The following is a 60,948-nucleotide window of genomic DNA, read 5'->3' as shown; positions in this document are numbered from 1 at the left end:
ACACAGAAGTGATCCCGTCACCGCCCAGCCCTGAACCCCCCAGCCTGGAATCGCCTCCTCTCCTGGCTGCCCTCCAGCCCCAGATGAACCGGAAGTTAGAAGCGGACAGGTCCTCCTCATAGACACGCTCATGCACACAGGAGCACACAGCTCACGCACCTGCTCACACATGTGCACACGCACGCATTTACCTTTGGCTGTTGCTGCAGTGACGTAATAACTATTTTAAAGGCAAAGTCACTTGGAGTCAAAGCCCAGGATTCGGATCTGGGTCTGCCTGCCAGCCATGGGGCCTCTCCGTGCCTCAGTTTCCTCCTAATCCCATGGGGCAGTGGCCCCTGTCTGGGAGTGAGGTGGGCACTGAACGTGACTGCTGGCCCTGCTCTGGCCTCAGGGCCTTTGTCCTGCTGCTTTTACCCAGATCCCCATGGCCCAGGCCCAAGATCCTGCTCCCTATCAACCACTCGGCTCCCTCCTGGCCCCAACCTGCCCTTTGCCCCAGTGTGGCTGCCCGTGCTTCTGCACAGCGTTGTCACCGGGACCCTGACTCCACAAGGGGAGGGATCTAACTGCTTGACCCCAAGCTGTACTCCAACTACAGCTGGCCCAGAACAGGGGCCTGATGACTGTTCCTTCAGTTGCCAGTCTGGGCGTGGTGCCCACCTGGAACCTCAGCTACTCAGGAGGCCGAAGCAGGAGGATCTCGAGTTCCATCTCACCCAGGCAACTTAGAGACTTCAAGAGACCATCTCAAAATGAAAAGGGCTGCAGATGTGGTTCAGCATGAAGGGCCTGGGTTCAATCCCTGCAGGGCTGGGGTGAGCTCAGGGGTCAGGCATGGGCTTAGCCTGTGTGAGGCCCTGGGGTTGATCTCCAGCATCAAAAAAGTATAAAATAAATACATTAAAATACCTGATAAGGGCCAGGGATTTAGTTCAGTGGTTTCGCCGCCTGCTGCACAAGCACAAGGACCTGAGTTCGATCCCCAGTACCAAAAAAAAAAACCAAAAACCCTGATAAATCTCTAAGTTTGAAATTGTTTTAAAATAAACCTTTATAATACACATTTTTGGGCTGAGGATTTAGCTCAGTGGCACCGCACCTACCTTGCAAGCTCAAGGTCCTGAGTTTGATCCCAGTACCAAAAACAAAAAGCCCACATTTTTATTTATTTATTTATTTATTTTGGTACTAGGGATCGAACTCGGGACTTCCCACTTGCAAGGCAGGGAGTGGAACCACTGAGCTAAATCCCTGGCCCTAAAGCCCACATTTTTAAAAGACATGCTCAGCCAGGCATGGTGCCATACACCTGTCCTCACTCCCAGCACTTGGGAGGCTGAGGCAGGAGGATCACTGTGAGTTTTAGGCCAGCCTGGGTTCCAGAGCGAGAACCTATCCCAAAAAAAACAAAAAACAAACCCAAAACAACAGAAACATAAATAAAATAAAACCTCAAAATAAAAAGACTGGCACTCAATAGGCCTTATAATCAGAACACAGGCCCCTTCTCTTCCTCATTGCCAGCCACTCTCCTGACTAGGAAGGAGGCCACTACCCACACAGGGGTTTGCTTTGCTCTGCCTTGGAGGGAGCTCTGTCTCCATGGGTTGGGACCTGCTCCTCCCAACCCCACTCCCTGAGCCCCTGGGGTGTAAGACTAACCACTGAGTGCTCATTGGGCAGCAGCACATGCAAAGGTCCTGAGGCTGTGAGGCGATGAAAGCAGTGAAGGAACAGAGAGGAGGGTGGCCCAATGTCTGGAGCTCAGAGGGATGGCTTTGGGAGGGTCCAGGGGAGTGGGCAGAGTCCTTGTGATGAGGGGTGGGGTCTTTCTGCTCAGGGCAGAGGGTGCCCTGAATGATTAAAGTAGGTGGGCACTGGGACTCGCGGTTCCGCGTCCCCTGCCCCTCCGGCCCACAGAGCTGGGTTGGTGCCTCGGTGAACTCACTGCCAAGACTTTATTAATCAGCTACGAACTCAGATTGCAGCCCGAGCTTGGCCCCAGAGGGACAGAGATGCAGCCGGACCCGCAGACACCGCGCTCATGTGTTGTACACCCGCTTGACCTGCTCCTTGCCGTTGATGGTCACTGAGCGGAGCTGCCCATCCTGCTTTACCTCCATGCGCTCCTGCCCGTTCTCCACAATGCGCTTTGTGGTCACCTTGTGCCCATTGACCATCTCTGTGGACGACATCACCAACTTGAAGCCTGAGCTGCCCGCTCCCGGCCCCCGGAAGGTGGAGGACGAGAAGGCAGTGCGGATCCCGCTGCGGCCCAGGGCGTCCATGAAGGCCGGGAATTCGCCCAAGCCTGAGGAGGCGCTGCGCAGCCCAGGCCCGCGCCCACCGCTGCCTCGCTGGCTGCCCCTGAAGGGGCTGTCCCAGAAGTCAAAGGAGAAGGGGTGGAGGCCGCCGAAGAACTCCCGGAAGATGTTCTCAGGGTTTTGGAAGGTGTAGCCGCTGCCGAAGGGACTGTGGTGTGGGGAACTGGCCCCGCCACCCGCCCGGCAGCTGTCACAGCCCACGCAGTCATACACCGAGCGCTTCTTGGGGTTGGACAGGACCTCATAGGCCTCGGACACCTGCTTGAACTTCTTCTCGGCCTCCTCTTTGTTGTGGGGGTTCTTGTCGGGGTGCCAGCGGAGGGCCAGCTTTCGGTAGGCCTTCTTGATGTCATCAGCGGAGGCTCTGGCCTGCACGCCCAGCACCTCGTAGTAGTTCACCATGGCGAGGTGCCCGGGAGGTGGCTGCGGGGACAGGACACGAGGGCGCAGCTGGCCAGGCGGCTCCCTGTGGCGGCGGTGGGACCTGGCGGGAAGCTTCGGGGTCCAGGCGAGACTGTGCCCCTCAGTGGACTTAGCTCATCATTGTCCCTGGGCGCAGAGGGGCTGGGGAAGGGGAGGGACAGTGCCGCTGCGGGCTGTCCTGGGGTCTCCTCCAGAGCTGGGGTCCAGCCTTTGTGACATCAGCTTCCAGGGCGTGGCAAACCCCACCCCCAGCGCTGGACCAGGCAGAGCCAGGCAAATGGGGCCAGCCCTGGACACCAGGGCTGGGCACAGGTCTGCACCCGGAGACTGGGCCACCCTGGGGTGCCGGCTTCAGCCCCCAGAGCCAGGCAGAGGTGGGACCCACCACAGGCTTCAGGCCTAGGTTGGCTTTAAAGGTCTGGGGCAAGGGAGCAGGGGAGGGACCCAGGGCTTCCTGGGCTGCTCGTCCTCGAATTCTTAGGCCCAGTGGCTGGGTGGCTGCTGTGTAGCATGGAGGCCCAGGGTAGGGGGTCAGGCCGGCCAGGGGAGGTGGTGGGAGTTTATTTGTCTTGAACCATGTTGTTGCATCAGCTCCCCAGGGATAAGTGCGCTCCACACAGACAAGGATGTCTGCCAGCGTCTAGGATGAGCCAGGCACAAGGAGGCACTTAGCAAACATGCTTTGACTGAATGAAGCTCAGAGATGCACAGCAGTCCAAGGTCACACAGCAAGTGAGGAAGAGGAAGGTAGGAAGCCAGAGCTGTCTGGGCCATTGTGACAGAGCTGGTGGAAGATCCCACTCGCTCTGGAGAGGAAAATAGAGATGAATAGTAATACAGACCAGCGAGTGGAGTAGGCTGAACAGTGCTGCCCCAAAAGAGGGGTCCCTCTGGATGCCTGGAGACCCAGTGTGGCTTTATTTGGAAAGAGGGTCCTTGTGGGCATAGAGATGAGACAGACCTGGATGACGGGGGTGGGCAATGTCTGGAGACAGGCCTGGGTGACAGCCGCCAGGACAGAAGAAGCAGGAAGACCTTCCTCAGAGTGCAGCCCCACTGAAAAGCTGGTTCCGTGCTCCTGGCCTCCAGAATGGTGGAAGAACAGATTTCTGCTCTTTGTGGGAGATTTTTGTTTGTTTTTGCTTTTGAGATAGTTCGGGCTGGCCTTCAACTCTAGTTTGACCAAACTCATGGCAATCCTCCTGCCTCAGCCTCCCGAATGCTGGGATTACAGGTATTTGGTACCAAGCCTAGCAGATCTCTGTTCTTTTTTTTTTTTTTTTTTTTTGGTACCAGGGATCGAACTTGGGTCCTTGCACTTGTGCAGCAGGTAGCGAAACCACTGAGCTACATCCCCGGCCCTAGACTGCTGTTCTTTGAAGCCACCTGGTTTGTGATCATTTGTTACAACCGCCCTAGAACACGGTGAATGACAGCAGTCCCGGGTGTTTCCATTTCTCCAGATGACGTCTGGGAGCTGTAGCTAACAATACTGCTGACAGCGATTCCTACCCTTGTGCCACCCTGACCAGGGCCACTGTTGTCATGACCACCATCCTTACCAGTGCCACCAGTGGGGGTGCTGCTCCTTCCGGAAGCTTCTGCAAGTGCCCGAGCACCCGCTGGAGAGGCACAGGAATGGGACCCAGTGGCTCTGTGCCACCACGGGTGAGGATGGTGGCCTTGACGAGCCCACAGAGGCAGGCACGGTGCTGAGGCTGGTGGGGTCACAGGGCCGAGGACAGCTGTCTGTGGTGGCCATGGGGTGGGGTGAGGACGGTGGTGGAAGAGGTCGTGGTGAGGGGAAGACGTCAAACGCCAAAGGACTCGCCAGTGGAGCAGCGGGTGAGGACGCTGGAGGCACTGGCGGGGCGGGGTTCGGGCTGTCTGGCACCCTGGAGAGCGGGAGGGTGGCCAGAGTCCCTTCCTCCCCATGAGTCCAGTCAGTGGCCAACGTGAGACTGAGCGAGGACGAGGGATGAGCCTCGGGTGCAGGAGGCGTCCTGAAGCCGAGAGCCCCGCAGCTTCCGGGCATGCCCTCCCGGCGGCCAGTGGCGGTATGAGCCTGGGCTAAAGCTCCGCCTGCTTGTGGCAGTCAGTGGCTGTCCTGGCCCAGTGCAGGGAGGTGATGATGGCGGTGATGGAGGAGGCGGGAACGGCGACAGTGGTGCTGCCTGCAGTGGAGGTCATGGTAATGGTGACCCTGGGTGTGGCGGAAAGGGTGGCCATGATGGTGCTCTTGGCGGTGGCAGGGGTGCCCCATAAGGGAAAGTGTGGAACTAGGAGCCATGCTCTGTCCCCTAGGGGTGATGTCCCCTCCTGCAAGGAGTTCGGGGGTCCTGCGGGGCAGCAGTGGACCCCCAAGCTCCCTCCACAGGGTCGGTGCAGAGGGTTGGGCTGTGTTCTTGCTTCCCCCTAGCTCTGAGGTCTCTCTCCCCTCCGAACCATTGTCCCCACTCACTAGCGGGCGGTGGTGCCCCTTCCCAGAGTCGCCCCCCTGGGCTCAGCCTCTGATGTCCCACGTCCCTAGACCTGGCTACCTCAGAGCCCACCCCCTGAGCCACAAAGAGAAAAGACCCCAAGTGCCCGGCTGGTCTCTGGCAGTGCCTGACCCACTGCCCAGGGGGCCCAGAGAGGGCCGGGCACACCCAAGGTCACACAGCAGTCCCAGGAAGTCCTCCTGGGAAGCTGATGGGCTGATTAGGCAGCCAGAGGCCCCTCTGTGTCTCTGTAATTAATGGAGTGGCTTTTTAAAAGGATTCTAATCACCCCTGATGCTATCTGCTTATCACTAGCGTTCCTAATTAGATGATCCTGGCAGTCACTCGGCTAATTCCCTCCAGCCCACGCAGCCCTGCCCGCCCAGGGTGGCCCCCACCCCCAGTCCTCCCTGGCCTGGCCAGATGGGCAGTGTGAGGCCTCTCGGCCCGCAGGGCCCTGGCGCTCTAACCGCATTACCTCCAGGATGGATGGGTGACAGCGGTGGATGGATGGGCCGCTGGATGGGCGAGTGGCAGCAGGTGAGTGGAGGGACCGAGTGGCAGCCATCCCGGAGGTAGGTGGACTGACAGGCAGACAGAGGGACAGATCACACAGTGGGTAAGGGCTCCACCTGACAAGGGTTTGAATCCGAGCTCTACCACTTCCTAGCTGTGTGTTCTTGGGGAAGTCACTTAACTTTGCTGTGCTTCACTGTCCTCTTCACTCGTACAATGGGGGTGATGACTAACCCTGCCTTATAAGCTCTTGTGAGGAGAGCCTAGCACAGATACAGCACTGTGTGCCTGTGTCTGCTACTGTCCTGCAGGGTTGGTCACGGGTGGGTCGACAGATAGAGGGGAGGACATGGTAGAGGAGTGACGGGGAGACATGGCAGGTGAGTGGGCATGGGAGATGGGCAGGAGGTCCATGCTCGTGCACTGGCCCTGAAGAGCTGGCCGAGAGTTGACAGGGAAGGGACCATGCGTGCTCAGAGGGAAGCAGGAACGATTCCCTTCTCCAGAGGTGATGCGACCCTCTCAGCTCAGTCCCAGTACTGATGGGCTTTTACTTCCAGGAAGGCTTCCTGTCCACCCCCAGCCAGTGGGACAAGTGCCACTTGGATCCTGCTCCTTTCCTGAGGTCACAGCCCAGGTCTGCCCTTCCTGGTGGACTGCTGGATCTCGAGGCACAGCTTTAGCCCTGAGTGGAGGCTTCCTGCCCACATGAAGGAATCATCTGTGGGACCCTCTGAGGCCCAAGACACCCCACCCCTGTTCCTGAGCCCAGCCCACCCCTATCTAGATCAACCCTGGATAGGGCTGGGATCCCAGTTTCAATAGTTGCACCTAAGCCCCCGGGCAGACTCAACTGCTCGGCCTGTGCCATTTCTCTGGTGTGAGACTTCCTTTCTTTTTGAAAAGAGTATGGAATGAAGAAGCCTGAAGTATCTTCTAAAGTCAAGGCTTGCATGTATATGTGCTCAACCACACTGGCAGATACCCATTCTCCCCACTACATATCCATCCATCCATCTACTCATCTACCCATCCACCCACCCATTCACCCACCCATCCATCTATCCACCCATCCATCCATCCACCCACCCATCCACCATCTACCCATCCATCCATCCACCCATCCACACATCCATCTACCCATCCATCCATCCATCCACCCACCCTCCCATCCATGTACCTATCCATCCACCACCTTTCCATCCATCTACCCATCCACCCATCCACCCACCCTCCCATCTATCTACCCATCCATCCATCCGTCCACCTACCTGTCCATCCACACTCCCATCCCACACACTTTCTGAGCTCCCAGCCACACACGTGCTCCATGCCAGGGCCACCGTCTCTGTGTCAGTGACACACTAGGCAGAGCCTCCCCTCACAGAGCTGAGACCTGGGGCTGAAGACATCCAAGAGATTGATTGTGCATAAAGGTCTGATACACACCAGGGAGAGGTTGGTGTGTGGAAGAAGAGAACAGAGTGTGGGCTTGGTGGCCCAGGCACCACAGCCATGTGTGTACACACACCTACACACACTTGCACACATCACCCCCCCCCCACAGGACCTGCAGCCCTGCTGGGCCTGGGGATCGGGACATGGGGACTTCAGAGATGTGGCCCTGCTGCCCGCTGCTGGCCAGGTGTGGCTGCCCTGTGCCCCTGCCCCCAGGCCCATGACCACCCCTACATCTGTTCACTGGAGCCTGGCACACATCAGGGTTGCGCTGGGTCCACCGAGGAAGGGCCTGGGCAGCTCCCCTGAAGGTGACAATTCAGGCCCAAGACCTCCCCTGTGCTGGGGCTGGGGACTGGATTTAGCTGTTACCTCGTCCCCAACATGAGGAAACCCTGCCCTGAACATGAGTGCCCAACATCAGGAGAAGGAACAGCTGTGGGGTGTCTGGGAGGCTGGTCAGGGGGTGGCTGCTGTCACAAGGCCGGTGGGGCACACACACAGGAAGGCCTTGGTCAGACTGCTGTGGCCCATCTCCAACCAAGGTGGGTGTTGTCACCGAGAGGCTGTGGCGTGTGCCTGGTTTCAGCCCCCTGGTGGGGGTGGATGAACTCCTTCCACACACCAGCTCTCAGCAAGGACACCTCCTCCTCAGGGGCACCAGATATGTTGTGACTGGGGAGGGAGCGCACAGTCTCGACCCGTCCTGGGTAGAGGCCAGGGGCTGGCTGAACGTCCCAGGATGTCAGGACATTGTCCCTCAAGTGACCTGGCCCTGAGGTCCACAGCGGGCAGGTTGAGAGCTTGGCTCCAAACACTGAGGGGACCCCTTCACAAATAGGCAACATCACGGCATCCTTCCCACGTCCAAAAGGCCCAGTGTCTTAGTTACTGTGCTCTCGTTGCTGAGACAAGATACCCAACACCCAAAGTTAAAGAGGGAAGGTTTATCTCACAGTTTGTAGAGGTTTCAGTCCATAATCAGCTGGCTCCAAGGCAGGGTGGCACATGGCAGAGGGGCATCACAGAGGAGAAGTCTGTGGCAAGCAGGAGACAGCAAAGGCAAGCAAGTAAGGGACCAAGGGAAGGCAGTGCTCAACAGCGTCTTTCTGCCCCTTTTGTCTTACGCAGACAATTTAGGGCAGGTAGCACTCGCTCCCTTAATCCTGGTGCCCTCTAGCCTAGCGTTGCAAAGGCGGCTACCCCACAGTGACGTCTAAAACATGCGGGTTAGGTTCCCAGAAGAGGAGACGTTATGCACAGTCCCGGAGTGGAGCAGGCATGCGCCATCTCCCGCGCCTGGGAATGAGGGACCATGGACCAAGGTTCTGCAAGCCTGAGTCCTGCCCTGGGACGGGGAGCCCTCGGGAAGCAGGAGGAGGATGAGACTGTTCTGGTGATCTAGGCAGATCCCTCACCAGCAGTGATATTCCTTTCCATCCTCTTCAAAGGGCAAAACTGTGAACATCTGACATTACCAAGTGTTGAAAAGGAAATGGAGCAATTCTTGTACCCTGCTGGTGGAGATATAAATTGCAACAATCAAAAAAATAAAAAATGAATAAATTGCAACAATCAGTGTGGAGAATTCTTTAGCCTTATCTTTTTTCTTTTTCTTTTTTTGGTACCAGGGATCGAACTTGGGTCCTTGTGCTTGTGCAGCAGGTGGCGAAATCACTGAGCTAAATCCCCAGCCCTCTTTTTTCTTTTTTTTGAGGTGCTAGAGATTGACCCTAAGGGCTCTCTATCCAGTTTTTCAATTCTTCTTAAATTTTGAAACAGAGTCTAAGCTGTCCTGACTGGCCTCAAATTTTCAGTCCTCCTGCCTCAGCCTCCTCCTGAGTTTGGCCTTATCTGTAAGATAAAGGCTGTGCAGACCCTTGTGTCAGGAACTCTCACACAGGGGCTCAGGGACAAGAATGCTCCCTTCTGACCTGTTTATAGCGGTAAGCAAGAGGGAGCCATGAGCAAATACCTGGTGTTTTCTTCATATCGTGGACTAGTACATGGCCATGAAAAATGAATGAGCCGGAACTTTATATATCAAAGTTAACACCGTAATCATTATGGTGAGCAAGAAAAGTAAGTGGTAGAAAAACAGCTACACAGGGGCCTGGGATTTAGCTCAGTGGTTTCACCACCTGCCTCGAAACTGCAAGGAACCGAGTTTGATCCCTGGTACCAAAAAAAAACAACAACAAAAAAAGAAAAACAGCTACACAATTGTGACATGATAGAACTCCCCTTATCTGAGGTTTTGCTTCCCAACGTTTTAGTTTCCTGAGGTCAACCAAGTTCTGGAAATATAAAATGGGAAACTCCAGGAATAAACAATTCATAACTCTTAAAGCATCTCTCACTCTGAGTAGCTTGATGACCTCGTCCCTCTGTTGGTGACCCATGCTGTACCCAGAGCTGGCCACTCAGCAATGCAGCTGTCCAACCTCCTGTCACAGCATCATAGTGCGAAATCTGAAGGATCCACATTTCATTTAGCAACAGCCTCGTCAAGAGTCTTGATGCTGGCAATTTTATTACAGCAAATTGGTGAAATTGCTCTGTTTTATTGTTGTTGTTAATCTTACTGAGCTTTATTTTTGTATGACTTGGGGCTAAACCCGGGAGCCTTCACACTGAGTTGCATCCCTGGCCTTTTTGTTTTTTATCCTGAGACAGGCTCTTGCTAAGTCACTATGTTGCCCAGGCTGAGCTCCACTTTGCAATCCTCCTGCCTCAGCCTCCCAGAGTGCTGGGATCACAGCCATGTGTCACCCTGCCCGACACTGAGCCTAACTTTTCTCTTTTTCTTTATTTTTTTGAGGGGGGTGCTAATTTTTAAACAGCATTATCTTAGATATATGTAAGAAAAAGCCAGCAGGCCAGGGATTTAGCTCAGTGGTTTCGCCACCTACTGCGCAAGCGCAAGGACCCGAGTTCAATCCCTGGTACCAAAAAAAAAAAAAAGAAAAAGCCAGCATATGGAGGGCTCAACACTCCATGGTTTCAAGCCTCATCTGGGGTCCTCGGCCCCATCCCCAGCCATCACAGGGACAACCATGCTTACAGAAAATGTAAAAGCCCGCAGAATAAGGGGCCTGGGGCTCAGGGACCTCAGTGTAGGAGGGAAAGTTAACAACACGCACTGAGGTCATGAAGCCCCAACTGCTGCTGGGGTGGGAATGGGGCAAGAGGGCTGGGAGAGTTCAGTGACACTCGTGACGCTGCGGGGGACAGGAAGGAGTCAGAGGATGCCAAGCTGCCCCGTCCTCCTGAGCCTGGAGTCTGGGTGGGGACTGGGACTCCACAGTACCCACGAGGTGCACACAGGTGAGGGGTGCATCTGTGCCCCGTCAGCTGTGAGGATCCGGCCCCACTCAGCAGCTGTGGCCTTGGGGACCCACAGGCACCCAACCGAACCACACCTGGGCCATGGGCCCTCAGAGACCACAAGAGGATGAACGTGTGTGGCTCCCAGCTGTGCAGTTCGTGGTGCACATCGGTGTCACAGTAGTAGGCGGCTACACTGCGGGGGGCACCGTGGGGCTCTGGGCGGGCAGACAACTGGGCCGGGGCTGCACCCTCAAGGAGAGACAGACAGCATGGTATTAATGCCCAGCAGCCCTGTAGGGTGTGGACTTGCTTTCCTAATGGCCAGCCAGGATTCAGAAAGGCTAAGTCAATGGCTCCAGGCTGCACTGCACAAGAGAGACAGTTCCATCTGTCCTTCAGCCATGTCTTCACCCTGAGTGACACTGAGGACATCAGGGAGGTCCTGACGGGGAAGGCAAGTATTTTTTGGTAGATGATTCTCTACTATTAAAGTATCAGCTCAAGCCAGGTGTGATAGTGAGGACCTGTAATCCTAACAGTGTGGGAAGCTGAGTCAGGAGGGCCTCAAATTCCAGCCCAGCCTGAGAAACTAAGCAACACAGAGAGATCTTGTATCAAAAGAAAAAGAAAAAAAGCTGGGGATGAGCTCAGTTGGAAGACTGAGTCAATCCCTAGTAAAATAAAAAAAATACCTAGTTTATATCATACTTTGCAGAACTAATAACTATTCTTAATTAGCCTCATATCTTCCTGGATGGCTTTCTCCTTTTTTTCTTTTTCTTTCTTTCTTCTTCTTCTTCTTTTTTTTTTTTAGCACTGAGGATGGAACCCAGGGCTTCACACAGGCTAGACAATCGCATTACCACTGAGCCACACCCCCAGGTCAACACAAATATTTTATAGTTTTATTTTTTAAATTTAGAATGTAAGCCGACACATAAAACCATAAACATTGAACATTTAATGAAGTATAGACAAATTTGGGGGTGGAGACAGGGTCTCGCTATGTAGTTCAGGCTGACCTTGAACTCACCATAGAGCCCAGATTGCCCTGGAACTCACAGCCATCTTTCTGCCTCAGCCTCCTAAATACTGGGATTGCAGACGTGTGCCTCGATGCCTGGTTTTAGACAAATATTTGGAAAGCAAAAACACAGTCATGCTTTGTATATCGTTCTACAACTGGCTTCTTCTCACGTATTCCGGAGATTCTGGGCTGAGTCTGGGATTCTTGGTTGCCTCTACCAACGGAGGAGGTGTGCAGGGCTCACCCCTCCACACCTGCCTGGCCGCTCTCGTGGCCACTGAGACAGGTGGAACTCGGGGCCCGTTGTGTGATTGGTCCCTCCTGGGGTCAGACTCCTGTCGGGCTGCTCCCTGGCATTTGAGTTGGAGGTGCACTTTTGGTCCTCCTGTGTAGGTTTCTCTATTTGAAGGTGGGGGTCTTTTTATTCTGTACCTCAATTCTTATTCTGAATCTTTGCATATTTTTAGAAAACTGTTTCCTATTCTGCCATAATTATTTTAGAATATTAATTTCATCACTAAAGTCATTAAGCCATGTCACAGAGCATTTAGAAAGTGGGAGAAAGAAGGAGAAAAAGGTCCACCACACAGATGTCGTGGTTTCCAAACACCAGGTGAAAATTCTTCCCACTTGGGTGTCTAGGACTGCTCTAATGACAGTGTGGGCTGGTGGCACATCTGTAGCATTATGCAGTCATTAATACCGGCCCCCTCCCGGGCTCCTCCATCTTCCCAAACCAAAACTCTGTTCCCATGAAATGCTCAGGCCTCATCCCTGCCCCCCTCATGGCACTTTCTGTCCCTGTGATGAATTTCACAGCCCTGGAAAATGAAATAGTGGCTCCCTAATGCGTTTGTCCTGTGGCTCGTGTTCTTAGCACTGCACCCTCAGGTTTCATCGAGTCAGAATCCCCTCCCTCTGTAAGCCCAAATAATGCTCCACAGGATAGATGGATGCATCTGGTTTATCCATTCATCCTCTCTGGATACTGGATGGTGGGTGCCGCTGCTATGAACATGGCATCTGACACCTGTCTACATCACTGCTTCTGGTTCCTCGGGGATTCACTCGCCACCCCTTTCATTGAGCATGCAGAGTGTGTGTCATCTCTCCGTCCTGTCAATAACACTGTCCTAGAAATCTCTGGGACCAGAGCTGCTTGCAAAAAGCGTTAGATCACCACGCAGCAGTCAAGTCTTGGCCCTGGGACTGTTATCTCGGAGTTGATTTCTAAGGCACCATCCAAATGACCCTGACACCCTCCTCGCTGCCGTAGTTTGCCCACCTTTCTGTTCAGCAGTGTTTCTGTTATCTCCTTTGGTTCCTAGAAAGGCTGAACGTGACCATTGTGTTCTCAGTGTCCCTCTGACAATGTGTCTGTGGGGAACTGGACTGGACAGGCCAGCCAGGTAGGTTGGAAAGGTTGGGCTCCAGATTAAATCTTTCTTTGGTGAGAGGTTAGGTGAGGTGCAGTGCAGTGGTTGAGACTTTGCCTACATGTTCCAGGCCCCGGGTTCCATCCCCAGCACTGCAAAAACAGTGAAAAGTTCAGCCTTTAATAAATCTCAAGCCTGTAATAGGCTATGGGTGGCATTGTCAGGACTCAAACGTGTGTTCCCAAGACAAGAAAGAGGGGCTTGGTGGCAATGGGAGGGGGAGACTTTTGAGGAACTGATGCCTTGCACCTGAGAGGAGAGAGGCAGAAAGATCTTCCACATATTTTTATGTGAATCTCTCACTCTCTCTTTTCATTGTTGTTGTTGTTTTGAGACAAGGTCTTACCTTGCAGCCCAGGTTGGCCTGGAACTCACATGACCTTCTTGCCTCAGCCTCCTGAGTACTGGGATTATAGATATGCACCACCGCACCTGGGTGAATCTCCTAATTTGAAACATTTGCAACTTGTTCACATTTTATAAAACATCACGCAACCCCAAAAAACTTGTCTATTGGCCAGAGTTCTCTCAGTGCCCCCTTGGTTGAGCAGCCGCCCCCACCCCACCCCGCCTTCCACCTTTGCATCAATGCAAGATCTCCCCTTCATCCATTATCTTGCAACTAATAGGATCTGTTCCAAGCTCCCCATTGATCTGTTTATCCTAACAGCCAAAGCACCAGCTTTGAATGACTGTGATAATAGAATCTTGTTTTATATTGGAAAGCATCACACACACACACACACACACACACACACACACACAAATACACTTGTCTCTTTATTTTCTCTAATTTTCTGATTTGTTCTGGTAGTCTTGCCTGTTCCTTTTTCCCAGATAAAGTTTGGAAGCATTTTATCATTTTGCCTTTTTAAAACAACCCCAAACAGGGCCCGGGATTTAGCTCAGTGGTTCTGCCGCCTGCTGGGCAGGCGCAAGGATCCGAGTTCCATCCCCGGCACACACACAAAACCCCAAAGAGCCAGTGCGTTGGAATGGAGTTATCTGTATCATAAACTCACTGAAGACCCACCCACCTTGGGGACTCTGCCCCGCCTTATTTGTCCCCTGTCCTGCCCTGCAGGTAAGTTTGGCCCTGGTCAGGGGTCAGGCGGATGGACGGCCAGCATTCCTCCCCACATATTCCCCGGGGGCGGAGCCGAGTCTGTGGCCCTGGGGACCCATCTAGAAGTCTGATCCTTCCCGGTTCTCCCAGGAAGGTCACCAGGAGGCAGGAGGGGCCCCAGCAGGACAGAACTGGCCCCTAAGAATTCCAGGGGCAATTTGCTTTCTTCCTATGGAAAATGGGAGTAAGAAGCCAGGCCTGGGAGCTCCCAGTGAGCGGAAGGGAGGAAGGGCTAGCAGCCCCACCTGGGTGCGAACAGATGGAACAAAGGCTGACCCCACCCCGGCCGCCCTGGCGCCAGGGCCCGGGGAACCGTGAAGGCGGCCCTCACCTACCCAAGGCGGCCACTGGCAGCGCCCAGCTGCATGTCCAGCCCTGCCCGGGGCTTTGTGTCCACAGAACCCAAACTGTTTACACGGAGCAAGGGCTCCCAGCAGGCCTGGTATGGAGGGGAACAGAAGCTGCACACTGCAGCCCCCTAGTCTGGGTTCTGTGGCTCCCAAGCAACTTGCTGAGACTCCAGCTAGGGTCCTCACCCTTCCCAACTAAACACCCTGGCTCCCCACCCCACTCTGCCCCCTCCCTGTGCCAAGAGTCAGTTACCAGGGTGGTGGGTCTTTGTGTGTGTCGTTCGCCACCTAAATGTCTAGAACAAGCAAGGTGGGTAGATGTGTGGAGCAAACAAACAAACCTTTTCAGCAGACCCAGGAGAAGTGCCTGTCCGAGCTGGAGCCAGTGGGTGGGGAAGGGGACAGGGTGACCACACACAGTCCCTGTGCTCCGGAGCCTCTGTGGCTAGAGAGGGAACTGCTCATGCGCTAATTTCCTGCTGACTGATGCCACACCTAGCACTGGTGCTCCCTGAACCCGGGCTGGCAGGAGGAAGCGGAATAAGCCAGGGGATGTAGAGAAACAAGGAGGCCCCTTGGGGGTCATTCTAAGTTTGGAGCTCTGGATTCCTCCCTGTGGGTCCTCAGCCATGATCTAGGTTCTGGATGTGGAGTTCAAGGCTTTGGGACACAGGTTCTAGATTCTGGGCTCCATGTCCTACACCCTGAGTTATGAAGTATAGATTTGGGGTCCCACATTTAAGGTCAATGTTCTGGGCTCCGTGCACTACTAGGATCCGGATTTTGAGGTCTGGGCTCTGGGCCACATCTCAGAGTTCTTGGTTAAGTTCTGGGTTCTGAGTGCCAAGCTCTGAATTCTGGGTTTGAGGGTCCAGGCTCTGTATTTTGAGGTCAAGTTTCCCAATTTCTGGAATGTGGGTTATAGGCTGCAGGTCCTAGTCTCTACACACTGGACTCCTGGCTCTGGCTTTGGGCTCTGGACTATGGGCCCAGCAAGCATACTAGAGACCAGGTAGCATAGCATCATTATTGTGCTTAACTTTTGCTTGTTTTATTCACAGATGTGGCCCCAACACCTAGAAAGGTTTATGGCATGCAGGAATTGTTCAACACACACATCTGAATATGTATTCAGACACACACAGTCCTGCTGTCATGACCCAGGAGACAGGACAGGGACTGTCCCAGCCTTGCTGTGGCTGCAGCTGGCAGGAAAAGGGGAGGCAGAATGCCCTGGAGCCAGTGGGGGTGCGTGGGGAGCTATGGTGGATGTATGGGGTCCAGGGCCACTGTGCTCCAGTGACAGCCCAGGGCCCACCCAGCTAAGCAGCAGGCTGGCTGCTGTGTGATCCAGGTGTCAGTTCCACAGGGAGGACCACAAATAGGGCGGCAGTACAACATCCAGACCTTGGCTTCCCCTGCTGGGGCGAGGCCTGCTGGCACCAGGGAGAGTGAAAACCTCCTGGACCAGATGGGCCTCAGAGCTGTCAAGGAACAATCAGAAATCCTGGTCATCAGGACATAGACATAGAGACTGGTGACTGGGGATGAGATGATTAGGGGTGGGTGACCAGTAATCAGGGATGGGAGAGTCACTGAGGGATGACATCATTCACAAAATACCATCAGAGAGAGTTGAGGTCACATCCTGACCTTCAGGAGGCATCACTCAGAGGTCCTAGAGATCAGAACCACCGTGGATTGGATATGGTATTAATCATCCAGCAGGGAGGGAAGTGACTGAGAGTGTTAGTGGTGACAGCATTTGGTGTTCAGGTCCTGGATAATTAAAGGTAAAGGAGACCTCAGTGATCAGACTTAAAAACTGAGGGCACGGAGTCTAGAGATCCTGCAGAGGAGAGCCCTAGGTCACCTACTGGGGATCAGAGGCATTGCTGATTATGGAATAGGGATCATTTGTAACTGGTGATGCTAATAGCTAGGGATGGATGACCAGGGAGGTGGCGATTAGGGGTATAAGGGACTCTGGAGAATGACATCAGCCACCAGAGACTCTGAAGAAGATTCAGGGGTCACTGGTGTTGGCCATTAGAGATGTTGGTGATTGGAGGTGAGCAATCAGGATTCACTGGTGACCACCTTGGTAGAAAATTTGATGGTGAGAGGATTCTGTGATCAGACATTATTGGTTAGACATATTGATGTCACAGATAAGTGGATGAGGACATTGTTAAAGAGACATTGGTAATGAGAAATGGCATGATTGGAGATGTTAGAAATGGCGAGGGCTAGGGATGTAGCTCAGTGGCGCCATGCCTGCCTGGCAAGTGCAAGGTCCTGAGTTTGATCCCTGATGCTGGGAGCGAAAGAGGAAAGAAATGGCATGTGAATGATCAGATCATTAGAAAAAACAATGATCTGAGGCAAGAGGATCACAAGTTTAAGCCCACCCAGGCAATTTAGCAACTTAACAAGACCTGTCTCAGTGTTTTTAAAAAACATTAAAAAGGCTGGGGATGTAGTTCAATACAAAGGCCCTGGGTTCAATCCCCAGTGCCACAAAATAAAACAACAAAAACACTGATCATCAGGTCTAGTGGCACACACCTATAGTACCTCCCAGCTACTTGGAAAGCTGAGTCAGGACAACTGCTTAAACCAAGGAGTCTGAGGCCAGCCTGGGAAACACAGTGAGACCTGGATCTAAAAAAAAAAAGAAAGAAAGAAAGAAAGAAAGAAAGAAAGAAAGAAAGAAAGAAAGAAAGAAAGAGAGAGAGAGAGAGAGAGAGAGAGAGAGAGAGAGAGAGAGAGAGAAAGAAAGAAAGAAAGAAAGAAAGAAAGAAAGAAAGAAAGAAAGAAAGAAAGAAAGAAAAAAAGAGAAAGAAAGAAGGAAAGGAGAGGAACATTGGTCAGTGACACTGGTGATCATACTGTTGGCACAGGACATTAGTGACAGGATGAGCCATTGGTGAGGAGAGAGCCAGTGGAGACACTGGGGACCATGTTCTGTAGATGTCAGGCCCAGATGTACCACGGATCAGAGGCATTGGTGAAATATTGGCGACTGCTTGCTGGTGACCGGTTGTTAGCCATGAGATGTCTGGTGGCAGGCTCTGGCGATCAGATATGTCATTGATTAGGAACATTAGACATGGTGGCTTTCACTGATGACGATCACCAATCGACGATGACAGCAATCAATGACCTCAGTGATCAAAGATGTTGCTCAGATTTGTCAATGAATGAGAGCTGTGGTGACCAGAAATCAGAGCACATCAGCACCTGCAAAGAAGTGAACAAGGGTGAGGACTTGGGTTGGTCCTTGGATTCTGCAAGAAAACTTGTTGAGCTTGCAAAAAAGACCAAAGCCTTGGGCCAGGGATTTAGCTCAGTGGTTCCACCACCGGCCTCACAAGCGCAAGGTCCCCAGTTTGATCCCCAGTACCAAAAAAAAAAAAAAAAGACCAAAGGCTGGAGGCCAGCCCAGCATAGGGACCCCGGTTTGGCGTCAAAGGAAACTCAAGCAGAAGCAATTGAGGGCAAGAGAATCAGGATGTCAGAATCCCAATCAGACTCAGATCTAGGAGTCCTGGCCCTTGGTCCCCCACAGAGGTCAGGCCCCATGGCTCAGATCCACACCTGCAACACGATGCCCTGGGGACCCACAAGACAGGCTAGAACATTCACAAAAAGTATTTTATTATTCTTAACAGTATTCACTTTAAAGGAATAGGAGGATAGCATACAATTTTTACAGACAATATATAAATGTTGTACATAATTAACAATAACTTAGTTCACTAATCAAAAATAAAACAAGCCAAATAAAACAGAAAATACTGCTGCTTCTTTTTCTTTTGCTGACACTAGTACAAAATAAGTTACTTCCGGCTGTGGTGCTCCCCGCAGCAATTGGCGGTCCCTATTGCACTTGGTCAACTAAATCAGCACAATCGTCTTCCTCGGCTGGGGGACCCCCTCGCCGGCCACTGCACCCCACCACCACTGCACACAGAATCTAAGCTCAGGACACATTTATGTACAGCTGTACCTTGGAAGGATCCACACAGCCACAGCGGAGCAGAAGCGCAGGAATCCAGCGGGACATCCCACCTGTCTAGGCACTGACCCCCAATCCTGCCACCACCCACCAGCCCGCTGGGTCCTGGAAACCAAGAGCAGCCAAGCCCCGGCCCCACCCCCAGCTCTCCTGCTAGGGCCGTGGGGTCCAAGAACATCTCCAAAAAGAATTGCAAAGCGCCAACCTTAGTTCATTGGATTTATTCTTTCCCATAGTAGGGCTTCTGTGGCAACAGACAATTAACTGGACCCAGGAAGAGTTTAAAAATAAAAATAACCAACTCATCAACAAGTGAAGCTTATACAGTTTTGTTTTGAGTATTTTCTTGTTTGTCTCAGAGTGGGAGGGAAGGAGTCGAGGGGGAGCAGAAAAAGGATGTATGTACAGGGGTCCGCCTGGCAGAGAATTCGGGCTGTGGCTTTGGCCCGTTAGAGGCATACAGGTCACACTGCTTTGGCCTCAAAGCCCAGGGAGCGATCTGGGAGACGTTTCCCCTTTCAAGAAAATGTTGTTTCCTTCCTGTGACCCAGCCCTGGCCTGGGAATCTGCGCAGGACCGCCCGCGATTGTCTCTGCCCTCCAGGCCCAGGCCGCCAAGGCACACCGGCTCACTGGCCCCAGCTAGACGCGGCCTCTCCAGCCTTGGCTTGGCCCAGCCTGGAGCTGAGTGGTTTCACAGAGGGAAGGCGGTGGAGGAGGTGTGGGGGACGTGCCTGCAGACCTGCCCTGAAGAGCTCTGCAAGCCAAGCGGACAGGTCGTGTGGCCATGGGCCCAAGGAAGAACCCCATAGTGTGGGACACCCCAGACCTCCCAGTCTCTGAGTCCGTTAGAAACAAGAGCAAAATAAATTATCTTTGCCTACTTCTTTTTCCTTCAAAAAATGGTTGTATTTGTCTTTTCCCTTACCCCTCCATTTCTCGCCATGAAGTTGTCCCCATTTGCTCTGCAGACAATCGTCCATGAAGGGACCCCACCCGGGCAGGGGATGTGGTGGGGGTGGCCTCTGGCCAAGTTGAGAATATTCACAGTAAAGGCCGGCAGGCTGCCGCTGCAGCTCTTGCTGCTGCTGCTGCGCTTTGGAGCCGTGGAGGAGGCGGAGGTGGCTCTGAGCTCTGGCCGGGCTGGCAGGAATGGCGTCAGTCTCCAGGGAAGGGTGGCCACCCAGGGCATGGTCCACCGGTCCTGGGAGCGCCTCCCTCCTGGACATCTATCTGTCTGTGCAGCAGGACGCTGTCCCTAGCCCATGGCAGTCACCATGCTGGATGGGTGGGGGTGGCCAAAGGAGAGGCTGGAGGACGGATGGATGGGTGTCGGCGTGGGCAGGATGTGTCCCGAGTGGCTGAAAGGTGGGAGGTGGCCCACAGGGGCCATGTGTCCGGCCAGGGCGGCTGCGCTGAAGGGTGATGACTTCTCCTGCATGCACTTGGACAGCTCCTCGAAGCACTCAGCCCCTTTCTTGCTCTTCTTGGACTTGTTGGACATCTTCCTGTTCCGGGTCTGGATGCCTTCCTTCTTCATAGTCAGGGGCCTGTTAACCTAGGGGCAAGCACACAGCTTTTAGAGGCAGGTTCCAGGTTCTCTGCTTCCCCAAGAGACAAAGGAGTCTGGGCTGGGGGCTCTGGGTCCCAGGAGCTGTGCTGTTAGCCCAGCCTCCCATGCCATCCGCCCAAGCTGCCCTAAACTCAGACTGTACCGCTTCAGGAAGGGTGGTTTCAAGCTTCCTGGCTCCTGCTCACAAATGCCACCATGGCCCCCATGTGGGCACCCCAGATCCTCCCCTGCCCCCAGCTTGTGCTGACACAGAGACCCTACTTCCCCAGGCCACTGGCCAGCAGCACCTCCTCTTACAGGAAGCCCTTCTGGGGCTCCAGGTCTGCCCCACAGGCAGGCAGCCACTGCTCCCCAAGCCAAGCCAAGCTGGATATTATGGCTGGAGCCTCGTGGCCCACAGCACAAAGACCAGAGGTCCCCGGGGAGGGGAGGGGAGGAGCCGACTCACATTATGCAGCTTGTAGTAGAGCCCACAGGCGTTGCAGACCGGGTCCCCATTGGCGTTGCGGCGCCATAAGGTGGTGGTTGTCGTCTGACAATTCGCACAGCAGGTGCCCGCTCTCCTGGCTGCCGACTGTGAGGGGAGGGGAGGGGAAGGGCCGAGTCAGCAGGCTGGGCTCCCACGCCCCACCTCGACCTCCCTCCGCCCCTGCCACTTAGGGGGAATCTCCCAGGGGAATCGGGCATCTCAGAACGGTGGCATTTTAGAATCTGAGAACAAGACCAGGATTGCAGAAGTTTAGAAGAAAAAGCTCTCAGAAATCTGATCTTAGAAGCAATGGGGTTGTAAAAGCTGGGAAGGGAAGTAAGCCACCTCACCTAAGTACAAAGCAATCTAACTCTGTGAGGAAACTGAGGCTCTTGGGGTGGGGGCACCCTGAGCTGGCTCGGTCCCCTCACGGCCCCGCCCCCAGGCCTGGAGCCCATTCCTCCCCAGCACCTGCAACACCCAGAATTCAGGGGCCAGGGCAGGGGTTAGATTTACAGCATAGAACGGCGCCTCTGGTACAGTACGGCAACCACTCACTGCACGGGGCTGCTGAAATTAAACTGTGCTACATTGGCTGAAATTAAAACGTCAGTTCCTGCGATTGCACTGGCCGCAGGCCTAGTGACCCATGGTCACATGCGGCTGGAGGCTACCACGCCAGCCGGCGGAACGCATAGATCTGGGACATTTTCCTCCTCCAGCCCCGGCTCCCCAAACCTCAGAGCGCTAACCTCAGGAAATGCCAGGCTGAGGTGGGGTCTGGCAGGGAGGGTCTGGTCCCAGGGCAAAGGAGCCGGAGGCGCCCAGGCATGATGGAACCTTTACCCTCTTGCGGTTCCGCCAGCGCCAGCCCCGCACAAACAGAAAGAGTACAAGTTTCCCCAAGATTTCCCAGATAGCCGGGCCTGGAGTCCCCGGGCAGACTCTGGGTGGGCTGGGACCCAGGGTGGTCACAGAGGGGACAGACAGGACTGCAGCGTGGGGGCGGGGAGGGATGCGGTGAGTAAGCAGCTTGAAGCTGGAATTCTGACTCAGGGGCCAACTGCGCGTCCTCCACCCCTACCCTACCTTACCCACTGGCCCTCACCCTGCCCTCGCTCCGGGCCAGAAAAAAAAGGGCCCCCAAAGCAGCGAACGATGTAAGCCTCATAAATCACTTTGCCCTGAAAAAATATATTTATTATTCTTAGCATTTTACGCATTATTTGCAGAGCGGAGGGTATTAGAAATTTCAAAACAGCCCAGCGAGAGGCAGGACTGAGCCGAGGAGCCTCTCTGAAAACTCGCACAGTCCGGAAACAGATACACGAAGTTTCCTTATCTTCAGGCTGCAGATGTCCGGATAGGAAACTCCGGCAGGAGATCCGAAAGGGCATTTTTTTAAAAATCACTCAAATGAAAATACACAGTATAGGTGACTCCATGGAAAAATAATAAAGGGCACGTTTTTTTGGTGGCTGGTTTGAGTGTGTTTTATTTAAATAAGCAGGAGGAGACTTCGAGCTGGGGAGACAAGGAGGGAGCATGGACCAGCCACAGGGAACGGGGAACGGGAACGGGATTCAGGGCCCTATTTTTAAAAAGAGTGAGGCAGAGGCCAGAGGAGGAAGGATGGCCCCTGGGATACACTCTGGGGATCCCCGGAGTGAGATGGCACAAGGGTACCTGGTGGGCTGTGGAGCAGGAAGTCTGGCAGGAAAGAATCTGGCCAGGAAGGTGACCCCAACTGACCCCCAAAAGATTTTAAGGATAAAAGAGGAGTTCAGGTGGTAGAGCTCCAGGGTGTGTTTGTTTTGTTTTGTTTGGGGTCGGCTTTTTTTTCTCCTTAATTAACTCCAGCTCCTGCCCAGGTTGTGTGTGCTTCCCCCACAACCTGTGTGTGTGCCCTGTCCCCAGGGCCACCTGGGCCCACCCGCTCGCCTGAGGCACCCGCTCCTACCAGCCTCCGCTTGGGCTTGATAAGCGGCCGGTTCTGCCCGTTCATCTTGTGGTAGAGGCCGCAGGCATTGCACAGGTAGTGGCCAGTGCCGTCCCGCCGCCACAGAGGGGTAGCTGTGGCCCCACAGTTGACACACTCTCGACCTTCTGGGGGGGCGGGCAGGGAGAGATTGATTAGGTCACTCACAGAAGAAGAGGGAGCCAGGGGGACTAGAGGCTCAGGGAAAATTAGGTCGGACCCAGCCCGTGACAGGGGTGACTCTGAGTGCCGGGCCCAGGCCAGAAGATGGACGCAGGAGGTCCCCACAGAAGAGGCTCCAGAGAGCCTTCGAAGGCCAAATCCCTGCTCCAAATCCTCCCAGGTGGTTGACAAAGGAGGAAGGAGGGGCAGCAAGACCCCAGGGATTCTCAGAGTGAGTGCTGAGGAGAGGGGAGTAGCTTGGGGACGGCCCCTTTCTGTTCCTCCGCCAGTCTCCCCAAGTGCCACCACCTTCAGAGTCTGTTCCACATTCTCCACCTTTAGCCCCAACTTGGTCTCCTTACTCGCTAGCCTGAGTCAGAAAGGAAACTTCTTTCTCCCCTTCCCCTGAAACCCTGGAATTCAGTCCTGGACTCAGTCAGAGTTGTTGTTCTTTAAAGTAAAATACGTTCTTTCGCTTTGGACTAACTGGCCTTGTTTTTTAGGTTTTCGTTGTTGTTGTTAGAAGGGCATCTGGAATTCAAACAAAACACCAAACAAACTTGGGAGAGGGGGCTAAGAAAGGCGAGCTAGCTGGTCCGCACACTAGGCTGAGAGAGTGGCAGGGCTGAGGCCAGGCACCTTAGTGACCTGTCACCCAGGAAGGGCTCCCAGATTTGGTTTCAATAAATTGCCCACCTATGCCAGCAAGAGAAGGTAGTTCCTCAACTCAGGAGTAGAAGTTTTAAAAACCTTCCTCCCCTGTCCCTGGCTCAAAGGAGTCAGGCAGGAGGCGCCCACAGCAGGCGCCCCTCGCTGGCCATGGGTGATTGCCCTGCGGCCAGATTCCTGAACAAACCCAGCTTGGTCCAGCTGGTGCTGGCCCAGGGGTGCAGGCACCCGCTTTCATCCCCCTCACCCGGCCCCCCTCAGGGAGAGGCAGTAGAGGACATGCTGGGGCCTGGAGGGAGGGACAGGCCCTGGGAATTTTGCTCTGGGGAAAATCTCCCGAGGAGATCAGGAGCCAGCCGCTGAAATTCTAAGATGGACTGATTGCGCTGGACAACCAGATTCCTTCAGGGCCCGGGAGCTTCGCAGGACCCGCAGCACGAGCACACGCTGGAAGACACGTCCGCACAAGCACACACAACTGCCCTCACTCCAGCCTGAGCTCCCGCACACACTAGGTCACAAGGCTGCTGCGCTTGTGCTGGCTTTCAAGGAGGGGAAGGGACAATTCCTGTTCTGTTCAGGGGCCACATAGAAGGAATGAGGAGCTGAACTTTGGGGAGACCAGGAACTCTTAAAGTCTGAGGGGCCTCAAACATCATCCATCCCCAGGTGAGGTGCTGATACCGACCTCTCTACCACATCACAGCTGCTCCGACAAAGCCACACACAGCCCCCACCTCCACCAACAGGTCCCCTGGTGCCTTTACCTGAGCAGGAGCGAGTCTTGCTGCGCTGTTTCGGGGTGAAGCTGGAGGCCGGGCCACCCAGGAAGCCCCCTGGGTGGAAGAGTCCGCTGCCGTAGTCGTGGGCGGCAGCGGGCACATAGGAGGGGTAGGTGGGGATGGGGTGGTGGGTGGCAGGCTGAGTGCCCATGGCGGCCAGGCCTGGGCGCAGGGGACTGCCGCCTTCCAGCTTCATGCTCTCGGTCAGTGACACTTGGTACTTGATACCGTCCTTGTCCTCTACCCTGGCCGCACTACCCCCGGCAGAAGAGGAGGCCGGGGAGGCGGCCCCCGTGGCACTGGGGTCGGGGGACACTTCTTTGGGTGGTGTGGGTGGGAAGCCGAAGAGATGAGAACCAGAGTGGGCTGCCGAGGGGGTGAGGGAGGCTACTGAGCTCGCGCTGCCTCCTCCACTGCCACCTGCAGCTCCGGGGTACACGGAGAGAGGCCCTCCAGGGCCCCCAGCAGCCGAGGGGTGCAGCGTTGTCTTAGAGAAGGGGCTCACGGTCCAGGGGTTGTGGTGGTGCGCTGCAGCAGCCGAGAGGGCGGCCTTTCCCCCATCCAGCCAGGGTAGGCCAGGACTATGCAACAAGTGTGGCCGGCACATCTGCCCTCCAGTCAGACGGGCTGCGGGGAGGGGAACAGGGGTCACAACTCGGGAAAAGAGCGGCAACACCCTCCTCCCCTAAAAGAGCTAGAAACGCCAACCCGACTGGTCCTAATCAGGAAGGTCGTTAGTCCGGAGCTGAGAATAGCAGCCGGAGGGGACCCTCATTGTCAGGCTGCAAAGGCAGCGACCTCCCCAGGACCGCGGCCCCCACCTTTCCCGCCCGGCTCTGCGGCTCCCACATCCGGGAAGCAGGCGGCCTCCTCCCTCCCACTGGCCCGGGGCCGCGCTCACCATGCGCGGGGCTGTAGGAGACGCGCGCCCGCGCGTGGGCCGGGTTGGCGTAGTAGGGGTTGCCCTGCGAGTCCAGGTGGTTGAAGAAGACGTCAACCTCGTCCGGGGGCAGCAGCTGCGCTGGCTCCATATAGTTGTGCGCCAGGCCTGGGTGGTGGGAGTCGGGGTGCTGCGCGTTCAGCACCGCAGGGTGCGCCATCCAGCGAGGCTGCTCCGGCGCTACCTCCATGGCCCGCGGCGGTGACTCGGGGTCTGGACGGGACGGTGGCGACCCTGAGTGACACGAAGGGACGTGAGGGCCGCGGCTAGCCGTGGACGCCCCCAAAGGCCGACCCCCGGCACCAAGAAGGACGACGGTCCGGCTGGGAGGAAAGTGCTCGGCTCGAAACGAAAGGAAGGCGGGGGAGGGGACCCTGCCACGCACACTCGCGTGGGTACCAGCAGCCCCGGAGTTGCACGCCTGTGCACACGGGGACACACTCGGGGACTCCGCAAACGCGCGCAGATGGCTCCAGGCAGGCTGCGTCCCCGCCCTCGAGTGCACAAACACGAACTCAGACTCAAAGTTGGAGCCCGGACACCCGCGGGGCGCGCGATGGCGTTGACGCGTCCACACCCACGCTTGGAGCGGGCACAACACTGACCCCGGCACCCTAACACACGCAACCGCGGCCCCGCGCCGAGCGCACTTCTTGAGCGCACTTCGGGACACGCAGCCGGGACTTCTTCCCACCGCGCGCCGCCCCACGGCTCGGCCCCCGCCAAGACCCCTTGGTGCCAGGGGCGTTGGTCGCCCCCACCCCCACCCCCCGGCGCTCGCACCCCAACTTACGCACGCTGCACCGCGAGGTGAGGAGGCACGGGCAAAGCAGGGAGCACCGCTACGCCCCGGGACGGCGCGTGCAGAGGCCGCAGCTCAAGGGGCAGGGGCGGAGGACGGCGTGCGCCTCGGCCTCGGGCCCGCCCGGCTCCGGCCGCTCGACATCGTCCGGCCGCGCTGGCGCCAGCTGCCGACTCCTGCTCAGACATGAAGCGGGGGCCGCGCACGCCTAAGAAGCTGGCGCCAGCCAATCAGTGTCGCGCGCCGCCCAGCCTCCGCCCCCTATTGGCTGGGCCCGCAACTCCGCCGCGGGACTCGGCCGGCCGCGGGCGCCCCCTCCCCGCGCCCTGGCTGCGGCCCCGCGGCCCACCACCCTGTCCCGGGACCCCCGCCCCGCGCTCTGTCCTGGGACCTAGGGGTCTCCGAGGCTGACCCCTCCCTGGGGCTCTCTCTACTCGGGACCTGGGCCGCGTACTCGGGGCCTCTCCCCGGACCCGCCACTTTCCACCGACACGCGCATTCCGGAGCCGCCATCTCCCCAGACCTGTGTCCCCGGGCCGCCGGGGGATGAGGGGCGCTGGGGGACCCGGGCGCCCGAAAGGGTACCTGGGCCTGGGTCCCGGGACTGCTGGGGCTGCGCTGGGCGGGGCGGGGGGAGGTGGTCCGGGGCAGATGGCGGAGAGGGAGGTGGCCAGGAGGGGGCGTCCCCTCGGGCGTGGCCTCGCGGACCCCCGGGCAGCACTGCCCGGGGCGAGGCGGTGAGACCGGGCCTGGCGCCGGCGCCGGCGGGAGAGACGCCTGGGGCAGGCGCAGGCGTTTCACTCCAGGGGTTCCCCCCAGGCGGCCCCGGGGAGTGGGAGGCGGGGGTCCCAGCCTAGGTTCCCCAGGTCCCCCGGAGCTGCTCTCTCCGCGCTCCAATTCTGGGAGCCAGTTCGGGGTGCAGGCGGGGTATGAGCTTTTTCCTGCGCCCTCCTGGGGACCCTGAGGCCTAGGAAAAGATCCGGCCCCAGACCTTTGGGGGAGCCTGACAGGTGCGGGGGGTGGGGGCGCCGCTGTCCTCAGGCGAACGCCCCGGTGGGAGCCTATGGGCTCCTCAGTGGGTGAGGGGCGGGGGTCCCGGCCACCCGGGGGGAGGGGCGCGATTGACGGTCGGTAATTGGGTAACCGGAGGCGGCTTCTCCGGCCGGCGGCCCCGCCACCGCGACGCCGGGCCCCTGACGTCACCCGATTCGCCAGGAAATGAACTTTTTAATAATACGAGGCTGGAGGAGAACCGGGTCCCCTCGGCTTGGGGGCGCCCGGCCGCCGCGCTCAGCTCCGCGGTGCCCCCACCACCCTCCGGGGCTGGCTCGGGGCTCGGCCGGACTCCTCCTGCCTCTGCGGCCGGCATCTGCCGGTTTGTCCAGGCTTAGCACAGATAAAGGCAGGGGCGAGGGTGCGCCCCCTGGCTCTGAGGACCCCCAGTTTTGCGCCCCGGGCCTAGGGGAATCCGCTGCTCGCAGGTGAGTGTCGGGGACCAGCTCCCACCCACCTCGGGACCTCTGGTTCCATTTCCCCACGCCCGTAGCTCAAGATTCTTCTCCAATGCCCGCCATGGAGTTTGGAACCCATGGGGAGTCCCTGGACCCTGCGATCCGGGGCACCCCCAACCCGTGTCCGGCCAGCCGTTCTGCGAACTTCTGCGCGGAAGGCCGGAGCGACCGCAGAGCGGTGCCCGGGCAGACAAATCGGAAAGGTCCCCTCCCAGGCCGACCGGCGGCGGCAGCACGGAGTTGGCCACGGGGACCCGCGCCAAAGCAAGCAGGTAATTTTGCTGCTTTCCCCAAAACTCGCGGTTTCAAAGATCCCTCCTTCTGGGACGCTGATGGCTTGGATCACCAGCTCAGCCTCTGCCCTTGGTGGCAGTGTCCTGGCCTGCGGTGGTCCTGGAGCTGGCCTGCCCGGATGGGCCCCCTGTCCCAGAGTCCACCAGAACTCTGTCCAGCCTGGGCAGAGTGAGTGCAGGCGGGGATTTAATTACCCCGCTTGGCGGCTCAGAAAATCGACAGGACTTAGCTGTCCGGTAGTTAAGCAGCACTTGAGCTGGGGCCTCCGGAGACCCGCAGCAGTCTGCCTGCCCGCATTCCCGGCTGGAGAGGAAAACAGGGAAGGGAATTCTGCCAAGTCCTCTGCGGCTCCCAGAATTGCCTTACTAGAAACTGCAGGCCGGCAGCCGGCTTGGCCCAGCTGCCACCAAGAGCGAAGCTCCTGCGTTGGAGGCGGGACTGCTGGTTGTCCTGCAGGAATGAACCCGTCTGGGAGAGAAAATCTCAGTGCCGGGTAGCGGGGCACTGAGATGGCCGATAATGGGGACCAGTGCTGTGAATGCCTTCAAGAGCCAGGCAGGACAGGCAAGACCTCACCCACCGGGTCCTGCCACCTCACCCCCAGCAGACCTCCGAGGAGGGTCAGCTCAGCCCCGGGATGGGCTGGAGTTTCGGTGGTGCCGTTCCCGCCCCAATGACAGCACATTTATTCCCGTTCCTGCGCTGGGAGTAAAGGTTTCAGAACACCTCGCAAGGGACCCAGTCGCATTTTCAATTTTTGCTTCGTTCGGAGCATAGCTGGAAATGCGGGCCTTTGATCACTCTAAGAAGCTGTCACTTTCCTTACGAGAACAAGGTTTCTCTGATAAGGAAGGTCAACCACCAGACTGAATTTTCTAACGGCCCTTTGCAAGTGACCCCAGACCCCCTGTTAGAGCATTCGACAATACAGCCCAGGACTTCTGCCTGGGATCCAGACCCAGGTCTAGAGGACCGCTCGGCTGGTGCAAAGGTGTGGCCGCCTGCCAAGCCAGGGCCCAAGCAGCCCGGCTCCCGGCTCTGTGCTGCGCCCTTTGTTTAAACTTCGCTCATCCTTGGCAGCCCCTCTGGGATCCTAAGTTTGCCCTCTCTTTGAAACCTAATTCTTCTTGCCTTCTCCTTTGGGCAGCTAATTGGCCCGCAGCGGGTGGTGGCCCGAGGACGCCTGTGCTTAGGGACGCCTTCCTCCGTAGGGGTGTTTCACTCACAATGCACAGCCTCCAGCACACGTTGTCAGGGACACTGGGGAGTCACCGGGCGCCTAGGCCGGCTCAGATCCTTCCACACTGCTGCTGTTATAGCCCCTGGAATCAGAAAGCTCTCTCTTCCCCAGCCTTCCTGCTGGCTCTGCCACCCGACTGTGGGATCCTGGGTGTCTCGGCACCCCAGTCCTGCCGCTGCCGGGGACTCTATCTCCTAAGCGGGTTCTAACTCCACTGCCCAGCCAGTGGCCACCAGGGCCCCATGGAGACCCACAAATCACCCTGCCTTTCTTCCTCTTCCACCAACAGCTCAGTGCTGCTCACAGCGGCATGATAACTGCTAAATCCTTTTCGTTAGATGCAAGTTGTTTGCAGTTTGTCAACCCGCCTGGGACCAGACACCTGGGCCAAGCTTTGGCTCTACGTGGTTCTCAAGTTCTATCTGCCCATAAACGAATCCCAGCCTGGGGGACCTGCATAGACCAGAAGCTCATGGCGAGATGTTCCTGGCCCTGGGAGACATGGCTTTTTCCAGAACAAACGAATTTCTTTCCTTGTTTTCTGGTAGAGGACCGGCCGCCACAACCAGGGGCCCTGAACACAGTAACTTTCCCCTTGAGGCTGAGGCAAACTGTAGTTCAAGCCTGGCTACCACCGAGTGGCCCTAAAAGCCCGGAGTCCAGCCAGATCCAAACGCCATCTACTTGTGCCCATGCTGCCCAAACTGCCCCTGGCTGCCCTGTTCTTACTGAAATCCCAGTAAACGGATTCCGACCCCAGCTTGGGCAAGGAGGGAGCCTTCCAGACCCAGCGCACTCCCCCACCTGCACCCCACCCCAGCCGCTCGGGATAAAAGGCCGCAGGGCAGGGCGAGGCAGGCAAAGCGAGCCGGGTTAAGCCTCGCAAAGCCAGCGCACGGGACTGGCTGGCAGGTGCAGCCTGCTCGGCCCGGCTCGGGCGCATCCACAGCGGCTCGGCGGCCCTGGTGCAGGCATGAAACAAAGGCTCCAGTCAGGGCTGGGAAGGGGGGCAATCACCCAGGCCTGGGAAGCTAGGGTTCCTGGGACCCAGAGCTGGAAGGAATGGGAAGGCCAGAGTCCCGAGGCAGCCTGTGGTGCCCAGGTGCCCGGACCTCCCCCTCAGCGAGGCCAAGGGTTCTCATGGCTGGCAGGGCCAGGCAGAACCCCAAAGGTAGGGCCTCAGGGCCAATGGCTATGCAGTGCGGGGCTCTGTAGCTGAGCTGAGTCCCAGGGCAGGTGGGAGGGCAGGCTGGAAGGGACTCACCGGGGGCTGCGGGGTTCCTGGAGCGGCCCAGAAGTGGCGGTGGTGGCACTCAGCAGCAGGGCCTGGGCAGCGCACCGAGTGACTGCATGGTGCGATGTGCTATGGGCTGCTTTGTCCGCCTGGCCCTGGTGGGCAACAGGACCAGCTAGGGTGGGGGTGACAGCGCCCAGCGATAGCAACTAGAGCAGCAGCCCCAGCCGCCACTTCCCTCTCGGGCTCGCAGGCTGCCTCTCCCTCTCACCGGCCGCAGCGCTGCTGCTTTTTATTTCTACATCACTGGGGGGGGGCACTGCAGGGGGGCAGGAGGGTGACCCAAGCTCTGCGCCCCAACTCCTGGGCCCAGCCGCTGGGTTGGCTGCCCAGGGCCACCAGGCACTGGAAACATTGACTGTGCTCGTCCCCAGGCTAGGCCACTGGAATCCTCTGGGGCGCCCTGCTCTCCGGGATGCAAACCCAGAAAGCCTGCTATGTCAGTCTCTGTTCTGGGGCTGTCCCCGGGGATCCTCTTCAGCCGTAGGCACACACACTCACACACACAGGTACACACGCTCCTGCTCTTCTTTCCTCAGCCCGCCACCCATAGTGTTCTTGAGAAAAACACACCACGGGGCACACAAGCATCAGTACACACAGCTATGGGTGTGTGCACGGCCCAGACAAGTTCCTAGGTTTGTCCATAGGGGAGTCCAGGGGACCCCAACCAAGGAGTCCACCCGTCCAACCCATTCCAACTGCCTAGAGAGGGTGACCACGGCCATGGCCCCAGAGAGAAAATGCCTTGCCCAGGAGGGACCAGAAGTATGTGCCTGGTGCCCAAGTGTGCCTCCAGGGAGAAAATGAGTGTGTCCCGTCTCGTGGCACTTGTTGTCTGTGGGTCTCACTGCATCTGGGAGTAGCAGTGCCTTGTGCCTGTGCTTGTGCGTGTAGCTCAGTATCTATGATCTGTGCCCTGTGTATATCGTAGCACACAGAAGAGTTTGTAGGACTGACCAAGTTAGAGCATCCATTTCTTCTGGTGCTCAGGGGCAGTGTATATATGGGCCAGTAGTGCACACAGGAGTGTGCGTCAGTGGAACTGGGTGTGTGTCCTGGGTGAGGTATCCATGGGATCCTCACCTCCATATGGGTTCAGCTGTGGGTATTTCCACGTGTTCATCTGTAAACTAGTGTGTGTCCCTGTGTGTGTCTGTAGCACTGTGTGGGTCCCTGTGTGGATGAATTTGTGTGAATATTACTGTGTGTATCTTCAATAGTGTGTACCTGGTTTATCTGTGTGTCTTCAAACTGGTGTGTGTGTGTGTGTGTGTGTGAGAGAGAGAGAGAGAGAGAGAAAGAGAAAGGGAGGGAGAGATGTTGCAATGTGGATACTCATGTAGAATTCTGCTAACTAATTGAGTTTTAGGAGTGTTTGTGTATCTGGGTATACATTCTCCTTTGTATGTGTGTGCATCTGTTTTTTTTTTTTCAGTGCTGAGAATTAAACCTAGGGCCTTACACATGCTAGCCAAGTGCTCTGTCACTAAGCTACATCCCCAGCCCGCATTTTTCTGGGGTTTTTTTGGGGGGCGGGGGGATTGGGGATTGAAGCCAGGGAACACTGAGCTAATCTCCAACCCTTGTTTGTTTGTTTGTTTATAACAAGGACTTGCTAAGTTGCCCGAATGGACCGCAGTCTTGCAGTCCTCCTGCCTCAGCGGCTGGGATTACTGATGTATGTCACCTCGGCCAGCTCTATCTTTCATGACGTAGGTAGCCTTGTATAACTTTAGACCTTCGGCAGGGAGGGGCAGATGCATCCCAGTGTGCTCGTGAGTTGCTGTTTGTGTCCCTGTGTTGCAGTCCCGTACCTTGGAACTATGTGTTTCTCTACCCAGGGGTGGGCTGTGCCTGTGACCCATGGAAGAGCAGGTCCCTGGGTGTCACATGGTGCGTGCACCCTCTTCGATCACCAGCCACCCACACCTCCAATCAGCAGGGCTGCCGCCAGTGCAGCTCCGGGGTGCCGTTTGCTCGGGCCCTTTCTCTCTGTCTGTGGGACGGGGAGATGAACTGATAAGCTTATCTGCTGTCGCCAGTGCCACGCTGAATAACTGCTCTAATGAGGTGGCCTCTCTGGGACCACCCGCTCCAGAGCCCTCCACTCCCACTGTGGGGAGGGTCATGGGCCAGGCGGCCATGCCGCACCCCAGGACCTGGGTGTCTAGGGCCTTTTCTAGTTCTGCTTGGTTCTCTGGGAGGGGGCACAGGACCCTCCTCACTGTGGCCCTGCAGGGCAGGGCTGGCCTGGCAGAGCTGGCTGGAGGCTATCACTCACTGGACCTTAGCCAGGTGCCCAGCCAGCAGAGGATAAAGGGCAGGAGGCCTGGAGATGTGGGAGTGCGGGCTGGTGGGGGGGATGGATAGAAATGGACACCCAGCATAGAGAAACCCAGAGAGACAAGGAGGGGAGAGGAGACAGGGAGCCCTAAGAATAGATTTTTAAAAGCAGTAGCCACGGAGAGGGACAGAGACACCAGCAGGCTTGGGGGCTAGGGGTTGAGGGCACTGAGAGACAAACATCTAACAAGTGGCAGGGAGGTCAGAGAGATGGGAATTAAGGCAGAGAAAGTGTTGGCCAGAGAAAGACAAGGGCCAAAAGATAAAAAGATAGAGAAGACCGCGCCAGAGAGACGGAAAGAGCAGAGAGGAGAGGCTGAGAGCCCTGCGGGGAGCGAGCACGGAAAGGGCCCGACTGAAGCAAGGACACAAAGGAGTGCGGCTGGGCATCCGACCGGCCGGCGCGGAGAGCAGCGCGTGGGGCCACGCAGGGTCCACGTCGGGCGGGGCACCGGGCACAGCGGCGGCGGCCAGGGGGCTCCGCGCGGGGCCGCGCCGCTGTCCGGGGTAATTTTTCATCTCGGCCGGCTAATCTTTGTTCCTGGGGAAGATAATGAATAGCCAATCGTTATCTGCCCGGCTCCCGGAGGCTGCCCGAGAATGGGGTTGTACCGGGCTGGGAATTGTTTCCAAAGTGCCGCGGAATAAATGGTGTTCCTTATCTCTGCCTTCCAGATTATCGGAGCCCTTTCAGAGCTCGCACAACAAATGCGGCCGCCCTGGAAAGCAGCATTTACCGGCGCAGATCCGCGCGTTGATGGGCAGGGAGATAGCGTCCGCAAGGGGCGCCGTGCGCGCCAGGCCACCGAGCGTGCGCTCCCCCTCGTGCCCAGCGTGCGTGGAGGGACACGTGGGCGTGGACATGGAGCGAAGCACGACGCGGACGTGCGTGCAATTGTGCCAAGCAAGTGTGTGGTCCGTGTGCACACGAGTGGCAAGCATGGCTGCAGAGTGCCCGACGACGGCCGCCGAGCGTGCACGCAGGTGCCACGTGTGGGCGCCGGGCCTCGGGCCGCTGCTCAGGGCGTGAGGAATGGGTGTCCACGCCCAGTGTGGCGGGTGCGCACGCTGAGTGTCTCGACGTCCCCGCTGGAGGTGCCCTTCTGAAGCGCATGGCAGAGGAGGTGTGCGGCTCGTGCAGGGTCGCCCTCTACTGTGTGCGCCTCGCGGGATGCAGGCTTTCGAGCGTGTGCGTGCCCGGCTGCCTGGGCGAGTGCCTCGCGTGCCTTTGGGATGTGCACGGGCCCGCAGAGGGACTGGTCCTCAGGAAGCTTTCTGCCCAGGGGTTGCCAAGGGTGTAGCGAGCTATGGGTGTAGATCCTGCGGCTTGGGGAAGAGACAGATCCGTGTGTCCGGATGTGAGTGACACCAAAGCAGCTGGGCGGGCTGCGCCGGGTGCCAGGAGCGCTGGCGAAGAGAGAGTGTGCGGGTCGCCTGAGGAGTTTAGGAACGCCCAGGGGTCCTGGGCCAGAACCTCTCCGTGGCGCTCCGGAGCTGGAGCAGCAGAGCCGAGCCCCGCCGCCCGAGTCCCCGCACCGTGAGTGACACGCGTCGCTGACAAAGGCTGTATTTTTCCAGACTCGCGCCCCGCCTATGCGTGCGCGATGGTCCCCATGGCGACGCAGATAGCACCGCAGCCATTTTCCTATCTGCTCGAGTCTATTATATGGCGGGATTAGCTCATCTCCAGGCAGGTCAAACCCAAAGTCACACAACCTGCGGCGCCGGCTCCGCCCCCGGCCGCCGTCCCCCACCCGGGTCCAGCTGTGGCGGGGCGACCTGGGCCCGGATCCCGTGCACAGGCACAGAGCGCCACCTGGCGGCCACGGGGGCCCGAAGACATCCCTCCCGCACGGGAGGGAGAGGTGGGCCGGGTAGGGTCCCTTACTCCAAAAGATGGAGTCCCTGCGGGCAGAGGCTTGGTTTTGTCCCTAGCAGGTGCCAAGGGCCAGGCTGGCGCACAGGAGATGCCCCATCAGTGTTTGTGGAAGGGACGGAGCACAGGAAGTTGTAGACAGGGCCTGACAGCCAAAGGTCACGGCTTAGTTGGCAACAGAAAACTATTTGTGTGCATGGAAGTCAAACTCCTTGAGAACCTGTGCAGCAGCCTCGCTGACTCCCAGGCCTCGCTTCCCCCCAGGCCTCCCTTCTCCTTGACGGGGGCCTCCATCAGTTCTTCAAACAGGCCAGGACAACCCGCCCTTTGTCTGTGCCACCCTGTGAATTCTGCCTCTCTCACGTGTGTACCCTGCCCTCTGTGACAAAGTTGCTGTCCTCTATCCTGCGTTCTGTGCTGCAGTATTTATTTCACAGTGCAGGGCACACTTGCAGGTGGTTTGTTCACCCCGGTGGTGTGCTGGATCCCTCCGGATCCACTATGTCCCTGGGTATAGCCTAGCAGCTGGATGTAAGCATGGATCCCACCATGCCTTTATCATCATCGCTTTCCTGCCACCCCCCCCATGTCCCAGCTGCAGCCAGAGGTTGAGAGAAAGACGCAGCGATCCCTCCACATCCTGTGCTCTGCCAGGTGACACTTCACTCATAACAGGAGATGATTACGACAGAGACACCCGGAGCGGCGGTGATTAATTGCTGCTTGGGTGTCGACAGGATCTGGAGCAAGCCAGCTGAGCAGGGACCAGTCCTGTGACTGGGTCTGCCAGGACCCCCCTCCTCCCCATGTGCATGTCCCTTCCTATTGCCTGAGGAAAGTCACTGCGCCCCTTTGAGCCTCACCCTCCCTCCAGACTGACTGGGGATTGTGTGTGATCGTGTACCAGATGTGACCGAAGTGTACAAGGGGTGTTTCCATTTTAAGTGATTACAGTAAAAGACACACTGCTGTTAACCCTCCTCAGGACACCCCCTTGCTTCAAACACACTCAGTTCACCCTCCTTACCACTTTCTACAGCAGCTCTGGAGTCCTCTTTCATGTGTGTCTTTCCTAAAGGTGTGATCAAAATACGGTGAATACTCCTGCCAAGTGTCACCCAATGGAAAGGCAGGCTTGTAAAAACACAATGCCATGTCCTCATCCCCCTTATTCACCAGATCTGACACCTGTGGCTTCTGGCTATCCCCAAAATCATTCAGGCCATGGAGGCAGCCACCACAATGTACTAAAGACCCTTAAAAAAGAGGACTCCAGAGCTGCTGCAGAAAGTGACAAGAACATGGGATCATTTTTCAGAGTGGGGGGGAGGATTTTGAGGGGAATGAATGGCACTGTGCCTTTTACTGTAATAAATTTTTTTTTGTACTGGCAATCAAACTCAGGACCTTGAGCTTTCAAAGCAGGTGGCGGAACCACTGAGCTAAATCCCCTGCCCTGTAATAAATTTTTTAAAGTAAACATTCGCTGTATCTTTTGATCACAGCTAGTATTTTAAGTCTTGTAACCCAGCCTTTGCTCACTGGCAGCCCAGAGACCCGGGGTGCCATGACTGAGCATTGCAACCGCGTGAAGTGGGAAGTTTCAAAGCAGAGCCTCATTCCTTGCTTCTCTTGAAACTTCATTGAAACATTCATGCTGCAGTCTCTAGAGCCACCCTGTGTGGCCTCTGTGCCAGGGCCCACCCAGCCACTCGAGGCCCACGTCACGGTGTGTCCCTCATAGAGATGCTGGGTGCTGGACTCGGTAGGTCTGGCTTTCCTTCCAATATGGGGTCTTACGGTAGGTATCTCTGTGTGTGTGTGTGTGCGTGTGCGTGTGTCCATCGGGCACTTAGTAATTACTCAGTCAATGAACTCATCCAGTCGGTCCTTTGGAATAATGCACTGGACCCCAGGTGGACAGCCTGGGAACTTTGCTTCAGGGCAGTTAGTCCAATGACCAAATCGCATGAGATCAAGAAAGCTCACAAAGGATGATAAGAATTCTGAGGGCAGGAAGAATACACGGGGCTGATACGGCCCCGGGCTCAGTTGCTAGGGACTGTGTAAGCCGTGGGAAACAGGCAGTGAGGTTCTGGCTGATGAAACTTGGAGCTACAGGCTGCTTGCTAAAGGAGAGGTGCTCACACTCACCTCACGAGGGAACACAGTGCCTAAAGAGCACCAATAAATGGATAAGAACAGTGGAGCAGAGCAATGGCAAGGGAATGAATGGAAAATCCTTCAGAAAGAAAATAGAAACAGCTCTTAAATACACAACCCATGCTCAGTCTCTCTCAGAGAAATGGAAATTTAAAACACATATTTGGAGGGCCGGGGATTTAGCTCAGTGGTTCCACCTCCTGCTTTGAAAGTGCAAGGTCCCGAGTTCGATCCCCGGTACCAAAAAAATAAATAAAATAGGGGCCGGGATTTAGCTGCCTACTGCGCAAGCACAAGGACCCGAGTTCGATCCCTGGTTCCAAAAAAAAAAAAAGAAAGTTACTTGTGAAAAACCAAGCCTATCAAAAATAAATAAAATAAAACATATTTGGGGTGAAAACAAATGAGCTGAAATAGGCTATGGTGGTAGATGGGACCCCCATAAATTAATGAGAACGCATTGAAGGGTACATTTAGGTTACCTTTATGGTATGTCACTTATACCACAAGAAGTTCTTAAAAAAAAAAAAATGACAAGGCCTTGGGGTAGCTTGTGGTAAAGCACTTGCTTAGCATGGAAGAGGTGCTGGGTTTGATCCCCAGACCATAAAAAAAGTCAGTAACAGCCAAGTATGGTGCTACATGCCTGGAACCCCAGCTACTTTGGGAGACTGAGGCAGGAGGATGCAAGTTCAAGGCGAGCCCGGGCAATTTAGTGAGACCCTGTCTCAAAAAGAAAAAAAAATTTTTTTTCAGTACTAGGGATTAAACTCAGGTCCTTGTGCTTGCAGGGCAGGCAGTGGAACCACTGAGCTAAATCCTCAGCCCAAAAAAGAGGTTTTTTAAAGTGCTGAGGGTGCAGCCCAGTGGTACAGCGCTTGTTTAGCATATGTGGGTCCCCAGGTTTGATCCCCAGCACCACAAATAAAGTAATAAGCTGCAAATCAATTAGTGATACCAATTGCTACCTATCGGCATCAGCAAATGTCAAACCTTCCATAAATATCTCCAAGGGGACAGGGAGACAGGTTGGTGGGAATGTCAGACACTCTTGTGTGGGTGGGCAGTGGGACCCTGTCACATTTTCAACATACCCTTGAGCCAAGATTCCATTTTCAGGGCTTGATCTGACAGATGTGTTCTCACATCTGTGGAATTTACAAGGAAATTCACTGCAGCCACATACATTACAGCAAGAGATTGGAAGCCGAAGATGTTCTACAGATGGAATGTCGGGCTGCTGTCAAAAAACAAAAAAAGGAAGAAAGAGAAAAAGAAAAGTGTTCTTAGTTGGGCGTGGTTGCAAACACCTGTAATCCAAGCTCCTTAGGAAGCTGAGGCAGGAGGACTGCAAGGTCAGGCCCAGACTGCACAACTTTGTAAGACTCTGTCAAAATAAAAAACAGAAAAGGGCTGGGGATGCAGCTCAGTATGAAGACCCTGGGTTCAATCCCCAGTACTGCAAAATCAATCAGTCAATCAGTGAGCAGATGAGAGAGGGTGGGGTGGTACCAACTGATTAGGAACGGGGTAGAGAGAAGAGACCCCCCCCCCCACACACACTGGCTCACATAGTTCCAGAATCTCTGGATGGCCAACACAGACCAGTAACAAAGGCTGCTATCTGCACAGAACCTGGGTTTAGTGGATGGAAACAGGAAAGGGCGCGACTTTCCCGTGTGCCTTTGATTCCTGTTAAACTTGCACAGATGGATAGATGACAGGTGATCAATACACTGTAAAATATTCAAATTAAAAACAAAACAAACCCTTCCCCCCACCCCAGTACTGGAGATCAACCCTAAATAACCTTTTGGATTAAAAAATTTAAAAAGAGAGGAGAGCAAAAATTCGCCAGGAAGAAGTTGGGGGAAATTTCAGGGGCTAAAACATAAGGAAACAAGCTTTCGCCTGCCCTGTTGACAGGAATGTAAACTGGTAAAGCATTTTGCAAAGTCATCTGGATGTGCCTGGAAAGGTTAAGCTACAAATGCCACAGGAAACTAGGCATGGTGTCACATCCATGGAATCCCAGCACTCTGGGAGGCTGAGGCAGGAGGACTGCAAGTTCAAGTCCAGCCTGGACAACTTAGCGAGACTCTGTTTCAAAGGAAAAAATGGACCAGGGATGTGTCTCAGTGTGAAGGTCCTGGGTTCAATCCCAAGAAGAGCAGGGAGGGCTCTGGGACGTAGCTGATGACCTCCCCAGCATGCCCAGCAGGTGAGCCAGGCAGAAAGCCATGCAGTGTGGCAGTGCGGTTTCCCAAGGGTGGGACAAGGCACAGTGCCAGGGGCAGAAGAAATTGGCAGGATTTTCCTCCTGAAACCTTGTCTGTTGTTATGGAAATGAAGCAGATGGAGTAAAAGTAGAGAAATGTGAAGGGATGGAATCTTCTGGGAGATTTTTAAACCAGCTTTGGAAAAGAACAAGCCACACTAACTAAGAGTTTGGATAGGGAGACACCGTACCTTGAAAACATCAGTTCTCTTGTTTTCAGGATAAATTTGATGTAATTCAAGTTAGGATACCAAGGGAGATTTTTTTTTAAACTGAATAAAATGAACTCAAACATTATGTGACAGTGGGCTGGGGATTTAGCTCAGTGGTGCCACCACCTGCCTCACAAGCCCAAGGTCCTGAGTTCAATCCCTGGTACCAAAAAAAAAGTGACAGAATAAATGCCCAAGAATAACCAAGGAAAACTGAAGGAAGAATTGCATGGGGTATTTTGTTTTTCTTTTATTACCTTACTGGAAATAAGAACATGTGCCAAAGCCACTATAATCAAATCAGTATGGCATTGGCAGAGAATAGACGATGGAAAAGAATGCAGCATGCAGAACTGGATCCCAGTCTAGAGGAGAGTGTGACATATGACAAACATAGTATTTCAGGTCTGAGAGAAGAAGGGCACATGTATCATAATGGCACTGGCACCAATGAGGATCCATCTGGAAGACAATAAGCTTGAGTGTGCTGACAGATCAGTTCCAGATGGAGCAAAAATTGAAATGGGAAAAGTAAGTGAGTTTGGATCTTGCAAAAGAAAAAGTGAGATCTGAGCAGGGCTCTGTGCAAAGGCTGGGGGCAATGAGGTTCAGAACATCCTGGGAAAGACAGGAGCTCCCTGTGTGCAGGATGAGGGTGGAGACCTGGGCATCTGTTCATCCCTTCCTGGGCCCAGCCACTTCCCTGGCCATCTGCAGAAATTTTGTCACATGTCTTCATGGCCTGGGAGAGTTCTTCAGTCTTTTCCTCTAAGTCAGTTCCCATCATCATTATTGGTTTTGTTGTTGTTGTTGTATTTTGGTACCCGGGATCAAACTCGGGTCCTTGCACTTGCACAGCAGGCGACGAAACCACTGAGCTAAATCCCCAGCCCAATCAGTCATCATTGTTGTTATGGTTTCATTTTGAGTGTATGTGTGTGTATGTGTTGCATTTTGTTTTGTTTTGTTTTTTTGGTACCAGGGATTGAACTTGGGACCTTGTGCTTGCAAGGCAGGTGGTGGAACCACTGAGCTAAATCCCCGCCCCCTGTTTTGTTTTGTTTTGCAGTGAGATGGAACCCAGGCCTTCTCCTATGCTATACAAGTGCTCTAGCATTGAGCAGCACCCGTAGGCTCCAAATTATTTCTAAAAGGCAAATTGATATTCCTGAACAAGGCAGGGGTTCCATGGGCCAAAGGATGGCAGAGGACAGGAGACTCAGGACTCCACGCAGGGCCCATCCATACCACCTGCATGGAAGATGGGTTGCAGAGCTGGGCACAGTGGGTCACCCAGCAGAACCCTGGTGCTGGTACTCAAGCAGCCGCATTCAGATCTTCCCTCCAGAACCCCTGCCCCCTGGCCCAGCCAATCAGAGCCTTCCTGGCAGATGATTGACAAATTCAAAGTGTCCCCAGGGAGAGTCCCACCTGAAGGCTGAATGGAACCCTTGGCACTTGTCCTCCTGCCCAGTGTTTGTGCCCACTGCACAGAAGCTGTTAAAACAAAATGGCTTCCTAGGGGAAGGCTACGTTGTCCAGACTCTTGCGACTAGACCTGGTCATGTGACAGAGTTTCTGTTTTGAACACCCGCTGTGTGCCAGCCACCAAGCCAATTATGAACACCCAGGTGAAGGAATGGCAAGAGGCCGGCACTTTGTGGACCCTCGGGAACTGCTGGCTTCCTTCCTGCTCCTCCTATACTCCATCTCACTCCTCTGCCCCCAACCCCAGTGATGAGCTTCACCTCCAGGAAGAGGCCCTGTGGCACAGTTTGATCCCAAATGTCCCCAAGGCCCCTGTGTGAAGGCTTGACCCTCAGCCTGTGGGGAGCCTTAGGGGGCAGGCCCAGCAGGAGGAGGTGAGGTCTCTGGGCACACGGCCTGGAAGGGGTATTAGAACCTTGGTTCCTCCCCTCCTTCTCTCCTCCCTTGCCCTGCATCAGGTACATCATGTGTAACCACAGCGCAACTCCCTGGGACCATGAGCCAAACTCACCTTTGCTCTTTTCAAGTTGCTTAGCTCAGGTATTTTGTCGCTGTGACGGTAAGCTGACCAGCACACTCTGTTTCATTTTCTCCATGGCATCTGTTTTAACTGTTTGTTTCTTTATCCATTCATCTTCCATTTCCCTCTGCTCCAGTATAAAGAACACAAAGACAGGGCTGAGATCCCAGGGTCCAGCCAGCAAAATAGGAACCACTGAAGGGAGGGAGGGAGGAAGGGAGGGAGGAAGGGAGGGAGAGGGAGGGAGAGAGGGAGAGAGAGAGAGAGAGAGAGAGAGAGAGAGAGAGAGAGAGAGAGACAGAGAGAGAATGCTGACCCTGTGGACAGCCCCAGGTTCCTGCCAGCTGTTGCCTCTCTGACCTCCCTGGAAGAAGATGAAGCTCAGCCCCAGGTCAAGATGCCCTAGGATGTCACCAAGGGGGCAGCCAGCTGCTGGCAGAGCTGAGAAGCATTGTCCTGCTACCCAGTAGGTGGCCCGTTGGGGCTCTCCCCTCATCCAGCAGGATGCAGTGGCAGAATTGAGGGACAGGCCCAGCATAGGGGCTCCAGCTACACCACCCATGGGTGTCTGTATCGGGAAGGTGCATGGGGAGGAGGTTGGCAGCCCTGACAGTTGTGTGCATGACGCTCATGTGAGGGACAGCACTGGGGGTAACAGCCACAGGAGCACAACTCCTGGGAGTAGCCCAATGGTGTGGTGTCCACAGGAGGGGACACCGGGCAGCCTGAGCATAACGGGAGCACCATGCACCAGTGGGGACAGAGCTCAGCAACAGCACTGAGAGGGTAAGAGAGTCACAGAGGGACTATTATGGTCTGGACATGAATTGTCCCCAAAGGGTCCCCAAGGAGTCCCCAAGGGGTCCCCAACTTGCCAGGAATTCACATCCAGGCAAGTGACTGCATCCCTGCGATCTGAGCCGATGGCCTCAGTGGTGAGGACAAGATCCCAGGAGGGAGGGAGGCTGCTGGGGACAGGTGGACATGGTGGGCAATGCTGGGACCCCATGCGGGCCTCCTGGCCATCTCTGCCAACCCCAAGGTGCAACTTAACATTTGGTATTTTTCAAGTCAACTGGTTGGATTTGGGGGATGATTTTCCTGCTGGACAGGAAAGGACCTGAGGCCTTTTGTTCCTGACCCTCTTTTATGGGCTGCATTAGGCCCCTAACTCCTAATTTACATGTCCAGTTCTTTTTTTGAGACCATGTAGCCCAGGTTGATCTTAAACTGGTGGGAATCCTCCTGCCTCAGCCACTGGAGTGCTGGGATGACAGGTGTGTGCCACCACACCTGATTTATGCTGAATTCTTCTTCTTTTTTTTTTTTGGTACCAGGATCAAACTCAGGACCTTAAACTTGCGAGGCAGGTGAGGCGCCACTGAGCTACATCCCCAGCCCTATGCTGAATTCTTAACCCCTAGAGTCTCAGAATGTGACTGTTTGGTGACAGGGCTTCAGAAGGGACAGGATAGAAATTGCTGTAGAGGACATTCTTGGAAGGAGCAATGACAGATTCCAGACACTCGAGATGCTCAGACATAGAGGATGGAATTGGTTTTCAGGAAATGGGCACTGAAATAAGTGGAGGAAGGGACCCTGTCTCCAGCATACTCTCAAATGCGGTAAGTCCGCAGGGCAGCCTGCACGGGTCAATGGAGTGAGGACCGTTTGTGAGTTCCAGTAGAGTCCCACCCAACCCACCAGCTCCAAGAACCCACAGGGGCCTGTAAAAGCCAGAGCTTTCTCTGGTGTGCAGAAGGAGCACGAAGGAGGCAGCAGATACCTATAATGCCGGCACTCAGGAGGCTGAGGCAGGAGACCTCAGGCATGCTGTGCATTTGCTCACCACTGAGCCACGCCCCGGCCCTTCAAGCCTGTTACATTCTTGTGCAACCTCTGTCTTTTTTTTTTTTTTTTTTTTGGTATTGGGACCTTGTGCTTTCGAGGCAAGTGGTGGAACCACTGAGCTAAATCCCCGGCCCCACAGCTCCTGTCTTCTAGGCAACCCTTGTTGCCTGAGGCATTGCTGTGCTGCCCATGACTGTGTGTGACTTATGTTGTATAAATAAAGACAGAGAATCAAGGTGGCACATGCCTATAATCCCAGCTACTATAGAGGCTGAGGCAGGAGGATCACAAGCCTGGATAATTTAGAGAGATCTGGACTCAAAAAATAAAAAGGGCTGGAGAAGTAGCTTCATGGTAGAGCACCCCTGGCTTCCATCCCTGGTAGAAAAAGAAATCCACCCCCAAAAGAAATCTTATTTACATAGCAAAGTATGCATAGAGTACAAATGCAGCTGTGAGTGTTTTTGTCATCTTTATTGGTGTCAGGAGCACCGAATTTCGTGTGCTGCAGGCTCAGCTGTCTGCGCACGGTTTCCCCATCCACGCCCAACCAGAAAGCACTCCTGATCACACAAGTGTCAGACTCAGCCTGCTGGGGCTTGGAGATAATGTCACATAGGCTTTGGGAAAAAATATCATTTTGTTTTGTTCTCAGCCAGACGTGGAGTTTTTCTTGCAGTACAACCCAATCAAAAACTTACTAGGCTTTCCTCTCTCTTTAAAAAATCTCCTATGTACCCAACAGTGATCTTAAGCATTAAAACATGACTAATTGAGGCGAAGCACAGGATAAAATGTACAATATTTTGTGTGTGTGGTTTTGGTGTTGGAAGAGATCTTCTATTCATTCCCCCAAGGACCCCACAGTAAGTCCCCACACCGGCTTGGTGAAAGACCCCAAAAGCAAGTCTAAAGAAAAATAACAGCAAGAGCCTTGCCATGGCAGGGAGAGTCATTATCTGTGATATGCAAAGTGTTCCTAAAAATCAATATGAAAAAGAGAAATAACCCAATAGAAAAGTATGGAATTTTCACAAGAAGAAATCTAAAGGTCAATAAAGATATGAGAAGCAAGTCCTCATCTGTAATCAAACAAATAATACCTGAAAACAACAACAAGAGACATTTTTCATTTAGCAGACTGGCAAAGAAAAGAAGAAGGGTTTACACAAATAACAAGGATGATAACACCCACCCAACGCTGGGCTGCAGGGAAATGAGAATTTCCTGGTGCTGATGGGAAGCTGAACGGCTGCAGCATTTCTAAGTGCAAGGAGCAAGGATCTGAAGTTAAATCCTGTGGACCCACACTCTCACCACCGAGGGATAGCTATGCACAAATGCTAGCACCCGGGAAAATCACTGTACAAACGGCATTGGCCGTAGCAGAAAATGTTAGAAGCAGCTCCAATGTCCATAAATATGGAGGATGTTGATGGTGGGGGAAGCTGAGCCTGTAAGAACTCAGAGAGTATCTGGGAAATCTCTGTAACTTCCTTTTAATCTGCATTTTATTTTATTTTATCTTATTTTATTTTTTAGAGATAGAGTCTACCTATGTAGTCCAGGCTGGCCTCAAACTCACAGCAATCCTCCTGCCTCAGCCTCCTGAGTGCTGGGATTACAGGCAAGTGCCACCACACCCAGCTAACTTCCTTTTAAACTTACAGAAAATCTAAAACCAGTCTTTTAAAAACTCTTAAAAATCCAAGTTATAGAAAAATAGACATCCCATTAAAAACCCTATATGGGGGCTAGGGCTTTAGCTCAGTGGTTCCAGTGCCTGCCTGGCAAGTTCTATCCCCGGTACCAAACAAAAAAAACAAAACCCTATATGACAATGTGTATAGTATATGTTCATTCTGAAAGGCTTATGAGTAGCATTACTTGAATTGTTATAAAAGGCATAATATTTCTTTTGTAATCTAAAAAAAAAAATAAAGGCTTTAAAAAATAAAGGGCAAATAAGTGATTTTAAAATAATGAAGATGTGGTTTATTTTTATTTTTTTATTTATAGATAGTGACTTTTGTATCTGGTTTATTTATTTTATTTTTTTGATACTGGGGATCGAACTCAGGACCTTGTGAGGCAGGTGGCAAAACCACTGAGCTAAATTCCTTGCAAGTATCTTAAAAGTCTTTGCCTAAAGCAGTGTCAGAAAGAGTCTCCCCTGTGTTTTCTCCTGGACATTTCAAAGGTTTGGCTTTTATGTTTAGGTCTGGGATTACCCAGCCTTTTGTAGGGTAAGGCCAGAGCCCTTCTTTCTTGATGATATTTCACTCTTTGGCATTGTATCTTTAAACAACGGTACTGTTTTCCCATTGACTTAGTCTGTACCTTGGTAAAGGAAACCCGTTGCCACGTAATTGTGAGTTTGCTTTTCTTTTGTGCTCATCCTAACCCCAGTGCCAGGCTGCCTTGACTCTTGTGGCTTCATAGAAGATCCTGAAATCAGACCGTGCGCCAGGCATGGTGGTGCACGCCCATAATCCTAGCACTCGGGAGGCTGAGACAGGAGGATTGCCACAAGTTCAAGGCCAACCTGAACTACATAGCAAGACCTTGTCTCAAAAAAACAAAAAGAAAACAAAATTAAAATCAGGCCATGTGATCTTCTGACCAGTTCTTCTTTTTCTAAATCATTCTGGTTCTTCTAGGCCCTTTGCCTCCCTGTGTACACTGTAAGATACATTTGCCAATCTCTCCTCTTAATAAAGCCTGTGCCATTTCTATTAGGATGGTCCCTAAACTTAGGGATCACTGTCACCTTAACATAGTGGGTCTTCCAAGTCGTGATGTGGTCACATCCCCCTCTTACAGCTTTTCTAATTTCCTCATTTTTATAGTTTTGATATGTGAACCTTGCACATCATTTGTTAAATTTATTCCTAAGTATTTTATCTTTGATGAGGTTGTCAATTGAGTTATTTTAACGTTCCTTTTTCTAATTGTTTCTTGCCAGTATATAGAAATATAACAGACTTTATAAGCTGACTTTTATCCTGAAAACTTGCTACATTCACTTATCATTTCCAGCTCTGATTTTTCGCTTCCCTGGGTTTTGTACACGCACATCTCAAGTGCCAACAAAAACAGTTTTGCATATCTCTTTGCTGTCTTTACACCATTCATTTCCCTTTCTTGCTGTATCAAGGACCTTGACAACAAATTCCTGGTTTGCTAAGTCTTCAGTGTGAGTCAGTGTTAAATCTTGTCAGGATTCTCTGCATCTTTAACAATGATCACCTCATTTTCCCTCTTACCCTATCAATAATATAATGATACTGGTTGATATTAAACCAACTTTGCAATCCTGGGATAAGCTCCACCTGGTAAAAATGTTACCCTTTTTATATATTGCTGCATTCAACTTGTTCAAATTTTATTAAAGACTTTTTTTTTCTGTTGAGACAGGGTCTTGCTATGTAGCTGAGGCTGGCCTTGAACTCAGTATGTAGCCCAGGCTGACCACCGGCTTGTGGCAACCCTCCTGCTAGGATGGCAGGTGTGCACCACCACACCCGGCTTTTAAAGACTTTTGCATCTATGCTCATGGGCAGTGTTGGTCCCATGTTCTCTTCTTGTGATGCTTTTGTTTGTTTTTGGCATCAGTATAGCATTTGCCTCACAAATTTAGTTAAAAACTAGTCCTTTCTTGTCTATTTTATGAAATAGTCCATGTAGAATTGATATTATTTTTTCTTAAATATTTTCTTTGTAGAATGGAAAATGTTTGAATAACAAATCTGATTTCTTTGGTTGATGTAGAGCTCTTCAAAATTTCTAGTTTTTCTGAGATAAGTTTTGGTAATTTCTGCTTTGTCCATTTCATCTAAGTTGTCAAATTTATTGACACAAAACTGCTCATGAAATATTGCAGGAGATGGCAATATTGATTATGCCCAAAGAGGTTGTAAGCAGTGCAGGCTGTGAAGAGTTAACTCCACAATTGGCTTGTTTTGAGAAGTGAGTTCAGCCAAAGCCTACATGCTGAGGTCAGAGTAACTCGCACTCAAATTCTGTTCCCACAACTAAAACCTTCTTACTAGAAGGACCATGTTCTAATTACAACTGTATTTGTGTCTATTCTGTTCCTAATTCGAGAATGCTTTGTCTTTTTCCTTTACAAGACTTATCTCCATTGTTTTCCATAGAAACTGCACAACAGCGCATCCTCGCATGTAGTCCTGCCCTTTGACGTAGCTCACCTTTACCCCAATTGATTACTAATAAAAATGGATGGCTTGGACAGACCAGAGTCTTTTGCTAAAGTATCATTGGCTGTATTGGCTCCTCGCTTTCTGTCTCTCTTTAGTTCTATCTTTTAGTTTAGTTTTTTTTTTTTTTGGTACCGGGGATCAAACTCAGGTCCTTGCGCTTGCGCAGCAGGTTTCAAAACCACTGAGCTAAATCCCCAGCCCCTGTCTTTTAGTTTTTTTCTCTCAGGCTTGCATCATACACTGAGCAGAAGACTGGAGCCTACTGCAGAGGTTTCTGGTAATGTTTCAGGGGTCCCCAATAAAATATCCTTGTAATTATGTAACTTCTAGAAAGTCCCTAGTGATGTCCCTTTGCATTCTTCACATTGATAATTGTGTCTTTTTTTCTTGATCAGTTTAATCACAGACTTGTCAATTCTGCTGATCATTTCACAACTTTTTTTTTTTTGTACCAGGGATCAAACTCAGGACCTTGTGCTTTTGAGGCAGATGTGGCACCACTGAGCTAAATCCCTGGCCCTCTACTGATCATTTCAAAGAACCAGGCTTTGTTTCACTGATTTTATCTATTATTTTATATATATATATTTTGAGGCAGGATCTCCCTGAGTAGTCCAGGCTGGCCTTGAACTCACTATACAGCCCAAACTGGCTTTGAACTTCCAGTGATCCTCCTGCTTCAGCCTCCCCAGTGCTGGCATCACAGACCTATGCCACCATACCCAGCTTATTCTTCTATTTCTTTGACTTCTGTTCTTTTTTATGTCCCCTTTTTAAAATTTTATTTTGAATTTTGTTCATTCTTCTTTTTCTAATTTCTTATGATTAAAACTCATGGACCCGAGCAAGGACCCGAGTTCGATCCCCAGTACCAAAAAAACCCACAAAACTCATGGGCTTGCATCCAGAATTTATTTTTTAAAATCTCCCACAACTGCATAGTAATATAAATTTCCTGATTAGTTTATTTTTTTCTACAGTAGTTTATTTTTTATTAGGACACATTTGCAGTGCATGATTACACTCATCATGGGGAGCTGGTAGATGTACACGACACATCTTCATTGTTTTCCCCCTGCTCCTTACAGTCCTTGGCCCCCTTCCCATTTACAGAAGTTCTATTTTCATATTTTTCTTCAATTCTTTTTTTTGATCCCCTTTCCCCCCTCCTTCCTTCCCTCCCCTTGCTCCCCTCCCCATTTGAGAAAGATCTATCTTTTATTTTGCTTATTATGTATATTTTTGGTTTCTCATATAAGAGATTACCTGATTATATTAAACAAAGAAGGGACTTGAAGAGTTCCTTCCTTAAAAAGGGCAAGAAAAGACCCACAGAAACAGGACACAGTGCTGCACATAGCCTGCCATGGAGGAAATGCAAGTTAAAGGCACTGAATGCTCACTGACACTGCCAGTGTTGAAGATGAGGTGGAGGAAGTGGAATTTTCGTCTATTACTGGTAGGAGTGCAGAATGGACAGCTACTTTGGACAACAGGATGCAGTGTTTTATAACATTGACTATTATTGCCAAGTGTGATGGCGCACATCTGTAATTCCAGCACACTGGAAGCTGAGGCAAAAGGATCCCCAGGAATTCGAGGCTAGGCTGGGTTACACAGTGAGACTCTATGTCAAAAAAAAAAAATTAACCATGTTACTGAGCAATCTCACTCCCATATATACATATGGAAGGAAAATGAAAACATGTCCACACAAAGACTTGAAAGAACACATAGCAGCATTATCCATGCTAGTCCCCAACTGGAAATAACCCCTAGACCCATCTGCTGGGGAATGAATAAACAAAGTAGGGAATATTCTTTTTTTTGTCCCAGTACTGAGGATCAAACTCGGGATCTTGTGCTTGCCAGGCAGCCATGGCACCACTGAGCTAGATCCTCTGCCCAGGAATATTCTTTTTTTTTTTTAAACAAGTATTTTTTTAACACCTTTATTTTATCCCATTCCTCCCCTCAAGCCCCCTCCCCTCCCTACGTACAAAAACTTTGTTTCCATTTTTTCCTCCTATTTTCACTTTTTTTCCTTATCCCTTCCTTTCTCTTTCCCTCTTCCCTTGTTCCCCTTCCCATATAAATATTCCTGTTGTGGAATATTACTCAGCAATGAAAAGGAATGGAATTTTAATCCACACAATGATGTGGATTAAATTCAAAAACATTGGCCCAGGGATTTAGCCGGAGTTCAATTCCCGGTACCAAAAAAAAAAAAAATTATGCTGAGGAATCAAAGTCAAACAGAGGATCGTATACTATATGGTTCCATTTATACAAAATTCTAAAAATGCAACATTCAATGACAGAAAACAACAGTGGTCTTGGGGCAGGGGAAGGTATTCCCTGCAAAGGGGCATAAGGGTAATTTTGGGGGTGTTGAGGTTTTTATGGCCTTAATTATGGTGGAAGCTACACAACCATACTTGTTTACCCAAATTCATCAAATAATGTGCCTAGGAAGAAAGCATTGTATTGTAAGTAATTGAAATCTCAATTTCAAAAGTTACTTTGCAAATATTTTTAAAATTTTCTAATATGGCTAAATGTGTTCAATACCCTAATAATAAAAGTTTTAAGTATTAAGGCTTCAGCAGTATAAAAAGTACAAGAGATCTGGAGAGTTCTAATATAGTCGTACAAAATACAGAACTACATACATGGCAAAGAGGAGTAAAAGGGGGAAAGACTGTGGTTGAAGTCCAGAAATCAATCAATCAATTGATCAATCGATCAATCAATCAAGGAGCAGAGGTGACTGCATTGCAGCAGATTCTACCACCTGTGCTGCCGCCAAAATGTTCACCGCAAACCACTGCAGTAACCTGGAGGGTTCATGGCAGCCTCTCGTGCCTTGTACCATGTAGGTTTTCTCCCAAAAGGAAGAACTTGATAAAATTGTGATACTATCCAATTTTTTAAATCCAGTAAAAATAAATATTTTAAAAGCTTAATAAAAGGATCTTCTTTTTTTGTGTGTGGGGGGAATTCAACCAGGGGCCCACACAGGCAAGGCAAGTGAGCTACACCTCCAGCCCCTCCTTCCTTTTTAATAGTTTAACTTTTTTTTTTCTGGTACCAGGGATCAAACTCAGGACCTTGCGCTTGTGAGGCAGGCACAGCACCACTGAGCTAAATCCCTGTCCCCATATTTTAACTTTTTATCTCCTTAGTTCCCTTAAAGTACAGCGTATTTCATTGGGTTTGGGGGAAGGAGGTTGGCAGGCTGGAGAAGCAGTGCCTGCCCTGGCCCTTGATTGATCCAGTCCCCCAGCCCCAGATCCAGCACACACAGGGCCAGGACCAAGTGCAACCCAGCAGTTGTCTCATCTGGCACAAGGGATTTTTGTTTGTTTGGTTTTTGAGATAGGGTCTCACTGTGTAGTTCAGGCTGGCCTTAAATTTACTCTGTAGCCCAGGCTGGTCTCGAATTTGTGGTAATACTCCTGCCTCAGCCTTCCAAGTACTGAGATTAACACCCAGCTGGCACAAGGGGATTTGCAGAGGGTCCCTGTTAAGAATCTGGAGGTGGGGACCCTCCAGGGTCAGTCAAGCCCAATGTCATCACAAAGGGTCCCTGTAGGAGAGTGGCAGAAAGGCTGGGTCTGAGAGGAGGCAGAGGAAGGCCCAGGAGCAGAGCTGCAGGAAGCTGAAGGGTAGGGAATCAGCTTCTACACGGGAGGGGCCCGGGAGGGGCCCGGGAGAGGCCCACCCACCCACACTCAGAAGTTTGTGCTGTTTTAAGCTGCCATGGTAGTGGCTAAGCAGGGATTGGAAAGGGACCCAGCAATGAAAGGAATAAACAGCAGATGCACTGATGTGGATAGTCATGCCAGGAGAAAGCAGGCAGGCTCAGAAGTGGTGTGTGGTGTGGCTCTGTTCTTGGAACACTTGGGACAGAGATCAGAGAGCCACCAGGCTGTCCCTGTGGACTGGTGGACAGTAACAACCTGCTGCTGTCTGGGGCCACTGCTAGTGTGGGTCGTGAATGTCGCTCACGCATGGAACACTCAGTCCCTGCCTCCTCCCAGCTGCTGGGAGGTGGGGGGCCTTTAGGAGGCGGGGCCTTGTGGGAGGAAGTGAAGTCACTGGGGGCATGGCCTTGAGGGGATCATGGGACACCAGTGTCCTCCTCTCTGCCATGAAGTGAGCAGCCAGCCTCCTCTGCCACACAGCCAGCCACACCACGGCGTTCAACCTTGCCACAGGCCCAGAGGCACAAAACCAGGTGACTATGGGCTGAATCCTGATCATCTTCCTGATAAGCTGATTGTCTCAGGTATTTTGTCACAGTAATGGAAAGCTGACGCACACAGCCACTAAGTCATAGAGTGGCTTCTTACACAGCAGTAGCTGACAGATACAGCAGGGAGTGAGCTCTGCAGTGGCACTTAGGCTCCATGCTAAGACTGGGACAAAGGTTGCTGTGGCTCAGGAGTAGAATGTGTTTGGTCTCTCCTCCCTCAGCAAAGGCTGTGGAGCCCATGCCACCAGAGTCACAACGTGGGGTCCTCACCAGCTCCGGATCCTCAAAACCTTCCTCACCAAAGACCCCTGCCCTGCGCATCAGCCTGCCTCATGCCCCATGCCTGCCCTGCCCGAGCCCCACGGTGGCCATGGGACATCTGTTCCCATTCCTCAGCAGCACACAGCCAGCATCCCTGAGGACCCACCACTGCCAGCAGAGCCGCCTCCCGACATGGCAGTTCCCATGGGCTCCCGACAGTCCCGGTGTCTGCAGGGCAGAACAAGCAGCTCAGGAGACCGGGGTGAGCCCATGGTGGGGGCTGAGCTGTGGGAGCAGAACCGGAGAAGAGCTGCTGTCCTGAGTGCCTTGCATTGAGTGCCACACATAATTCTCACCATAGCTTTCCAGTCGGCACCATTTTATGTACATTCTGCAGATGGGGAAATCAAGGCACAGAGAGGCTGAGGAATTTGCCCATAATAAATAGCACATAGCTCTGAAGAACAGAGCCAGAGTCGAACCTGGGTGTGAAGCAGGGCTCACAGCCATGACACTGTACACCCCCAAACAGTAGCCAGGGACAGTCAACCTCAGCTCACAGCAGCCAGGGGCCAGGCAGGCAGCAGGCAGAGGTCAGGGACAGAGGCTCGGGCTTGAGTCCTGGCTCTGCTTTTCACTCTCAGTGAGACCTAAGCAGTCATCCCACCAGTGGCTGCCTCAGTTTCCCCATTGGTGACGGCAGCTTTATGTGTGTGCTTGACGAGGATGCGGTCTTAGATTTCAGCCAAAAACAAATCTGAGAGTTCCCATGAAGGTGTTTTGTAGGGGTGATCAAAGAATCCCCAGTTGGCCGGCAGGGACGGTGCCGCACACCATGTAACCCCAGGAGGGGAGGACTGCAGGATGGATGTGGTGGGTATCAGGGAGGCAACATCCTCACCTGAATCCTTAAAAGCAGAAAACCTTCCTGGCTACAGAAAAGGGATCATGGACAAGGGTCAGAGACGAGGAAGAGGTTGGGGATGGAGGGTACAGGGGCTGCCGGAAGGTGGAGAGGTGGGAAGCACCCTCCCTACCCCACATCCGATGAGACCCATGATGGACTCCCAACCTACAGAATGAAGGAGCTGAGTGGGTAAAGAGACTGCGGTAGTGGACACAATGGAGTACTACTCTGTCATCAAGAAGGAGAAACCAGTCATTTGTAGGAAAATAGGATGCATCTTGTGAGCATAATGCTCAATGAAATAAATCAGACACACAGGCGTAAAATTGTATAGTTTCTCTTATACATGAAACCCAAAGTATAAATAAAGGCCAAAACAAAAAACAGATAATAGGAAGTAGGGAGATAGATCTTTCTCAAAGGGGAGGGGCATGAAGAGATGGCAGGAGGGAGGGAAAAGAAATTAGATGTGTTATGTACCTGACTCAACTCTCCACAGGGAATGTAAACATTATGTATTGCAAACATGGACTAATAAAAACATTTTTTTAAAAAGTTAGTCAGGGGTGGTAGCACAGGCCTATAATGCCAGCACTTGGGAGGCTGAGGCAGGAGGATCACTGCAAGTTTGAGGCCAGCCTGGGCTCAATAGTGAGTTCAAGGCCAATCTGAACTACATAGCAAGACCCTGACTCAAAAATAACCAAACAGGGCCAGGGATTTAGTTCAGTGGTTCCAGTCCCTGCCTCACAAGCACAAGGTCCCGAATTTGATCCCCAGTACAAGAAAGAGAACCAAACAATAAATAAATAGATAAAATACAAAGTCATAAATGTGTGTTGGGTGATGATGCCAGGCTGTAGCAGTTTGTTACAGCAGCCGTAGGAAGCCATCCACCCATGCATGCTCACCCCGTGCCAGCCTGTGCCCACTGTCCTGAGGCAAACCCTGCCATACCACTTCATCACATGTAAAGATTTCCATATGGACTTTTAGGAAGATGAAGGCTTTGAAAAACCACCACAGTCAAGTTATCGCATTTTTGAAAATTAACAGCAGTTCCTGAATTGTCATTCCACAGCTAGGCTGAAGCAGCATCTTGATGCGATTTGCACATTTCAGTGATCAGCATGTTTGTTTTTTTGTTTGTTTGCTTCTTTCTTTCTTTTATGGGGAGTAGTTTGAGACAAGGTCTTGGCTTGTATTCCAGGCTGGCCTTGAATTTCTGGCGATCCTCCTGCTTGATTCTTTCTCTTTATTTACCAGTTTTCAAAATAATGAGTTGGGGCAGGCATTATGGTGCACACCTGTGATCTCAGCACTCTGGAAGGCTGAGGCAGGAGGATTGCAAATTGGAGCCCAGGCCTAGCAACATAGCAACTTAGTGAGACTCTGTCTCAAAATTTAAGAAAAAGAAAAAAAAAAAGATTTGGACTAGTGTTTCTCCACTGCCAGAGGGGTGGACTGCAGGAACATCATGGTCAAGGAGGTACAGAAACATTCTGTACACATACTTGTGTTCAGGTCATTGGAAAGGACCCATGACATGTTTCTAGCGGATAACGGAAAACTTGTGCCTTTGGATGAAAACAGTAAAGTATCTCCTGTGGTTTGTGTTAAGTTGTCCCCCCAAAACCTCATGGGGATGAGGTGGGACTTTCTTTTTCAGAGGTAGTTGAATCTGGAATGTATGATGGTGGGGTTAAGGGCGTATGATTACTAAACCACTACACGTGAGTGATTAGTTTGGCGCTAAAATAAGAGGGGCAGAGAGATGCTGTTAATCTTGCTTGTTGCTGGGGCCGGGGATTTAGCTCAGTGGTTTCACCACCAGCTACACAAGCGCAAGGACCCGAGTTCGATCCCCAGTACCGGAAAAACAAAACAAAAAACTCCCTTGTTGCCTTTGCTACCTTGTGTTCGCCATGTTGTTTCTCCTCTGTGATGTTTGTTTGCCACCCAGCCTTGCAGCCAGCTGATTATGGACTGAAACCTCTGAAAACTGATGTCCAGTATTTTGTCTCAGAAACAAGAGAAAAGTAACTAAAACAGAAATTTGGTACCAGAGAAGTGGGGTCATTGCTGTGACATTACCTGGCCATGTGGCTCAAAAGCCTTTGGAACTGGTTTGTGGGAAGGGAAAGAGTTAGGAAATATTCAGAGGTGTTGGCTATGGAAGTAGCGCTGGAACACCTTAGGCTGCTATGTATGGGAGTTTCTGGTCAGAGCTCAGAAGACCAGAATCAGGAACAAGACAAGGAGGTCTACTATCACCACTCCTGTTCAATATGGTCTTGGAAACATTAGCCACAGCAATTAGATTAGAGAAAGAAATTAAAGGAATACAGATAGGAAATGAAGAAGTCAAATTGTCATTATTTGCAGACATGATACTCTCTGTAGAAGCTGGTAAAGACCAGGGTTGGGAAATTTCTGCTAGGAAGGACTGCATTGGCTGTTGGACTCCAGACTATGTGTGTTATGGCTTGGCAGAAAGTTTGTCTGCATTTTGTTCATGTCCAGAGACTTTGCCTGAGACTGAGATTAGGGATAGTGGACTAATTAATCTTACAGAAGAAATTTCAAAGCAGTCGAATATTGAGGTGGTGGCATGACCACTGTTGGGGGCTTTTAGCCAGATCTATATTGAGAATTCAGAACAAAAGTCCCAGCAGAATGATTTAAAACATGTTGAGTTGGGCCAGGGATTTAGCTCAGTGATTTTGCTGCCTGCTGCACAAGTGCAAGGACCTAAATTCGATCCCCGGCACCAAAAAAACAAAACAAAACATGTTGAGTTTGGCCAGAAAGGAAGCTCTAGTAAAGCTGTGGACTGCAAAGATAAAGCAGAGGAGATCTTGATTGCTGAGAAGGAACTAGGAGAATAGAAAAGATGGCCTGAGGGCATCACAGGAAGCAGCAGGACTTCACCCTTTGCAGCCTCAGAGTCGCAAAGGTGAAAGACTTTGCTTTGAGAAGAGAGCCCCTGTTCCAGAATGGTGGCAGGCTAGAGAATTTTGTCCTTGAGATTGGGTTCAGAGTGCTCATCGATCCAGACGCTCAACCCCTGTAGCCAAGAGAGAAGGAAGTCTAGTTATAGCTCCGGCTGGCAACCAACCTTGGTATCATCCACATCATGCTGGTTTTATGCCCATGAAGAATAGAAGAGTTGTGGAGTCAGGAAGGCTTCCACCCAGATTTCAGAGGAAGGCCTGAGGCCAGGCAGGGTGCCCCTGAGAGGGCAGTGTGTAAATACGTGAATGTGAAGCCGAGGGTGCAGTGGAGACCCCAGAAGTTTGGAGAAGCCAGGAGCATGGATCAGCTGAGGGAAACTGCAAGGAGGGAGCAGAGCCAGCCCAAGAAGGAAGCCATGGAGCTACAACCTCCAGAAGCGCCACAGGGGCGGAGCCATTCAAGCCCTTTGAAGTTCACATGTTGCCTCAGATGCTGGAAGTGGAGCTGTGGAATGTACTGTTTGGCCTGCTGGAATTTGGACTTACTTTGGTCCCACTCCCTTGTATCCTCTTGTTTGTACTTTTTGGAATGGTAATGTCTATCTTGTGCCATTGAATGTTGGAAATGTTTGACTTTCTTTTCATTTGTACAGGGGGTTGCAGCTAAGAGTTTGTTTAAATCTCAGAGGACTTGGGACTTGAACTTTTCAGCAGTGCTGAAACTATTAGGACTTTGGCAACTCTTTGAGGTGGACTAAATGCTTTTTTTTCTTTTGGTACCAGGGATTGAACTCGGTTCCTCGCACTTGCGCAGCAGGCAGCGAAACCACTGAGCTAAATCCCCGGCCCCTAAATGCTTTTTGGCATAAAGGGATATGCCTGAGTCTGAGGGGCCAGTTAGATGTCCCTCCAACGCCTCCTGCAGATGAGGTGGGACTTTTTTTTTTTTTTGGTACCAGGGATCAAAGAGGTGAGAGTTTTTCAGATGTAGTTGAATCCAGAATGTATGATGTTGGGCTTAAGGGCCTGTGTTTACTAAACCACTACATGTGAGTGATTAGTTTGGCCCTGCCCTAATCCTGGTAGTCTGAATAAGATAAAAGGGACAGAAAGATGCCGTTAAACTCTCTTGTTACCCTTATTGCTTTGTGTGCGCCATGTTGTTTCTCCTCCCCGGTGCCTGTTTGCCATCCCAGCCTTGGAGCCAGCCAATTATAGACTGAAACCTCTATGAACTATAAACCAAATAAACCCCTTCCCCTTCAAAAAAAATGTTTTTTAAAGGATTAGAAATGTAGGTGATCGCTTCTTGGCCTTTTGGCTAAGATCAAGTGTAAAAACGTAGTGAGTGCAGAGGCCCCGGGTTCCATCTCCAGGACTGCAAAATAATAGTAATAATAATAATAATTTCCATCCCACACACCTTGGGCCCCAATATATGCAGAAAAGCAGATGCTGCCCTTGTCATCTGCAATAGAAGCTGGGTGACAGTCACCATCAGAGGTCATCAAGGGGACCAGGATGCCTGCAGGTGATCCAAGGAGCCTGTGGTCCCTGAGGGGCAGTCCAGGGACGGGCTCATGGGTGCGGGGGCACCACACCTCACAGAGTAGGAGAGGATTCACAACAAGCAGGGCAGGAGGGACACAATGAACAGGACTGGACTTCAGGTCACAGATGGTCAGGGGAGACAAGATATGACATGAGGTTGGAAACCTGGCTGACTCTGGACTCCATCCCAAGACAATAGGGAACCACTGATGGTAAATGAGTGAGGGAAACACATGACAAGACTTGTCCTTTAGAAGAATTGTTTCCAGGGCCGGGGATTTAGCTCAGTGGTTCCGGCGCCTGCCACGCAAGTGCAAGGTCCCGAGTTCAATCCCAAGTACCCCCCCCAAAAAAAAGAACTGCTTCCCAATAAAGCCTAAATTGCCCAGTGCTGCCTTTGAACTGGCTCTTATCAACCCACTAGGGATGATCATTAAACTTCTGCAAACTTACAGACCAATTACTAAAAACTAAATTCTATAAATTTATAATTAAGTAACATGAAAAACAAAGTTAGCAAAGACTCAAGATGCATCACTCCTTCATTGCTTCCTTACATGTCTATTGTCTACGCTCCTGCAAGTGCTCATGTCTCTTGGGTCTGCATGTGGACATTACACAGCGGGGACCACCATTTCCCTGCTCCTCACTGTGTGACATCACATCCAGAGCCTGGGATTGCTGTAGACACCAGGAGATTACAGATCAGAGGAGGGAGTCCTGGGGGTGCCTGCTGGGGACTTGATCTTATCCACAGTCCCTTTCTCTGTGCTCTTCTGTCTTTCTTTGCTTCCTTGTGGCCATGAGGTGAGCAGCCTTCTCTGCCAGGCCCTTCTGCTATGATGTCTCTCTAGCACCAAGCCAATGGAACCTGCCAACCATGGACTGAAACCTGGGAAACCGGGAGCCATATCAAACTCACCTCCTTGAAGTTGTTCTTAGGCCTTTTGTGACAATAGTGAAAAGCTAACACCCCAGCTTTCCACCACCATGACAAACACCCAGGGCGGGCTCCTATAGAAGGCAGATCTGTTTCAGCTCAGGTTTCAGAGGTACCACTTGATGGCCACTAGCCTGGCCATGTGCCCGTGGTGGCTGTGGTGATTATGACAGGGACATGTGAAGAGGAGACCAGCGGGGACCTCGAGCGTCCTGAACACTGTCTGTCTCCTCCTCTGTTGGCTCCTCTGTGCCCAGTGCCCTGGCCTGCATGGGCTCCCTGGGGAACAGATGTCCCAAAGCCTCAAAACTGCCATCCTGGGAGAAAACAAGGATGAGGGACCAGGCGGAGGGTATTGTACAACAGCATGGTCACAGCAGGGCTCAGCCAACCTTGACGAGCTCAGGGCTAGGGTGGCCTTCAAAGGGGTCCCAGGTTGTTGCTGAGGGCTGGGCCTTTCTACTTGCTGTCCCCAAAGAGGGGGCCTGACCTTGGGTGGAGCCAGCTCAGGAGAGGTCTCTGCTGGGAGCCATCGACAGCTGCATTTCCAGCACAGGGGACAATCAGGGACTTGCGGGGCTGTCACAGTGTCCTCTACACTCCCTGATTTGCCCAAAGCAGATGCAGCAGTGTCCCGGGCCTTTCTCCCTAGCTGGCGCCATTTTCCCAGAGACTCCTGACTCATCCCCCAAACTCTGAATAACTGTTGACAAGTGACCTCTGGTGACACCCAAGCCTTACACCTGCCTCCCACCATCCACAGCTTTCCTGGGCAAGATGGCCCCTCTCTTCCTGTGGCAGGTGGCGGATCCCTACAGTCCCCTCTCAGGTGCCCATGGCCTGTGACCTCCTCCTCAGTATCCAGTGCCTCCTTGGGGCACTGAGTCTCACTGCATGCACCTAGGGGCTGCCCCCTTGCATGCACACTGCTTGGGGTTTAGTTCTGAGTGACAGGGGCTCCCTCTGATGGATCTGGGGAGAGATCTCCACGAGGGCCCAAGGACAGCTCCTGGCAATCTCGCAGCTCCTCTGAAGGCCACACCTGCCCTGCTTGGTCTGTGGACTTGCCAAGCCCTCTGTGATGTCAGGAACTGTGTGCCTGGGATGGGCAGGCTCCCACCAGGGGCTGTCAGTTGCCCCTCACTCTCAGACTTCCTCCGGCTCTGCAGGAGGCCCTGCCATGCCAGCCAACACGTGTGGCACAGCAGGCTGGGTTGCAAAACATATCCGGCATGGCAGTTGGTGAAAGGTTATGCAATCACCACCAACTTACGGAAACCACCACGACATGGTCCCGGGCAGGAGAGGCCCCTGGCCTTGCCAACCTGGCCACAGGCTTGGGTGCTGTGTCAGGAGTCTGAAGGTGGCACAGGCCACTGTGAGGTATCAAGAACCAGGACACATCTGTTCTGAAATCTGGAGGCACAGGACCCATGACACCTCAGGACAGCTGCCAACCTTTCCTCCAAGGGTCCCTTCCCATGCTGCAAGCCCTGGGAGCCATCGACCCCACACACCCCCAGGTCCTCTGTGGGAGGTTGGCCTTGGCTCAGGGACAGGGACAGCCACTGAGAGGCTGGAGAGCCTGAGCCAAGGAGGCTCAGCCTGGAGAGGGCAGACTCAGGGGTCTAGTCTGCCCTAAGGCTCCTCAGAGCTATCCCAGCCCCCCCCCACGGAGTCCTTCCGGTATCCCTCAACCCCCCCACAGCTCTGACTGGGAGGGTCAAGTTCAGCCCACCTAGAGATGTGGCCCAGCTCTGCCCAACCCAACCCATGTGTCTGGGATGATCCTTTCCCTTCACCAGCCCTGGCTTCTCCCCTGTGGATGACAAGAGATGGACAGGAGAGCCCCAGGTCCAGGCTTGGTGCTGAAGAAGAGAAAGTTGCCGGGTGGAGGAAAGTTGCAGGAGGATGGCCAATTTGTGCCCAGCCTGAGCAACTTAATGACTTAGAGACTCAAACTCAAAATAAAAAAGATTAAAAGCACTGGGGATGTAGCTCAGTGAGAAGCCCTGGGGAGTTCAATCCCTGGTACAAAAGAAAGAAGGAAAGAAAGAGGGGGAGAAAGAGAAAAAGGAAAGAAGAGAGGAAGCGAGCGGAGGGAAGGGGACATTTGGTTTGATTTGGAGCCCACTGCCAGCTGCCACCATCCCAGGCTGCAGCCTCATACACCGAGCTCACTGTGGCTGGGGAAGCGACCTTCTTAACCTCTGATGCCCTGTGTGTATGGAGCACCAGCTGAGTAGAGGCCCTAGGTAAACATCACCGGGCCTCATGTGGGGTTCTGCACCTCACTTTCGCACCTGGCAATCCATCTGAGAAGCCCATGCATGCTGGTAAACACAGATCCCTTCCATCCTTCTTGATATTGCACTGTTCAGTGAGTGCCACGCCATGGTCTCTTTACCGCTTCCTCCTTGAGTGCACTGATTCCTATGGCTTCACTCTGTGAGTGGTGGGAATTTCCACTGCCTTCGAGTGTGCAGCTCCAAAGACTGCTTGAGAGAGTCCCTGTCATGCAGGACAGGCACTTGTCTCTGTAAAATAGATGCAGGCAGGTGGACATTCATTAATAAAGAACACCACAAGCAAGCTCCAGACCTTGGGCTTTTATTTTCTTCAATATTTAGGTTGCCTTAAAACTGCAAAGGAAGGGCTGGGACTGGAGCTCAGTGGTGAGTGCTTGCCTATCATGCACAAGGCCCAGGCTTCCAGCACCAGAACTGAAAAACAAGCAAACAAACAGAACTGCAAAAAGAACACATGCTCTTTGTACACAAAATTAGACACCTGGGTGTGATTTTATAGATGCAAGTCCCTCCTCTTTCTCTCCCATCTCCTTCTCCCAGTTGTGAGCAATGGTATGTGTGCTTCTGGACCATGAGCTTTACAATTGCAAAAGTACAAGTAAAT

The 60,948-nt window shown here is 52.8% G+C and overlaps 4 protein-coding genes across 8 annotated transcripts; 2 read left to right on the top strand and 2 right to left on the bottom strand.

Annotated features, from left to right (window-relative positions):
- Positions 1-1,942: 1,942 nt before the first annotated feature.
- Dnajb8 (DnaJ heat shock protein family (Hsp40) member B8) lies at positions 1,943-2,962 on the bottom strand. Its single transcript, XM_004875145.3, has one exon. The coding sequence runs from the start codon at positions 2,727-2,729 to the stop codon at positions 2,046-2,048; it is 684 nt and encodes a 227-aa protein (XP_004875202.1). The 5' UTR covers positions 2,730-2,962; the 3' UTR covers positions 1,943-2,045.
- Positions 2,963-3,014: 52 nt separating this feature from the next.
- LOC147822375 (uncharacterized) lies at positions 3,015-18,126 on the top strand. Of its 3 annotated transcripts, none has more exons than XM_087196948.1 (6): positions 3,015-3,153; positions 3,342-3,497; positions 4,047-4,418; positions 4,846-4,941; positions 5,715-5,770; positions 6,307-18,126. In XM_087196948.1, the coding sequence occupies exons 3-6, from the start codon at positions 4,296-4,298 to the stop codon at positions 6,368-6,370; spliced, it is 339 nt and encodes a 112-aa protein (XP_087053074.1). In that variant the 5' UTR covers positions 3,015-3,153; positions 3,342-3,497; positions 4,047-4,295; the 3' UTR covers positions 6,371-18,126. The 3 variants fall into 3 exon arrangements, with proteins under 3 accessions (XP_087053074.1, XP_087053072.1, XP_087053073.1); XM_087196946.1 differs by having other exon boundaries at positions 5,684-5,770; XM_087196947.1 differs by having other exon boundaries at positions 4,047-4,595.
- Positions 18,127-18,699: 573 nt separating this feature from the next.
- On the bottom strand, positions 18,700-30,416 carry Gata2 (GATA binding protein 2). Of its 2 annotated transcripts, none has more exons than XM_087196944.1 (6): positions 30,178-30,416; positions 25,028-25,300; positions 24,112-24,753; positions 22,496-22,641; positions 20,515-20,640; positions 18,700-20,051 (listed from the first exon to the last, which is right to left on the bottom strand). In XM_087196944.1, exons 2-6 carry the CDS (start codon positions 25,254-25,256, stop codon positions 19,752-19,754), a joined length of 1,443 nt encoding a protein of 480 aa, XP_087053070.1. In that variant the 5' UTR covers positions 25,257-25,300; positions 30,178-30,416; the 3' UTR covers positions 18,700-19,751. The 2 variants fall into 2 exon arrangements, with proteins under 2 accessions (XP_087053070.1, XP_004875198.1); XM_004875141.3 differs by lacking the exon at positions 30,178-30,416 and adding an exon at positions 25,860-26,054.
- On the top strand, positions 26,514-37,006 carry LOC101704251 (uncharacterized). Of its 2 annotated transcripts, XM_087196945.1 has the most exons (3): positions 27,514-27,651; positions 31,820-31,922; positions 33,229-37,006. In XM_087196945.1, exons 2-3 carry the CDS (start codon positions 31,839-31,841, stop codon positions 33,658-33,660), a joined length of 516 nt encoding a protein of 171 aa, XP_087053071.1. In that variant the 5' UTR covers positions 27,514-27,651; positions 31,820-31,838; the 3' UTR covers positions 33,661-37,006. The 2 variants fall into 2 exon arrangements, with proteins under 2 accessions (XP_004875201.1, XP_087053071.1); XM_004875144.3 differs by lacking the exon at positions 31,820-31,922 and having other exon boundaries at positions 26,514-27,651.
- Positions 37,007-60,948: the final 23,942 nt, after the last annotated feature.

The sequence above is a fragment of the Heterocephalus glaber genome, unplaced genomic scaffold (genome assembly GCF_053883595.1).
Source record: "Heterocephalus glaber isolate CG9 unplaced genomic scaffold, H.glaber_assembly_v1.0 deba00001645, whole genome shotgun sequence".
In the NCBI taxonomy this organism is placed as follows: domain Eukaryota; kingdom Metazoa; phylum Chordata; class Mammalia; order Rodentia; family Bathyergidae; genus Heterocephalus; species Heterocephalus glaber.
The sequence above is the reverse complement of the archived record's forward strand: the minus strand, read 5'-3'. Positions and strand labels throughout refer to the sequence as shown.

Bases quoted from the DNA above. Each gene is read 5' to 3' on its own strand.
- Dnajb8 (XM_004875145.3), bottom strand. From the start codon at position 2,729: ATGGTGAACTACTACGAGGTGCTGGGCGTGCAGGCCAGAGCCTCCGCT.
- LOC147822375 (XM_087196946.1), top strand. From the start codon at position 4,296: ATGACCACCATCCTTACCAGTGCCACCAGTGGGGGTGCTGCTCCTTCC. The intron at 4,419-4,845 runs GTGAGGATGGTG...TGCTTGTGGCAG, and splicing joins GTGGCTCTGTGCCACCACGG to TCAGTGGCTGTCCTGGCCCA. The intron at 5,771-6,306 runs GTGAGTGGAGGG...TTTTACTTCCAG, and splicing joins GGATGGGCGAGTGGCAGCAG to GAAGGCTTCCTGTCCACCCC.
- Gata2 (XM_087196944.1), bottom strand. From the start codon at position 25,256: ATGGAGGTAGCGCCGGAGCAGCCTCGCTGGATGGCGCACCCTGCGGTG. The intron at 20,641-22,495 runs GTAGGAGCGGGT...CTCCCCTCACAG, and splicing joins TCAAGCCCAAGCGGAGGCTG to TCGGCAGCCAGGAGAGCGGG. The intron at 20,052-20,514 runs GTGAGTCGGCTC...GCTTGCCCCTAG, and splicing joins TCTACTACAAGCTGCATAAT to GTTAACAGGCCCCTGACTAT.
- LOC101704251 (XM_004875144.3), top strand. From the start codon at position 27,457: ATGGGGAGTCCCTGGACCCTGCGATCCGGGGCACCCCCAACCCGTGTC. The intron at 27,652-33,228 runs GTAATTTTGCTG...TCTGCCTTCCAG, and splicing joins ACCCGCGCCAAAGCAAGCAG to ATTATCGGAGCCCTTTCAGA.